This window comes from Urocitellus parryii, chromosome 14 (assembly GCF_045843805.1).
Source record: "Urocitellus parryii isolate mUroPar1 chromosome 14, mUroPar1.hap1, whole genome shotgun sequence".
Classification (NCBI taxonomy): Eukaryota; Metazoa; Chordata; class Mammalia; order Rodentia; family Sciuridae; genus Urocitellus; species Urocitellus parryii.
In genome coordinates this window covers 18,382,988-18,455,076 of record NC_135544.1, presented here as the reverse complement: position 1 = coordinate 18,455,076, position 72,089 = coordinate 18,382,988, and the positions used below count along the sequence as shown (strand labels likewise).

The 72,089-nt window shown below is 42.3% G+C and overlaps 2 protein-coding genes across 3 annotated transcripts; both read right to left on the bottom strand.

The window, feature by feature from the left end:
* Positions 1-33,773: 33,773 nt before the first annotated feature.
* Ppp1r3b (protein phosphatase 1 regulatory subunit 3B) lies at positions 33,774-46,326 on the bottom strand. Of its 2 annotated transcripts, none has more exons than XM_026402903.2 (2): positions 45,117-46,326; positions 33,774-38,534 (listed from the first exon to the last, which is right to left on the bottom strand). In XM_026402903.2, the coding sequence occupies exon 2, from the start codon at positions 38,507-38,509 to the stop codon at positions 37,652-37,654; it is 858 nt and encodes a 285-aa protein (XP_026258688.2). In that variant the 5' UTR covers positions 38,510-38,534; positions 45,117-46,326; the 3' UTR covers positions 33,774-37,651. The 2 variants fall into 2 exon arrangements, with proteins under 2 accessions (XP_026258688.2, XP_026258687.2); XM_026402902.2 differs by having other exon boundaries at positions 33,775-38,534; positions 46,030-46,326.
* Positions 46,327-51,837: 5,511 nt separating this feature from the next.
* On the bottom strand, positions 51,838-53,112 carry LOC144250130 (MORF4 family-associated protein 1-like). Its single transcript, XM_077792594.1, has one exon. It carries the CDS (start codon positions 53,098-53,100, stop codon positions 52,717-52,719), a length of 384 nt encoding a protein of 127 aa, XP_077648720.1. The 5' UTR covers positions 53,101-53,112; the 3' UTR covers positions 51,838-52,716.
* Between the last annotated feature and the right edge of the window lie 18,977 nt (positions 53,113-72,089).

The window sequence follows — 72,089 nt, the reverse complement described above, 5'->3', positions numbered from 1 at the left end:
AGGACTTAGCCCTTCCCTAATGTTTAACAATGGCAGTCTGTCTGAAGATAGGAAACCCTAAAGTGTTTCACTAAATTTAAAGGCTCAATCACACATGAAAGTTGGAGAGGGTATTCCTGTTTTCAAAAAAGTTATGGCTGCTCATATGTATTATGGGAGTGGAGGGCACCTGAAATGGAATGGTGGGTGTAGGAGGAATCCAAAATAATTAATTCCATGGTTCAAAGTCATTATGGCATCGTGAAAAGAGAACAGGCTTTGGAGCCAGGGGTTCTGGTGTGATTCCTGAGTTTTTCTTACTGGCTGTTGGAATAGCTAGCAACTTTAAAAAAAAGGTAATTAACTTCACTGAGATTTACTTCCATCTGAAAGAGGAGGATAATGTAACCTACTTTCTTGGGATGGTGCTGAAGAATTTAAAAATGATGAATGAAAACAAGTGGGTTCTTGTAAGCATTTTAAAATACTTCTTCTTCTTCTTCTTCTTCTTCTTATTATTATTATTATTATTATTATTATTTAAGAGATCACTACATTGGGTAGGCTGTCACCAAATTCCTAGGCTTCAATGATTTTTTTTTTCTTTTTTGGTACAAGGAATTGAACCTAGGGGCACTTAGCAACTGAGCCACATCCTCAGCCCTTTTTAATATTTTTATTTAGAGATGGATTTCACTAAGTTGCTTAGGGCCTCACTAAGTTTCTGAGGCTGGCTTTGAACTTGCAATCCTCCTGCCTCAGCCTCTGAGCTGCTGGGATTACAGGTGCGCACATTGTGTCTGGCCTTAAGTGATTCTTCTGCTTCCACCTCCCAGGTATTTGGGACTACAGGTGTGCACCACTGTGTTGGGCTCTAAAGAACCTCTTCTTAAAATCTGACTGAGCAATGGTGAGGAGTCTGGCATTGCAAATGCAGGGACAGTGGCTGTGGAATAGCTCGGTCTGTGAAATTAACATTTATAATAGAGCTTTGCTCATTTAAGTTTGTTTTTCCCATCTTAGCTTTCTCTGTTCTTTCACTTTCTCATGGATGAGTAGTCTATAGGGGAAGAGGGAGAGCATGTGACCTCAGCTCTGTGGGTGAGTCACTTGGCCTCACTGTCCTCATTATAGAAACATCTAGTGAGCCCTGGCCAACCAGCTCCAGCGTGCTGGGTCATCTGTCATATGGAAATCATCACAGTCCCCGCTTTCATCATAGGGTTGACCTGAAAATCAGATGAGATAATGTCTATGAAAGTACTGGGTAAATCTGAAGCATTATCTAAATGTACTACCTGGGCTGGAGGCACATAGAACATTTACTCTGTGCCATTCATGAGGTTCAAATACACTCTCCATTCCCCGGTATTCGGCAGAGAGCAAACACACTCTGTTTGGCTTTAGCATTGAATGAAAGGTAAACAGTACCCTTTCAATTGCTTGGCTTCCTCTCTTCTCCCTTCCAAACAAAAGCCGGGACCCTTTAAGTGCTTCCTGCTGAATTTGTAAACGGTACTGGATTACAAATCCAATCCTGGTCCTCAGGACTTTAAAATCTGGGGAAGAGGGAGGCCTCAGAGCAAGGGTGCCTGGGGACACCCATTCTAGATCCTTCACCCAAGAGTGCAGCAGGTCCTAGGCAAGGACATAGGCATATGCCAAAGGCAATCGCCTTCTCTCCCACGGGGTTAATCACAGGGGAAACACATAAAGCACTTGGATGTCACTGCTGGGCCATGGAAGGGGTCACTATGACCTGGGAAGCTGGGTCCAGCAGCTCGATGCTGATGGTCCACCTCAAGTTTGCTTTGAGAAGAAGAGTCCTAGGAGAAACCAAAGTTCTGTAAGTTTTATCCTTGAATGTCCACCCTTCCTTCTAGTGCCATTCACCACCTGACCTTCATCTCACAAGATCCCCAGTCCTGCCTTTATGACAGGAGTCCAAGTTCTTCACTGCCTAGATGAAGCCAACCTTTCCTACCCAAGTCCCACACCAACCTGTGGCCTCACCCCATCTTTGTCGTGACTGTTCTTTCCCTGCCTCTGGAAGCCCCCCCTGTTCTTCCTGTTTACATCCTCTCCATCCTTCCAAAGGCCCCCCAGGAAAACTTTTGTTTAAACCGCATCCCACAGCTCTTTCCCCTCCTCTGGCCTATACTATATAAGTATTTTCCACACTACTCTTTGGCTTTTAATGCTTTCTTTCTTATTCGTTCATTAATAATGGGTTGCTTTTGTATTGACATTGTCTTGGGTACTGGTTACCAGTACAAGCAAGGAGAAAGCAACCATGGCCCCTCCAAACAAAGAACTTACCATTTAATAAATAAGGTAAGGAAGGCAGGTAGGGGAAAAGAAAGAAGAGAGCATTATGTAACACATCATGAAGAATGTGCATTTTAGTCGAAAAGCAGTGAAAGCCATTGTAGAAGTCTTAAAAATGATTTTAACAGACTTAATGAGACATAATTGACATATAATAAACTGCACATTCTAAAATATACTATTTGTTGGGCTGGGGATGTGGCTCAAGCGGTAGCGCGCTCGCCTGGCATGCCTGCAGCCCGGGTTCGATCCTCAGCACCACATACAAACAAAGATGTTGTATCTGCCGAAAACTAAGAGATAAATATTTAAAAAATTCTCTCTCTCTCTCTCTCTCTCTCTCTCTCTCTCTCTCCTTCTTTAAAAAAATAAAAAAATAAAATAAAATATACTACTTGATAAGTTTTGACATCGTTATATACTCATAAAACCATCCTCAGAAATAGCAAACATCTTGGTCTGGTTTTTGCTGTTATAACACAACACCACAGACTGCGCTGTGTCTAAACAGCAGACGTCTGTCTGGCTCATGGCTCTCAAGGCTGGAAAGTCTAAGAGTGGGGCAGAGGTCACTGTGCTGCATCTAACATGGTGGAAGGGAAGCAAGCATGCACGACAGAGAGGACATTAGTCCAAGTCATCTTTTTTATCAGGAAACCACTCCGGCGATAGCCCCTTCAATCCATGTATGAAGGCAGAACCCTGTGACCTCATCAGCTCCTAAAAGCCCCACCTCCTAATGGCTGTTACGATAGCAACTGAATTTCAGCATGAATGCTGGAGGGGACATTCAACCCTAGCAGTGAGCATGTTCATCACCCCCATGGATTTCTGGTGCTTTGGTGTTCTATCCTTCCCTCTCTCCAAGCAATTGATCTGTAATGCTACCTATCGGTTTGAATCTTCTAGAATTTAACATAATCAGACAGTGTGTACTCTTTTGTGTGTGTGGTTTCTGTCACTCAGCATGCTTATTTGGAGATTCATCCATGCTGTGGCCTGTGTCAGGAGTTCATACTCTTCACTGTTATGTAGTATTCCACTGGGCAAGTCACAATTTGTTTATCTAGTCACTTGTTAATGGTCCTTTGGGTCATTCCGACTTTTTGGCTATTATGAATAATGCTGCTATGAATTTTTGCACACAAGTATTTGTATGAACATATGTGTTTTTTTCTTTCTTTCTTTCTTTCTTTCTTTCTTTCTTTCTTTCTTTCTTTCTTTCTTTCTTTCTTTCTACTGGGGTTTAAACCAAGGGCACATTACAACTGAATTATAACACCAACCTTTTAATTATTATTGTTGTTTTATTTTATTATTATTGTTGTTATTTTTTATTTTGAGACAGTGTCTTGCTAAGAAGCTCAGGGCCTTGCAATGTTGCTGAGGCTGGCCTCCAACTAACGTTCTGTTTTAGTCAGCTTTTTCACTGCTGCGATAAAGGACCTGACCAGAACAACTGTAGAGGAGGGAAGGTTTACTTAAAGGTTCACGGTTTCAGAAGTCTCGATCCATAGACAGCAGCCTCCATTCCTCGGGGCTTTTAAAATACAGTTTGAAAGCAAAAGAACCTTGGATTGAATTCTCAGTCTGATATTTCACAATGGAAAAACTGTCACACCTTTTTCTGTGCCTCCCAATGGAAGAGTGTGGTGATCATCAGCTCACATGATGCTCAGGAAGTAGAGAGAGACTCCACTCACAAAAATATATACCCCAAAGCCATGTCTCCAATGCCCCACCTTCTCCAGCCACAGCCCACCTGCCTTCCGTCACCAATTAATCCCATCAGGGGATCAGTTCACTGATTGGATTAAACCTCTCATAACCTGTCATGTCTTCTCTGAACCTTCTTGAATTGTCTCACGTGCAGCTTTTGGGGGACACCTCACATCCAAACCATAACTCATTCCTTCTGCCTCAGCCTCCTGAGTTGCTGGGATTACAGGCTTGCAGTCTCACGGCACCCAGCCAGACTTCATTTCTTCTGGGTAGACAACTAGGAATGAAATCACTGGGTCGTAAGGTGAATTCATACGTATTTTTCTAAAAGACTACTCTGGTCTGTTTGAACTCAGGGTTATCACTTTGATCATGTCAGCTCATTGCAGTATAATAGAGATTTAGACAAAGATATTGAAGAAGAAAAGTAATAGCTAATGTTTATTTATTGTACATTTACTACACATCAGACACTATGGTAAGAATTTTAAGTCTGTTATTGGCTAATACTTCCTGGTAATTTCTCTGAGATAGGTACTATAATTATCCTCATTTATAGATGAGGAAATGAAGGCTTTTCAAAACCAAATAACTCAGAATTTAATCTTAGGCCTTTCTGACCCCGAAGCTTATGCCTTCAATCGTAGTTAAATGACTGAGTCAATGTACACTAAAGTCAAACTTTCATATTGTGTTTGTTTTCCCAGACTGACAGCTGCACTTTGCATTAGTTGCTGGAATCAATTAATGTAGGTTTTCGTCAGCTGAGATGGTGATTTCATCTTGTTTTAAGTGTAAGTCCAAGAATCTAGGCAAACTATAATGTGCAAATACATTTAGAAATCACTTACCAGATTTCTAAAGGGTACAGTAGAAACCATTTATAAAGTTATCTAATCCAAATACATGACTGTATTTAAAATGCACTTGTTTTTCACTTGATTTAGATTATGGTTCTTTAGAGGGCTACATCCATCAAAACATAATAAATGGGAATTAACTGTATGTGGAATCCTGAAAATCTGTACTACATGGTGGCAACATAATAGAGCAGGAAGAACATGTTTGGAAGTAAAAGAGCCTTGGATTGAGTTCTCAGTCTGATATTTCACAATGGAAAGACTATTAAACCTTTTTTTTTTCTCATCAGTAGAATGGAGATAGCACTGTCTGTCTTAAAGGGTTGTCATGAGGATTAAAGAAGATTACAAATTGCCTGGTGAAGCATTAGGTGAGTGCCAACATCTAGTCCTTTTCCTAATTAACTTTTTTTTAAAGGGCTCACACTTTTTTAAATCCAAGTTTGAAATCTAAATCCCTTCCTGCTAGGGTAATCCCTCCTAAACTGTCTGTGAAATGTTGTGTTTGCACATGTATGTGTGGCTGGGAAAATATTGTGGCTCTCAATGGATTTCTAAGAAATCCATGATCTGAAGATGTGTGAGTCAGCTTTCTTTTACTGTTACCAAATCCCTGAGAGAATCAGATTATCAAGAGAAAAGGTTTATTTTGGCTCCATTTTTAGAGGTTTCAGTCTATGTTTGATTGGGTCTGCTGATTTTGGTCCTGTGGCCAGGCAGCACATCATGATGAGGGTATGTGGCAGAGCTAATCTACTCACCTAATAGCCTAGAAATAAGAGAGGAAGAGGAAGGGGCTAGAATCTTGCAGTTCCCTTCAAGGTCACATCTCTCATGACCTAATACCTAATGTAGTAGGTTCCACCTCTTCAAATATCCACCATCCCAATAGTGCCAAGCTAGGGATTACAACTTTAACACATGGGTCCTTGGGAGATATTTAAGATCCAAACTGTAGCCAAGGACAATTCAGAAACACTACGAGGCTGTCCTTCATTTACTCATTTAACAGTGTTTATTGAATACCTACTATGGCCCAAGTATCTAGCACAGGTGAACTCTGATCCTGCCAGGAATTTACAGCATAGAATAATGAATAAAAATACGACATGCTTTGTGAATCTGTGTGTTCTCACGCTAATTACTTACATTTGTTTTTCTGTGGATTAGGGAATCAAGGAGATAAATTTTCACATTAAATTTATAGCTAGCTGCTCTGTTGCCAGGTCCCGCCCTGTCCAGAAATGCCTGTAGAGGGGAGGTGGGGGGCATGTGTGGTGTAGCTTGGGGCCTCAGGACTCTTATCTACACAGAGGGAGCAATTTCTCTAATTTGCTCAAACTGACAGCCCGGCATGTTGCTGCTACACAAAGGGGAGGATTTTCCTTTAGGAGCTGAGCTGTTAAACTTTAAAGTGGATCAACTTTAGTCCTGCAAAAAAAAAAAAAAAGTGTGCTCTTTGCTCAATTGATCTCTTAGAGGACAGGATCAAGATAACACTTGGGTCACTATGTCAACAATGTTTTGAGAACAAAGGCGTGCCTTTCGGTCTCCTGTCTTTCCAGGCAGTTAGCAAAGTGAACTGGAAAAATCCTTAGACTGAAAAGGAATTTGGGTAATTCTATGGCCTGATCCGCTCATTTTATTAAGTGTAAAAATGAGTTCAGGGAGAATATGTGACTATTTCAAGGTTTCACAGCTTTTTTTTTTTTTTTTAAAGCATGGGCTGCTTGTCAGCAAAGCAGCTGGAGAGCAGACTGTAAGGAAGACACATTCTAGATGACTCATATTAATGCTATGAGCACTTAACAATGAGAAAGGCCCCTCCACAGTCTGCACCATTTCTGCCGACCTCGTCCACAGTGACTGGCTCCACCTGCCTGATCCTATCTCGAGGCCAGAGCCTGTGCATATTTATTCTTCTGAGTCTTGCACTTTGCTCTTTTATTTTTACTGGCCCTGCACTTGTGTTTGTTCTTGGTACTCTCTTCATGCATATTGCAGGAGGCCCCATGTTTAACTTGAGCTCAGGACTAAATATAACCACTGCTATCGCCAGAGGCACACATAGATGTCAGCCCTTTTGCAGTGTTTGTCAACTCCACCCCAGGTCCCAGGCACAGGGCAGGCTCCAGCATTACTTTGATGAAAGCTCACTTTTTTATTTTATTTTATTTTTTGGAAGCTCACTTTTAAATGGGGACTTTCACCCAAAGCAGGGGTGGCCAGGGTCAGGAAGAAATCAGTTCCTATCACAGGCTGCACTCCTGCTTTGTCCCTGGTATGCAGAAAGCCCTGGTCTCCAAATCTGAGGTGAGAAATTCAGGAAGGCATGTATTTAGGGCTATTCTTCTCCATTTAATGGCCTGGAAAGTATCCCTCCCCGGATTCCATTCCTCTCTTGTGGGCTCTGGTCTGGAAATGGTCCAAGGGAACTGGAAAGTATCTGTAGCATTGCCACATCTTCCTGGGACATTGCCACAGCCTCTCTTCGAGAGTCTGACTAGTAGCTATATGTGTGTCCTCGGCGTTTGAACTATGCTTCTTGAACATTGCTACCTACCATACCCCACCTTGCACACGGACAAGGTTCTGATCTCGCCTTGTTTGTGAATCTCTCCCTAACTCTATCAACTCTGTCCTCTCCTGCCTATAGGGATTATTATGGTTGTTAAAAGTTGCCTGTGCGGTTCCTAAACTAGCTTGTGGTTTTCATCTTGTCAAAGCTAGAGTAAAGCCTCCTCAGAATCTGAGCCTGTGTCTTCTACTTATCTTTTCCTGATCCTTCTACTGGATGCTGAGAAAGCATTGAGTGTTTGCCAACTCTCCCTCTCTTGAGAACATGGAAGAAGATTCAAGCTAGCGTTCCCCACCTCCCCTTCCCCCAGAACATGGTAGAATCTGCTATGAGCTCTGCTACAGGTTGGAGAATGACAGACAAGGAGAGGTGGCCTGAGTGACAGTGGGAACTCTTGGACAAACAAACCTAGGGAGAGATGAAAGCAGACACTTGCTCAGCCAGCTGAGTCAACCTAGGAAGAGTGCGATAACAGAACTCGAAACCACATCGCTTTCACATCCTCCAAGTGGGTCTGAAATCAGATCCTTTAAAATTTTCTCAAGGTCTACGAGCCAGGGATTCATTCCTTTGACAGAATATGATACGCACCAACATCATTTTCCAAACCAATCCCTCGTTCTCTCTTTCCCTTCCTTCCATCCATTGGGGAACTACTGTATACAAAGCTGGGTTAACAAGTTAGAGCAAAATGGACTTCTCAGAGTTTTCTGCCTACAAAAAAAAAAAAAGACTTCTCCAAAATTATATTGGAAGGATGAGGCCCGGTGTGGTGGAGCACACCTGTTATCCCAGCAGATTGGGATGGGAGGCTGAGGCAGGAGGCTCGTGAGTTCAAAGTCACCCCCAGCTACTTAGTGAGGCCCTAAGCAATTCAGTGAGACCCTGTCTCACAGTAAAATATAAAAAGGGCTGGAGATGTGGCTCAGTGTTAAAGCATCTCTGGGTTCAATCTCCAGTTCCAAAAAAAAAAAAAAAAAAGAAAGAAAAAGACCACTGGAGGAGAAGCCTGGGCTGCCAGGAGGAGTAAAATTCAGATGTTTAGAAGCAGTTGTTGTTTGGATATGAATTCAGGGAACATGGGAAGAAAAAGAGAAAGAAAATAGCAAAGAGAAGAGAGGAAACATTCTTAGTATGCTTGTGTGGTTGCTTCAACCCCAGGGAAAGAAGCAAGTGGAGTGAGTACTAAAGAAGGCCTAAAGGGAGAGTAAAATTGACTCCATCAGAGAGAGAGCATGGCAGGGCAGGGGCACAGGGCCACACTTCATGCGCTCCTCCATGAGGGTGGTTTGTGATGGTTTTGTTATCCTATAGAAAAGTATGGCTATAGAATTTTCCCCGTGGCTGGCTGCCCGCTAAACCTGTTCTCTGAAAGTACTTGTCCACGTTTGTGTTAGCTATCGGATAGGTTCTGGAGGTAGCTCCTGTTCTCTGCCCTCATTTCTGTGTTTACAGGGTCACTCTCCTGCACCAGGACTTTGAATGAGAACATAGTGTCCAATACCATTTGCTAAAAGGACAATCCTGGTTAGTGTGGGTCTGAAACTAGTGCAGGATTGCTGTGGCGAGGGGGTGAGGTATCAATGGTCAGATTTTGAGTCTTTCTGGACTTGGCATATCTGCTGTAGGCCATAATCACAAGGAAGCTAAGAAGCATGCTCTCATGGAGCAGCTGTGCACACAGAGAATAAGGGTCCCCATCAACAAGGAGGTGGCACTGGCTGTGAGCTCAAGGTGGAGCCTTCCGACACTCATTGGTTTGTGGTTAGAACTGGAATTTCAGGGTCCTTGTAGCCTGGGGTCCCTATAGGTGTTAGAAAACTGGAATTTCTAGATCATTAAGTGGTGTTGAGTGTAGAAAGCTTTACCCAAGAACACAGCAGGATCTTATCTCTACTGCCTCAGTGGGACACATGACATTGCATGGAACATAAGATAAAAGCCCATGTGTGTCTTGGAAATAGGAAATCAAGTCTATAAGCAACAAACTGAGATAAAAAAGTTCTTATCTTGGGTTTTTAGTCATGTTAGAAGTCTGATTTAATGCTCACTAACATATGGTTTTTGTTATTCCCTATTCCATGTAAAATGAGACTACAGGTGTCCTGTGTGTAGAACTGGGAGACATTCACAAGTACTTTTTGCTTTTCCTATTCCTGTATCCACCATTCCCTACAGAAGAAACACCATCCATTTGAAGTCCTGCAGGACCTGGTTCATAATATATGAGCACCAATTATATGCCAGTTCAGAGAACACAACACAAATTCCTCCTGGAATTTGAATTCTGGTAGGAGAGAAAGCTAAGAAACAAATAAAATGAAGTGCATTATGCCAGGTAGTAAAAAGTTCTATGGAAAACACACCCAAGGGTCAGGTGTGTTTAAGCTTTAACATCCTTATTTCGTTCTCAGTCACCAAAGAAGCCCTCTGCTGTAGCCAGGCTGCCCTCCCAGTGTCTCACACAGCACAGACCCCTGAAAGATGAAAAACCTCCAATTCTCAGACTCCTGTTTAGCCCACTGACTGGTATTGATTTGAATCTCAATGCTTCTTGCATCTGATTCTTATCATTTGGGTTTAATCTCATTTGTTATTTATTTTTTTTCCTTTTTGAATCAGGGTCTTGCTATGTTGCCCATGCTGACTTCAAACTTGAGATCCTCCTGCCTCAGCTTCCTGAGAAACTGGATCAATTTCCTTCTTCTTAAAGTATATCCGTTTAGTTGAGGGTTTGTGAGTCGTAGTATATTCTCTTGGACTCTGAATATATTTTTGTTTTGTTGGGCCTCACAAGATGATTCTCCCAAAGTATGACACTTTGGCAAGCTGAGCATTGTGAACTGAAGGCCCCACCGGAAGGCCTCAGAAATAGTCTCTCTGACCTTCTGCTGCCCCACTTTCTCCTGCTTCCTTTTTCTCCCAGGGCAAGTCATAGAAACTAGAATTCCCCAGCGAGTCATAGAATTTAGAACTCTTCCCCAAAGCCAGCCAGAAAATCACTTAAGTATTACTTTAACCTTTCCTTGCCTTTCTGTTAGGAGCTGGCCATAAAGAATTTCTCTCACTCCTGTTGTCTGATAGTGGATCATAAAATGCTCATTCCAGAAGGGATCCTACCCTGTACTCAGGAGGAAGGAATCCCGCACAGAGAAGCCAAGGGAAATCCAAACAGACAGGCCTTGCTAGGTTCCCCCTCAGTCTCCTGCCATTACCCCATACGCTTTGTCCCATCACATTTCCGCATGGCTGTCCATTCTTTGTCAAATCTAAGCATAAAAGTGGACAGCTTGGGCTGGAGCTGGAGCTGGAGAGTTATGACAGGCTAGGACAGGGGGTTGGGGGGGTGGGGCTGGAGAGATGTGGCCAGAAGGGACACATGAGGGAGTGTTGTCAAATGGATGATCGTATTTTTAAAAGTTTTTGGAGGATCCCTTGGGCAGAAGAATAGAAAAGGATTGGATACTGCAATGGGGAGGCAGGGAGTATATAAAGGTAATTGCTAATGTGGTCCAGGTAAGGAAGGGTTAATGACATTGACCTTGAGAGATATTTAGGAGGCACATTTAGGAGACACAGGTACTATATGCTAGATTTGGGTAGTAATACAAACTTAAAGAGACCTGGAAGATGTCACTCAGCCTTTGGGCTTAATGAACGAGTAATATAAAAAATGGACATAGGGCATTATAAAATGAGGGTTGAATTTAGGGGATACCTTACATGTCAGCAGCCATTCACCGGGCACGTGCTAAGGAGGTGCCAAGTACAATACCAAGCAGGTGACAAGTGATGGGTGATTTAATACAACAATGTCAGAGGGTAGGTCTGTGTAAGTAGCTTTTCTGAGATTAGTAGACAGCAGAAGGAGGATTTGAACCCATGGCCATCTATTTCTAAGTCTGGGCTCTTGAACCCCACTCAGTTCTGTCTGGGGGAACTGCTAGTCAGTACTTCCGATGACCAGTCTGTTTCCCAGTTAGACACCTCCTGAGAGTGGGGTGGAGGTGGGAGGGGAGGGAAAGAGGAGGAGGAGGAGGACAGAAATCCCCTGGGGCTTTGGATTTTCATTTCTGAAAGTTCTAGTGTCACATAAAACTTGAATTAAATAAATCTTTCATGTTTTTCTCTTGGCAGTTGCTCTCTCCTTCCAGGGGTGTTGACGGTGACCTTTGTGAGGGTGACAAAAAGGGTCACACCTTTCTGCTCCTCCATTTCCATCTCTACCTTTGTTTAATTCTTTAGTCCTGAATGGAATCCAGATGACAGCTTAGAAATATTATTCCCTGGCTGGCTGAGGCTGTAGCTCAGTGGCAGAGCTCTTGCCTAGCACGTGTGAGGCTGGGTTCAATCCTTAGCACCACATAAAAAAAATAAATAGAAATAAAAATAAAAGTTTTAAAACATTAAAAAAAAGAAGAAGTGCTATCCCCTTGTCTTGCGGAAGTCTTTTGTGGGGTTAGTTTGTGTTTTGTACAATTTATCTTTTTCCCTGTCTCCTCCCTGCTATCCTGTTCTGTTTTTCCCTTTTCTCTCCATATCACTTTTTCCTTTGGCTGATCTGGCTCTTTAAATTGTGAGTGTGTGTGGGCGTGTGTAAGCACGTGTGTATGCTTGTGTGTGTGTGTGTTCTATAGCTTTGCATAGAGAATTTTGTTGTACATTTAGTGTCTTTCATCTTGCCGTAGACTAATGTCTTCATATCTACAAATGTCTCACTCATTCTCCCAAAATTCAAGCTCTGATTAAATGTTGGCTCATCTTTTCTATCTTTCATTTCTCTTAATGCTTTTTAGTATCTTTTTATCTCCCTGTCTGCATAATGGGTAATCTGTGCATGTATTTTACAACTACAGATTACAATGATCTGTTTTACAATTTACATATTCTCTCTTCAGTTTTGCTGATCAGCTGTTAAACTGCACAGCATTTTAACTTCAATGCCAACATTCATTTATTTAAATTTTTCCTTAAACCTTTGTTTATTCATAGTGCTTTCTTCTTTTCTTGGGGCATTGTCTCTTTAGGGTGTGTATTTAACTATTTATTTAACCATGTACTTAATTATCTCAAATATATTTCAAATGATCTTTCTGATTGTCATTCTGTTCTTTCAAGTCTAACTCTCTTGGTTTATTTTGTCTTCTCATTTTTTTACAAATGAGTGAATCCTCATTAGGGCCCCCACCTTTTTTTTTTTCTTGTTCTGGTATGAAAACCATTGAGTGCATCCCGAGTCCTTTTTATTTTTATTTCTGAGACAGGGTCTCACTAAATTGCTGAGGCTAGCCTCAAATTTGCAATCCTCTATCAGCCTCCCAAGTCACTGGGATTACAGGTGAATGCCACCACACTCAGCCTTGGGTTTTTATTTGTATAATTAAGCTTAAGTTTTTGTGTTCTAATTGAGATTGTGTGTGTGTGTGTGTGTGTGTGTGTGTGTGCGCGCGTGCGCACACGCGTGCATGTGTGCTCTGTATATGTGAAAAATTTCTTTTGGCATGAATTGTTGAGAGTGGCCTTCTAATACTTTTGCCTCTATTTTTGCCAAGGACTGTACAGGCATTACTGGCTGAAGACTAGTTTTCTACATTAATTGATGAAAATTTGTATCCTCATCAACACAATACATAGGTTAAGAGTACCTATTTTTTAGCTGCGGGGGGAGGGGGGCATTTTATTTCCCCATCATGATTCCATCCAGAAACAGAGAAACTTCCTTGTAAGGTCTTGGTGCTGATGGGTAGATTTCTCCAATCCATTTTTTTTTAACTGCAGAGGCAGTTCACTGCTGGCCCCAACCCAATGCAGGCACGTCAGCCCCCAGCTTCACATCTCTACTGGACTCAGCCTTGTTGAGGTCCATGTACCATCTACAAGTTCACTTTATGATTCACTGTTGTCTAGATCCTGTGTGTGGCTCCCAAACCAACAGCAGCAGCAGCTGCTGCTGCATCTCAGAAACGCCGAATCTCAGTCCCCCTCCTCCCACCAGATCTACAGAATCAGAATTTCCATCTTAACAAGATCCCAGGTGGTTCATGTGCACATTAAAGTTTCAGAAGCATCGCCCTAGATCGCACATTATGTAATGCTCATTTTTTCCTTAACAGAAGTTACAGTGTCAGCTCATGTTTGTTTGTGTTTTTTTCCTTCATTTTTAAAAACTTTCTTCTGCAAATTTTGGGGGCCCTGAGAATGTAATTTTCTTTCTTGGGATTTCACTTAGATACATTTTCATTGAAACCTTAGTTGGTCACATTGCCAGAGTTTAGAAATCCAATCCCACTCATTCTTGGAAGTTAAGCTTTAAGTGTTTAGCAGTGTCATATGGTGGCCCTTGCTTTTGTAGCTTTTGTATTCAAATGATGGGTGAGAAATGTTCTCTTGAAGGTTGCATTGTAGGTTTTACTTAGTCCTTCCCCTTCTGTGATGTTTCCTTTTTTATCCACAACATTCTTCTGAGCTACTAAGTATGTTTTACAAAGCAGGGTTCAGCACAAGGCTGGGCCTCATCTCTTGCACCATGGAATTCTGTAGAGATTGGAGAAGTGAGTTGTACTCTAAGAGAGACACTGAATGACACAGCAGAGGCAAGCTTATCAGGTGCCACCTCTTTCTCAGAATTCCTGTTGAATAGTTGGTTATCTCCACCCATGCCCTGCTCTGGCCTGCACGTAGGCAGAGGCGCAGTGGAAGCAGCTGTCTCTGGATTCACTGAGTAGGCAGCAACTGAACACCCATTCATTGTAGTTTCCTGAACCTTAGGGGCACCTACAGGGAAAAGGAAGCAGATCCTGATCTGGGGGAGCTTATAATCATGTGATAGTGAAACTCATATATCCAAAAAAAATGAGTAGAAAAACCACAGGATCTCTACCAAGCACCTGACAGAGAGGTAGAGATTGCACCAAAATGTCTAGGAGACCTCAAGCCCTAAGAAGGGTCTCCACTGAGTGGGGTGGATTAACACCACTCCTTCAGTTTCCTTAAAATCGCCACTATATCTCTATCCCCCTCCTCACCTGCTTCTGCATTGAGGAAAACCATGATCCTTTGTTTCAGAAAGAGGGAAAGAGCTTCTCTGCTCTCCCCTGCCTGGGAAATTCATCACACCCACTGCAGAGACCTTGGCTTTTTATGCTATTGTGGGGGCTTTGTTTGGCATAAAAAGCCTATCTTCCCTGCATGAGGTTAGGAGGCATTTCTGCTTTCTTCTCACCTCCTGTAGGGTACATCTGGCCCACAGTCCCCGATCATTGTTTGCAAAGCTTTAATTCAAACATGTACATTATTTTTTGAATGGTAAAGGACTTAGCCAATAATAACTTCAGGTCTTGCTCTGCTCCGTTCATCTGGAGGGCAAGATTCTGATACGAAGCTCCCCTCCATCCAGTCTGCTCTGCTCTTTGTTTCCTGGGAAGCCAAGATCATTGCCTTTGAACCCCCACTCCCAGCACACCCACTCCTGGAATCCTTATCCCATTCCTTTCCAAACCCTACCCAATCTTAAATGTTCCATTTTCCCTCGTGACTTTGTATCTCCACTGATTGTCTGAAACTTCAGTGGGGCCGTGTATTGTTAGCAATTGCTTTTCATGTATTTTTGACTTATCTCTCCAAATACATTTCAAGTTCTTTGAAGGCAGAGGGCTCATAGCATGCAGCATAATGGCTGGCACAGTGCAAGCTCTCAAAGATCTCTAGAAAGTCTGTTGAGTCCAAATTCATATTATTATTGGTTGTGTATACAGTTATGCACCTGCTGTAATGAAGCATTTCTATGTGATGCCAGGTTGTTATAGAAGTCAGTCTTAAGAGTGGTCTGAGAACCTAGGACTGTCTTGTTTATCAAGTTGAAAAGAAACAAAGCAGGCTTTTCCTTGGTGGGTGTGGGGAAAGGCCTCACAAATACAGCAGACCCAGTGCATCCTTCCAGGTGCCACCAATACTCTACCACCTTCTCTCTCATAAAGAGTAAAAATGTCAAATATAATTTCTTCATTTTATGTTTTTGGAAGCTCATGTGTGATTGTCATGTCTTTCTATCTTAAGGTATATATATATATATATATATATATATATATATATATATATATATATATTTCAGTAATCTGTTTAGCCTTGAAGTCAACTTTTCTGCCCCTGCAGTGCCTGAGGGCAGGAATCCCTGTGTGTGTGTGTGTGTGTGTGTGTGTGTGTGTAGAAGATGGGCTTCTATCTCAGAATCAAGGATCTCTATGGCTGTAGGTGCCTGGTTGAGGCTAATTCCCCGTGTGATCCTGGGCAAATCATAGTGACTTTCTTCACTTTTACTCATTCATCAGTAAGTCGGAAAGATCTTTCCCCAAAATTACTTTGTATAAGTTTTTGTTGTTGTTGTTGTTTGTTTCCCTGATGGTGAGGAATTAGAAAGAAGTCTCTTGGCAAAGTTCTGCTTGCGGATCACAAATTTACTAGCATCTGTGGTGTCACTGTTATCTTTAATCCTGGATACTTTTCAGTAACTCTGGTTGTCGACATAGGGTTCTTCAGATGCCCGGCTCCATCATCCCCTCTCGGATCCATCTCACTCTGGGCCCTGGTACTGGCCTGCCTGTCATTCCTTAAGAGCACCTTGGTCCTGGATAGGTAATTTTTTGCTTGCAGGGCATTAATTCCTGTAAAGGGAGACAGCTCTAGGATTCAGCAGTCTTCATGTGGGTACCCTGGGCACTGGGATGTGGCTGACCTTTTCTACCTTCAGGAAGAATCCACCTGCCTAATCTGTGTTTGGGATGGAGATGGTATATTTACATTCCTGATTCCCCTGTAGGGCTCAGCTTTCAAGCCTTTGTTTCAGTCTCTGTGCTCAGCTCTAGACTAACAACCTGGTAGGCTCCATGTAGAGCCCTTTCTCTGAGGAATTCATCTACACTATGAACTGGGGATTGAACCCAGGGGCATTTTACCATGGAGCTCCATCTCCAGTTCTTTTTATTTTTCTGTTTTAAGACAAGGGTCTCACTAAATTGCTGAGGCTGGCCTCTAATTGCTATCCTTCTTCCTCAGCCTCCCAAGTTGGTGGAATTACAGGCATGCACCACCACACCTGGCTATATTTTATTAGGTAAATGAAAAATGTAAAGTTCTGACTGATGTTTTCCTGATATTAGAATCTCCAAGATCTAACTCTCCCCACCCCCGCTCCCTCCTACCATGCTTTTATTTTTCATTTATTTTTTAAAAATAATTTGACTAGAAAAATTATCTTGATTTAAAAAAAAAAACAAAAAGAAAAAGTGGGGTAGCAGAGGCATGGTGCTGACTCCATGTGCTGCAGCAGCCTCACTGAGGATGAGAGCTTGGGCCTCAGCCAGAGGAAGACCTCACCTTCCCCAGTCTTCCCAGAAGTCACTTTAGTGAAGTTATGCACATAAACTACACTTCCCTTTTGAGGCATTCTGTGGCTTTGCGAAATTAATTCAACCTCTCAGTGGCCCGAGTGTGAATGATAGCCATCAAGATGTTGCCTCCTATAATTCTGTGACAGCAAGAACTTTTGAAATATTAGGAGAGTCTTGGAAAAATAAAGTGACCTTATGAAGTTGACACTTCTGGCAACTGCTAAGACTATAGCAGTATTTAAAATGGAGCTTTCTGGTATGTCATAAATTTATGTCTTCAATTTACTCTGAGACTGAACTCTTCAGTTCGTCTGGGGATACCTAAATCAGAGGTTGGCATCTAGCAGTCTGTGTGCCAGCAATGACAGGGGCCAGGGTTTCACACACAGAAGGCCAGATGGTACCACCTTTGCTTATGACTTCTATTTGCCTTCTCCCTCCTCACGTATCTCCCACTGCTTAAAAGATCTTAACTTAGACATTTGAGGAATTAGAACCCCCAAATAAAAAGAGAAGGCCCTTAGCTTGCTAACACTTAGGAAAAGCTTCCATTTTCTCATCTCAAGATGGAAAATATCCATGCCTTGGAAAGAGGATTTGAGTTTCCCCAGGAATACCCAAGTCAGCACCAAGGCATGATCAAATGTCAGGTCTCAGAGCAAGAATTTTCCCAGAAGGGCAAGAGGTAAATTGTTGTCCTTTAAATTCATGACACTGGGCCTTTGTCTTCTCATCTGTAAAATGAGATAACAGGAATCACTGGTGAATCAAGAGGCTTGCCTGTTTCAACTGCCTGAAAATCTGTCCTTGTTTTTTTATTATTACAGCATTCCATTTTTTTTGATTTTTTTTAATTTTTAAAATTCTTTAAATTTATTCTTCAATTATTATCAAGGGCTGAGTTTGCCTAAAATTATTCATTTTCTTTGTGTTTCTAAATGAAATCATCTTGAGCTCCTCCTCTCCCCCTTCCCACTTTACAAAGTATTAAGATTAGTAAAAGCCCATGACTTTATTGTGTTCTAGCTTCAGAAAAGACAGGAGGATTTTACCCACTCACAGATGTACTTCGGTCTTACCAGACACTTGCATTTTTTTTTATTCCCAAATCTCCTCTATTTAAAGATCCATCCAAATAGTCCAGCCTGAACTTCTCAGCAAAGTTCTATTCTTATGTTTCCAGTTACCTATAGGGCACTCTCACTTGAGAAAAACATCTCACGATAGGTCAGTCAACAGGGATTTTTGAGCAGCTATTCCATACCCAACCTAATGGGTAATACCGAAAAGAATTGGACATCACCCCTGCTCTTACAGTCCTCAAATTGATATTAGGAAGAAAAAAAACTAACATGTATTCAGTCAGCAAACACTTTGCTGAGAGTCTCTTGTGTGTCCCAAAAGCCTGATAGAAATGTGGCTGTCTCTCCAATTTTCCAGAAATTGTTCTACTTATACCCATTGCAGTGGTGTAATTATTAACACCAATCCTTCTGATCTTCAAAAATGTCCTAGTTTAGATAATAAATTATGGCTTGCCTTCATGATGGACAGTGACTGGAATTTTATATGCTCATCTATGGGACTGAAGTCAACAGAGAAAATTACCATAGCAACTAAGAGCCACAATGATGGGTGCTTTGTGAACACAGAAAAGACATGGTCACACCCTGGGTATATTTTAGTTTGGATGAGGCAATTCCTTTTACTACCGGAGAGATCTGCATAGGCTATGCTCATGTTGGTTAATCTAATGTACAGGGTTATTTTCTCCAGGTTCAATTTCTGATCTGTTCCCAGCTTACTGCTGAGACATGTCGGATCTCTCATCTATGGGAAATGGATCAAGGAACAGCCTTAGGGAATAGGCAAAAAGAAAACTGCAAAGGCTAGTACAGCTCACATGAAGAAAAGGGGCCCGAGGTCTCATTAGCTCAGCTCATCGACTGTGCCTGAGCATCTACTCCATGCTGGAGACTGGGCCTTTAGTCACAGAAGGAATTTTATGAGCAGAGATCAGAGGTAGGAAAGAGCATTGGGTATGGGGGAACCACCAAGCACTTTGGCACTGGGGGAAACATACCATGGGAGTCAGCAGGCAGCAGAAGTGGCTGTGGATGAAGGCAGAGGCCAGATGATGGGGCACCTACATCAACAAGCATCATGATGCTTTTATGTTGGAAAATGAATGGTAACTCAAATGTCACTCCGTCTCTGGGGCTCTGACGTCCTTGGTGGCCACCATATTTGCAGCAAGATGATCTGTTTTTATCAAGATAATCTCCCTTCTCTTTTGGTGCCGCTTAGATGTGTATCATTCACATTATCAGACTCAGCAGGATTCTGCAGATGTGGTACCAACAGTGCTGGCTGGAATAACCAACACTGGACAGATGTCCCCATGTTTGTTGTCACCTTCAGGTGCTATAAAAGAACTGGTACAGCAAGGGCAATGCTTGATGTGGGTCAAGGTAAGGGTGTTTATATTCTTCCTGAATGGGCAGCAATTGCTGCCAATGCTGAGCTGGCACGGAGGATGCTGCCTGTTTCTCTTTCCGCTGGTGAACTTGGATGATCCAAAAGGCCATGTGTGGAGTGCCACCCCTAAGCCACTGGATCTTGAACTCCCTGCTACTCTGAAATGAAATGTACAGATCAGGTGATCTTATTTACCCTGGCAGTGCAAGTTTTTGGCAACAGCAGCAGAACTGTTTGGAATGAGCAAATAGAATCACCCAGAAAGGCGAAATGTAAAACTAGCAGGAAGAGCTGTCTCCAATTGTGTGTGAAGGACATGCCAACAAAGATTGTTTTCAAAGAAGAGAATTATTAAGAAACTAGATGACTTAGAAATATTAAAATCAAGTGCAGATGTTTGTTTTCCAGTTTTCTAAATACAAATGCTAAACATGATATCTGTAAGAATCATGTCTTTGTTAGGCCTAGGGAAGGTTTTTTTTTTTCAAGTTATGCAAAACTTTCCTCCTTTGATAACTCACTTAAGTATGTTTCTTAAGTTGAAACTTTTTACTTGCTCTTGCAAGTGTCTGAGCAGGATTCATTTGGTGGAGAATTAACTATGAACTAAGGGAGTGTAGCAAGCATTCTCCTTTGAGGAATGTAGAGATACCAAGAGATGGAAACCATCTTGACCCCAAAGAGTTTCGAGGTTTATTGAGTTGACTCATGGTCCATGCTGGATCATGTATTTAGTCTGTCTATTCCATCCAAAGTGCTTCAATGAGTATGTCCTGACCTGGGACCTTGGGTGGTGGTGGTGGGGATGGTCCTACGAGTATGACCACTTTTAATTGTGACTGCAGGAGAAATCTCATCCATTGAATATCCTCCTTTATGATATTTCAATTCATTTTCATTGTCATTTATACAAATGCTGCTGTAAGCATTGGACTATAATGGCTTGAGTGGCTTTGTCGAGAATGAAAATAAGCATATGACTTCATTTGTGGAGAAATTCAGACTCTAAAAAGTCTGTCAGCTCCAACCACAGCATCCTTAGAGGCAGTTGACATATAATATGGTGGAAGCCCCCTTTCTCGTTGTAATTTGGCAACTATTACAGACTGACATCTACCTGCAGACTGCACTTTGAAAAGCATGGACATCTCATGACTGATACTTCTGCCATCTTCACAATCCATACCATTGATAATTACCATCCTGCCTTAACCTTCAAAACAATTCAAATGTATAAGAACCATTTCAAGAATAATACAAAGAACTCCTGTATACCTTTCATTCAGACCCCTTTCCAGATCTACCTTTTTGCTGATCCAAAAGTTCCAATTCATGATCACATAATTTAGTCTCTTTCTATCAATAACTTTCTTCAGGTGTCATGCCCTTGACCTTTATGAAGATTGCATTTTGTGGGATGATGCTGAACTTGGGCTTGTCCTCTGCTTCTTCATAATTATAGCCAGGTCATGCATTTTGGGCAAGTTTGACACAGAAGTGATGCTGTGATCTCCTTACTGCACTCTATTAAGTGGCCTCTGGTGTTGACTGGTCTCATTACTTACCAGTTTTAGTAACGTGATCACTTGATTGTCTTTCCCTGTTTTCCATTATAAAATTACCTTTTATTTTGTAATTAACAAGTATCATGTAAATATTCCATCGCTTATTCCACTTTCACCCACTTGTTTGAACACCCATCGATATTTCCTCCTGGAATTATCCTTGTGATATTTACTTAATGGTAATTTTCTAATTGTATCATTCCCTCTATATTTAATAGTTGACATCCTGTTGTACAAAGGAATTTTCTCATCTCTCATTAGAAGCTCATTTGCTCATAAACAATTCATTATCATCTTTTAGTTAGTGGGTTATAATCCTTTACTACCAGTAATTATTTTGATGCTTGAATTGACCTAGATTTTGACGGAGTCCTATGAAAATGTCTTCTTGTGCCTATGATGTGTGGCCATCATTCTTTGAGCAATTTCTTCAAAATGTAAATTCAGATGCTTTATACTTTTCCTGCCCTAGTTGTGGATCAGCCAGTGCTGTGAGGGCCTTTATTTTCTTTTCATGGAGAACAATATTTAGAAGCCCAAATCTGGTGCTAAGTGTGCCCCTTGCTATTGGACTGTCCTCTGAGTGGACAGAGCTGGGAAATACATGTATTTTCATTCATACACACATGCATACATACCGAAGAGTATATATGCATGTGCCTTTACACCAGTACTTGTGTTTCTGCTTCTCTGGGTTCCATTATCCCTAATGTGTGCATTTGCTCAATCCCATGTACCTAGTCATTACCAACCTACATGAGGCCTCCTCTCACCCTGCTCTGACACTGTTCTTAAAAAGGTCACATTGCCAGCTGTCACCTGCGGCCCCCTGCCATCTTGCTCCAGTAATACTTCTGTCCTGGCCACTCTCACTGCGCCTGCACAGTGGGCTGAATTAGGAGAGAGAGGAGGTAGGCCAAATTATTGTTTCTTAATTAGAAAAAAAAAAAGTAAGCAAAGGCTAAGTTAGGATTACTTGCAAAGATTTCTTCTTTGTTCGTTGATGCACGATAGGATTTAAAATGTAAGACAGTCTGTCTACCAGTACGGTCTAAGTGTTGAAATAAAATGGTCTTAAGTACCTCTGGGTCTACTTTGGACTGTAATCATGGCCAGGAGGGTGGGAGGAGGTGGTACTTGTGTATTCTGCGGAGCACTTCAGTCTCAGCTCTAACAGTAAGAACAGGGCTTTTGGTGCTGGCTGTAACTGCTAAATCAGCAGGACGCTTGTCAACTGGTCTAGACATGCATCATGCCTAATGGAAGAAAAACAAGAAACAATTGATTTCTCATTTGTACCGAGAGGTTATACTACTTACCCTGTCAGACAGGACAGTCATGCATGACAATGGCTTGTCCACTCAAATGCCAATGGAGGTCCCCTTAAGAGATACCAGTGGGTGCTGCCCCAGGGGGGTTCAGTACATGATGCATTAAAGTCATTATCACTGTCGTGTTGTGAGGGACCATGTTCTCCGAAAAACAGCAAAATAACCATCAGGACCAGAAAGAGAAGTGGCTGCCAATGGCTGCTTCCCCATTGTCTGGATGTTCACCTGCTGTGCCCAGGCTCAAGGGAAACCCAGTGCTAGCAGGCAGCAGATCCCAGTGCTAGCAGGCAGCACAACATTGGGATAAAATGTGACAGATCACATGATCCTGTTTTTTAACCTGTGTTGAAATTAGCATCAGAAAAAAAAATAGTTTCCTAGTGTCAGAGTTGACTGTTACCTAATTATGAGCTCATATTTCCTGTCCCTTGGTCAAGGAGTGTTGTTAGACCTTCCTTATCTGTTGCAAGCACCTCCAGGGTGAAGGCGAGGGGCAGGATGGCCTGCTTTTATAATCACTCAGTCACTTTCCATCCGTCGTTATCTAAAAGCTGATGACTCAAAGCTAGATTTCCCTGGCTAGATCACGAACCGTACCCTGGCCTCATGTCTACAGTGTTTCAGTCAGCCTCTATTCACATTTTAGATGGGAATCTAATCTGTAATCACTGGCAAGGGACAGGAGAAGGTATAGCTCTATTCTATAGTTCACCTTCTCTCCCTCCATCCCTGCCTCTGATTTAGAGGTTTGATGCAAAAATGACCATGCTCCTCTGGAGGAAATGGACTTGCTGCTGAACTACACTCCTTCAAGCTCAGAGCTGAGAAACAGGACGTCCACGCTTGGGACTGGAATTGGGGCTCCAGTTGTATACATGTATTCAGAATTTTCCGTTTGACTTTCAGCAAGTCCCCTAACATTCTCCATGTTGGCATTGGTAAAATGGGAAGCTGGACCTCAAGATCTCTTAATTAAGTCCGTGAGTCTATTTAATTTCACTCAGCCATTATGAAATACTATGAGTCATGGCAGTGTCCTGAATGATAGCACAGAGGAGGTCAAGGAAAACTGAGAGTGAAGGTGTGGCCCATGATGACACTAGGAAGGCCATTCTCTGGACATGAACATTTGAAGGGGCAACTGTGCCACTCTCAACAACCTCTTTGAATCATTCAAATTCTGATCCCCTGTTCATAAGGACAGTGGCAAGTAACTTGGACAAAATGACTCCCTATCTGGATGTTCTGCCACTTTACTTTTCTTTCCATAATGGTTTCCACTCCTGAGGAGCAGAAAGGCATTTTCTTTATGATTTCTCATTTGTTCCTTTTGTCTTAAAAAGATGACTCTGCATTTTTTTTTTCCTAAATGGTCTTAAATCCCCTTTAGAAGTGCTTTGGAAATGAGTTCTAAAATAACAATTCCATAGGTGTTTAATAGGCTTTGTGCTGTAGTCAAGGAAAAAAAAATCCAACAACCATAGAATTATAGCATGTCAGAAGCAGAGAGGGCAGAAGAGCATATGTAAATTAGTGGGTTTTTTTTTTTAATATTGGAATTGGAATACCTTAGTGGATCTTGGAATGAAATTAATGAGTTATAACTAGTATTTTTTTAATGCAATAGAACAGAAAATACCTGAATACATCATACCTAATAAAATTTTGTTTAATGAAAGTTTTGTTTAGGCAAGTTCTCACATGCCTAAAATATCAAAGTTATTAAACTATGAAAATAAAAACTTTGCACAGCCTTTATTATACTAAGCAGGATTCTTTATAATTGGCTCTTGTGGTGTGCTTTTAACTTAGAAATAGTCTTTGGAAAAAGTTGACTGAGAAAACTAATTTGTTAATAATGAATTATTTTTAAATATTAAATATTTATTGAGTGCTCAAATTTGTAAGGGAGAGTGCAAAAACAATTAATTAAGTATTAGTTATAAGTCTCTTAAACTATTAAAGACATTCAATTTGTAATTTGAAAGCTCCCAAAAAAGGAAATCTCTAGGCCCAGATGGTTTCAATAGTGAATTCCATAAAACATTTAAAAAAGAAGTAACAAATTTACATGATATTTTCCTGAAAACAGTAAGGGAGGGAATACTTTTTTTGTGTGTATTTTACAAATACAAAAAAAATGCAAAGCTAATGTTAACCTGATACTAAAACTAGACCAATATGGCTTATGACCTTGGACAAAAACTACCTATCTACACAATATTAACAAATCAAATCAAGCAATGTGTAAAAAGAATTATACACCATAACCAACCAGCATTTATCTTAGGTGTTCAAGACTAGTTCCACATTCAACAATCAATGCTCCAATGTAAAGAACAGAAATCACATGATCATATCAAATGATAAAAAAAAAAAAAAATTTGACCCAATCCAGAACTCATTCATGTTTGCCAGTCTTAACCACTCGTATCAACACAGGACCAGAAGTTCTAGCTACTACAAGAATGCAAAGGAGTGGGGGAGGGGTGCAGAAGGGGCATGGGGACAGGAAAGACGGTGGAATGAGATGGATATCATTACCCCAGGTACATGTATGATTGCACGCTACATCACGTACAACCAGAGAAATGAAAAGTTGTGCTGCAATTGTGTATAATAAATCAAAATGCATTCTGCTGTCATACATACCTAATTAAAATAATTAATTAAAAAATAAAAATTCAAAAAAAAGAAATGCAAGTTAAGAAGTAGTATATAGATTAGAATGTATTATGGTGTGGATATGAACTGTTCCCTCAAAGACTTACGTGTTGAAGGCGTAGTCCTCAGTGGAGCAATTTTCAGAAGTGGGGCTGTGAGGAAAGTGAGGAAAGAATTAGATCATGAGGACTCTAACATCAGTGAAATAACCCATTGATGGATTCAGATTTGACTGGAGTATTGGGAGGTGGTGGAAACTGTTGGAGGAGGGACTTAACTGAAGGAAGTAGGTCCTTAGACTATACCTTGTTCTCAGTCTTTCCCTCTCTTTCTTTCTCTAAGCTGAGCAGCTTTCTTTTACCAATCCTTCTGCCATGATGGCCTGCTTTGCCTCAGGCCCAAAGCAATGAAACCAGCCAACCACAAGCTAAAACAAATCTTTCCTCCTTTAAGTTGTTTTTCACAGATATTGTGTCACAGCAATGAAAACCTGCTTAACACTAAAAGGAAGAAATTAAACTATTTTCAGATGGTAAAACCATCTAAATAGACAAGTAATCTACAAACAAACAAAAAAAATATACCCACCCTCAAATTTCTAGAATTAATAAATAAATTCAGCAAGCTTGCAGAGTATAAGATCATCATACAAAAATCAATTACAGGGTCTGGGATTGTGGCTCAGTGGTAGAGCGCTCTTCTAGCATGCACGAGGCACTGGGTTTGATACTCAGCACCACATAAATGTAAAATAAAGATACTGTGTTCAGCTAAAGCTAAAAAATATTTTAAAAAGAGGGGCAACTTTATAAAAAAAATCAATTACATCTGTATACTAACAATGAACATCTGGAAACCAAAATTAAGAACACAATTCAATGTAGAGTCATGCCAAATAAAATTAAATACTTGCAGGATTTATATGATAAAATAACAAAATACTGATGAAGGATATCAAAGGCGATCTAGATAAATGAAGATAAGTGTTCATGAAGTAGAAGACTCAACATAGTAAAGATATCAGTCCTTCCAAAATTGATTTGTAAATTTAATGCAGGTTTGATCAAAACTGCAGCATTTTTTTTTTTTATTGAACTCAGGAGCACTTAACCACTGAGCCACATACCCAGCCCTATTTGTATTTTATTTAGAGACAGGTTCTCACTGAGTTGCTTAAGCCTTGCTTTTGCCGAGGCTGGCTTTGAACTCACGATCCTCCTGCCTCAGTCTGTGGAGTCGCTGGGATTACAGACGTGTGCCACTGCACCTGGCTCCAGAAAGAATTCATAAAGACAAAGACAATACTATGCTAGAGTTCATATTAAATGATACAAATCCTAGAATAGCTTAATAAAAATTTAAAATAGAAGAATAAAGTGGGAAGAACCATTCTATCTCATATTAGGTTCTACTATATGGTTAAAGTAACCAAGGCAGTGTGATATTGTACAGAGATAGATAGACATGTACATCAATGAAACAGAGAATTCATAAACTCACACAAAGACGTCCAACTGCTTTTTGGTAAAGATGCCAAAGCAATTTCATGGAGGAAGGATAGCCTTTTGAACAAATAGAGCAAGGGGACATCCATGGTCCAAAGAATGAACTCCAAACCAAACATTTCGTCTTGTAAAAATTAACTCAAAATAGGTCATATATTTAAATTTTAAATGTAACTCTAGGGAACCTTTAGAGGAACACATTGAAGAAAATTTGGGGGATCTAGGCCTAGGTAAAGAGTTTTTATACTTAACATCAAAGCATGATCTCATAAAGAGAAAACTAATAAGGAGTAAAAATTGTAGCTCTGAGAAAGTCCATGTGAAGAGGATGAAAAAGCAATGTAGACTGGGAGAAAATATTTTTGAATGACACATCTGACAAAGGACAAATACCTAGAATATGTGATGAACTCCTAAAACTTAACAACAATAATAATAATAATAATAAAAACCTCAATCAAATTAGAAAATAGACAAAACATGCAAAGACATTTCACTAAAAAAGAACATAAAAAATAGTTTAATAATTAACCACTTATAAAAGAGTTTACCATAATTTAAAATTTTTCCATTAGAATAATACAAATTAAAACCACAATGAACCAGGTATGGTGGCCCACATCTGTAATCCCAGTGGCTGAGGAGACTTACCAGTGGGTAAGTACTACTTGGAATCTCTCTATCACAAGTTCAGAGCCAGCCTCAGCAACTTTATTGAGGCCCTAAGCAACTCAGCGAGACCCTATCCCTAAATAAAATATTTTTTTAAAGAGGTTGGGGATGTGGCAAAGCACCCAAGTTCAATTGCTGGTACAAAAACAAAACAAAAAAACCCACATTCGATGTCACCACAACCTGTCAGAATTTCTAAAATAAAAACTAGACACAACACCAAAAGCTGACAAGGATAAGAAAATCTGAATACACTGCTGGTGGCACTGTGCAATGGTATAACCACTCTAGAAAACAGTTTGGTAGTTTCTTATAAAAAGAAACGTGGAATTACCATATGGCACAGCAATTTCACTCTTGCGCATTTTATCACAGAGATGAAAACTTGTATTTCATATAAACCTGTGTGTGAAGATCCATAATGCCTTATTCATAATAGCTCCAAACTAGAAACAAACTCAAAGGCTCTTAAGTGTAATAAGTGTTAAGCAAATCTGTGGAGCATCTATACAGGGAACAGTCCTCAGCTATGGAAAGGAATCAATTTTTGATACATGGAACAACTTGGATGAGTCTCTGGGATTGCTTGCTGAGCGGGAAAAGCCAATCCTCCAAGTTACAGATAGTATGATTCCATTTACATGACATTAAAAATTTTTTTAAAAATTTTTTTAGTTGTAGATGGACACAATACCTTTATTATTATTATTATTATTATTATTTTAAATTTTTATATGGTGCTAAGGATCAAACCATTGCTTCACACACACTAGGCAAGTGCTATACTCTGAGCCTCAACTACAGCCTCTTATATGGCATTTTTGAAGTGACAAAATTATGGAGATGGTGAGCAGATTAGTAGTTGCCAAGGTCTAGGACCATGATATGGGTTGAGATGTGGAGGAGAGGAGGAGTAGAGAGAGAGAGGTGGGGTAAAAAGGACAACACAAGAAATCCTTGTGGTGGAAATATTCTGCATCTTAACTGAATTAATGTCACCATCTTAGTTGTGACATTGTATTATGTTTTTGGCAGACATCACGAGTAGGGAAAAATGGGTAAGTACTACTTGGAATCTCTCTGTTATTTCTTGGATTCTTTCTAATATTGTGCATATAAATTCACAATTACCTTCCCAAATGGTTTATTTTACAAAAATAAACATGAGGGCTCTCTGTTTGGGCTTAGTTTGATGTAAGTAAATGGAGTTTTAAAATGAGGATGATTTGGGAAAAGACTAAAATAACTATTCAAGAATTCTAAATATGTCGTTTTCTTTCTCTAACCCTTAGAGCACTTGACCCTAATCACAACCTTGTGCACAGAAGCACTCTTGTTGTTTGTAGGTGTCATTATTAGCATAGAATAAGTTACCTTGGCAAGCAGTTTAATTATAAATTTAAAGGTGAGTCACATACATACAACTACTGGCAACGGAAATGAAGTTCTGTGAAATACTTTTGGTGAACAAAGATAAGAATTATCCTTGATAACATAACTGGAGTTCTTTTGCTTAATACCTGTTAAATTGTTGTGTTTCCTCCCATAGAGGATTTGTTGGCCTGCTTTCGTCTTGTTTTCAGGATATCCTTCAAACACATTCCTGAGCATAGGAAGCAGGAACAGTGTAACTCCCATTTCTAGGGAAAAGGTTTTTGACTCATATTGTGGGAGCTCAGGAAGTGCCTCAGTAGTCTGGGGAGGGGGAATGGGTGCAGTCCCCTGCTTCTGGTGTTGTCCACCTTGGGCAGCTCCTTTTTGTTTGTGTACACGCTGGGAATTGAGCCAGGTCATGTATGCACTCAATCTATCACTAAGCCGCACTCAGCTCCTTTTCTATTTTGCATATTGGGTTCATGTTAGATTTAGTGACAGAACAGATCTGGTCAGGGTATGTAGTCCAGCAGTGGAGCACTTGCCTGGCATGCGTGAAGCCTTGGGTTTTACCCCCAGCATGAAGAACAGACTCATTGTCTCAGAAAACTTTGTAAAAGCACATGTCACTCGAGTTCACTGTTGCTCAGTACTGAGGTTGCAGCCAGGGTCAAGCATCTCCAAGTTCCCTGTCTGGGGAAAAGGTGAAGGAGCTGTGATGGGGTGATCAATGCTGAGAGAATCCCAAGGACAAGTGCCTGGGAGCAGCTCAAGGACAAGTGCCTGTGTCAATCCCTCCGGATCCAGCCACTGCCAAAGAGTGCTCTCCCTTGTTCACTGTTGCTCTTTGCCCCGGTAAAGACAGAGTGTGTCCCGTCTAGAGAAGATCTGGGGCAAAACCATGGACCAGTGAGTGTGAGAGGGACTTTTGCACTTATTTTTTTTTTCTTTTCAAAGTCTGTATGTGTGTTTGTGTCTGTATAATATATATTGATATATACATAACATATGAGTCATATCAAGCGTGAGGGTTCAAGGTGATTAATGAGAAAGGCACCTGCAGAATTAGAGTTAACAAAAGTTGATTGCACAAGCAAACACGCAAAGCTGTGTTCCAAAGAACTTATGGAAATATTTGGGGGAGAGGGTGGATTTCAGGATTTGTTTCAATAAATAACTGACTAATGGTAAATAATAAAATAATTTTAATAAAATGGTGTGTTAATAATAACACCAGTGAAATTTCACCTAATTTCACAATCAGATAGGACCAAGATGTCCAACAATTGATCAGGTGGCTCTGGAAATGAGTCTGTTAGCCAGTTTCTTACTCACCACAGTGAGAAAGTGTAGGCTGTGCTTTGTGGTGTTTCCCATTTCTCTTGAAGAACTCTCCAAGAGGGGTGAATGCTACAAAAATGAACCTTCCTGGAAGGTACCACGTCCCCTTTGATACATCCAGGCTTCGTACAAACCTCCGCAAGTTTCCACAGCACTAACATTAGGGTCCTCTCAGCTCAACAGAGCCATCTTTAGCCCTGGGTAATGATAAATACCCACAGCAGGATGTGACAAAACATTCAAGGCACAGTGCATGTGCCCCAGGAAAGTAGAAGGGGTCTCCAGGGCAAAGATTTGGAGCTCTTTGGAGATGAATTCCCACCTCCTTGGCCTCCTGTGGTGTTTAAAACCTCTTTGACTTGCTGGCCCAGAGAAAGATGGGCTGAGACCCCAGAATTGCCACATTCCCAGGGGACACATTGGTATTCCTGGGGACTTGGGCTTGGAACACTCCTAGATTCAGCCTCAGTGTCTCTGTCCCCAATGAGCAGCTTCCTTGGGTCTCTCGCCATGGCCTAGTTGTTGGGCACAGGGGTGGGTTGGGGTGGGAGGAAAGTGGTCGTAGGAAATAAGCCCAAACCATTAATAATCCCTTTCCTCCAAAAGGAGCTACTGTTAGAAGTGAATTGACCAGAATTTCCACAGGGCTTTTGGCCATCAGTGCTACAATTAGGAAACAAGAAGAACCAACCAACAAAAACAAATCTAAACCACAGAACTAAATCACCACTCTGCTATAATTCATAAAAAAGAAAGAAAAACAAAGACCCTTTATTCAACCAGCATCGGTTTCTCCATAGACCACGCTGAGGTTTCTGAACTCTCCAAAGGTCTAGGAAGATCCTAAAGGACCTCCAGGGAGTAGGTGGACAGGGTTCATGCAGTTGGATTTGCCCAAGATGCAGAGTGCTTCAGGAGAGTTAATGGCCCCCTTATGATTCTCAAAATTGTCTCAGTTTAGACCATAAATTATATGATCTTCTTAAAAAAAAAACAAAATAAAGAAACAACAACCAAAAAAAAAAAAAAAGCAAGCAACTAAAATTAACCTCCTGACTTCAGACCTCAGCCAGTGGAATTTCAAGGCTCTTTCTATATATCTCTTCATCAGGGTGGGCAAACTTCAGCCCGCTGGACAAATTCAGCCCTGCAAATTCAGCTCTGTCCTGTTTTGGTATGCCCCAGGAGTGAAGAATGGTTTTTATTAACCATAAAGGTTTCAAATAACAACAAATAGGTAAACGAGACTGTAGTGGCCTACAAAACCTAAAACAATTACTATCTAGTACTTTATAGAAGAAAGTTGCTGACCTTTGATCCGACTGTCTGGTTTTATGAATTTGAGTAGAAGTCTAGAATTTTGGATGGTTTGCTGATGTCATGGGTCCCAGAGAATAATGATGGTTCTGTATCCTTGCTCTACCTTTGTCAAATCCAAGGGTTAACACCAGGCCCCATACTAGAGGCACATCAGTGTTTATGGAATGACATCAACTCAAGCATGTTTGTCAGAGAGTCCCATGAAGACAGCAAAGGGCACACATCAAGATGTCCCTTCTCTCTCCCGCTGCAAGGGATAGTGATGATGATGAGGAGGAGGAGGAGGAATGAGGTCTGGTCAAGCCTCCCTGTCCTGCACCACAGTAGGTTTCTATTCTGGGGAAAGGGAATGGGTGAGCCAAGAATCCTGCCTCCCCCCGGAAGCCCCTGTAGCCACAGGCCCCACTGGTGGTTCCTCCCATTGGTCACATCCTGAGGTCCAAGCAGGCGCTCAGAGACCCACCTCATTTCCTTCTAATTTTCATGCTTGCATATGGTCTGTGGTCCTGTATGTGCTGAGGAAGCCCTTGGAAGGGACGTGCATTTTCTACCATAATGATGATCCTGTTTTCTCCTGTTCTGGAGAGCACACTGCTCCAGCATAAAGGACTACTTTTCAGAATCAGAATCTCAGTTCTGCAAAAATTGGCTCTGGTTCCAGGAGACAGTTCTTAAAAAAGAGAGAGAGAGAGAAAAAAAAAAAAACTGTGTTGTCCCCTTGATAGGCCCTGCAAAGCAAGAAAACTCACTCAGGCCCTTCATCTCCTTCTCCATAAAAGGAGAGCTCTTTCTGATGCTCCTTCCTGCCAAAACACTGAGGATTTCATGAAGTCCAACCAATTGCCTGAAATGCTGTTCCCTCCTATGATTCTCAGAAAAAAAATAAAATAAAATGCCAACAGTGTAACATACCTCCCAGTACTTCTCTCAGGCATTTATATTTAGAAGCCTTTTAAAAATGGCTACATTGGCCAGTCTCAAACTGGTCAGGCAGTGGTCAGGCCCCTGGTTCTCTTATCCTGATCAACACACTCAGGCTCCTACAGGAGGGCAGTTGACAGGGGATGGAGATGGTCAGTGACAGAGTTAACAGAAGAGATCAGGTTTCCTGACTCCCAATGTCTTCTTGTAGCTCCTGGGCCCACCAGAGGGCTTGTGTGCACCTCTCAGAGGGGTTTGGTCAGAAAACCCTGAGCCTTGCTTTGTGCGTGGAGGATGAGCTGCAAATGTGCAGTGAATCTTTCAGAGCCAGACATTTGCCACTTTGGGACTTTGCTCTAGAAAAGTGTTTTCTTTTGATCTTTTACTCGAGTCATCTCAGAGAGATTAGGCAATGATTTCAGAGTTAGGTAACACTTTTGAAAACTACTAAATCTCAGACATTTGTAAACCTGGTGTTATCCCTTCTCATTTCTGTGAAGGCAATTTGAGGGAGGTGTTTAAACATTTTGAGAAAGAGAGTTATGTGTGGAGCTCACTTTTGCAGATCATACACGAGCTGCTTAAGCTTTTGTTATGGTTCAGATATGAAGTATCTCCCAAAGTGTTGGAGTCTTGGTCTCTAATGCAGCAATGTGCACAGGTGGAGGTTTTGGAAAGTGATTGGATCATGAAGGCTCTGACCTCATGGATAGATTAATTCATTAAGGGATTCATATTTGCTGGCCTTCTTGGGAGGTGGTGGAAACTGTGACATGGGTCCTAATCAAAGGGGTCACTGGAAGTGTGCCCTGGAAGCGCGTATCTTGTTCCTGACTCTTCCTCAAACGCTCTACTTCTTGGCTGCTGTGAGCTGAGCAGCTTTCCTCCTCCACATCTTTACACCATGCTCTTCTTCCTGGCCTCCGGCCCAGAGCCATGGAGCCAGCTGACCATGGACTGCAACCTCTGAAACTAGGTATAGTTCAGAAAATACACCTTTCCTCCTCTAAGTTGTTTTTCTCAGGTATTTTGTCCCAATGAGAAGAAGCTGACAATACAGCTTTCATATACTCTCTTGTCCTCTGCAGAGCCATTGTTGACTTTCCCCATCAGCCACTGCTGACTTCAGGTGACTTTCCCAGGGTGGCAGAGGGCTGAGGGGTGTGAAAACTTCTGGAGGCAGTTCACCACCTGCCTCTCCCGCCCATCCTATGTTTTTGAACTTTGAAATAAAATACCTCTGAAAATCTTAGGTAAAATGTCCACTATCCAGTGGAGAGGGGAGGGCCCACCAGCAGCTGATTCATTTTGCTGCCTACAGAGTTTGATCAGGCAGTTCAAAGCTACGACAGCCGCTGACAGTTTTCCCAGGTTTGCCTGAACACATCAGTCTGTGCTGCAGTTCAAGAGCAAGTGAAAGGGTTGAAGAGCTAGGACCTCAGATAACTAAACATGGGTGGAAATAACAGAGACCCCTGCACCTCTCTTCCCTGGCACTATCGTCTCAGCTCTGAGCAGGCTTTATTCCCAAGAAAACTTAAAAAGCACTAACCCCCTTCTTCCAAACCTTACAGCTTTACCACGGCCATTGATGATGACCTATAGGCTTGTACATCTAAGGTCGGTATGTGAAAAAAAAAAAAAGAGATTTAAAATATTACTCCCCTTCCTCTGGCTCTAAGAATAGAAGACAGTTTCAGTTTTGTTTCTTTTCTATTTTTATTACATTTTTTTTTTTTGCTTTTGAGATATATACAAACCAACCACTCTCCTCTACCACACACACACCAAAAAAAAAAAAAAAAAAAGTCATTCTTGTGATTTTAAAGTGCAATTCCTCTTTGTGTACAAAAATATTTATTTAAAAAAAAACATGCAGAAATTTCTCCACAAGGCACTTCTAGGCATAAAATGAAGACAAGTCCTCAGTTCTACATTCACATTGAAGTCAAAGTGAAACATCAGAGCTGCAGTCTCCAAGTCCTCACAGGCCCAGCAATCTCTAGGAACGGATCAGCAGAAAAACTAAGATTGGTTGCTTTGTGACTTGCATTGCAATACTTCACAACCAGGACCAGGAAAAACAGCCTGTCCCCAATGCGTCATCCCACTTCAGGAAATTAAGATAAGCTGCCAAATTGCTTCAGGTGACCCTATAAGATCCCATTGTAAGTAAGATCCCATTACTGTGTGTAACTTCTCATCTCCAATTTCAGTCCATCATGTCAGGAGGGGCAATTAGATATAGACCTCCCCAGAACAAAGAGCCACCAGGCCTCCATCCGGGGGAGGGATTTTTTAAAAATATATATATTTTTAGTTAAAGATGGATGCATTCTTTATTTTATTTATTTTTATGTGGTGCCAGGGATGGAAACCAGTGCCTCACGCATGCCAGGCAAGCACTCTACCACTGAGACACAAGCCCAGCCCCCAGGGGAGGGATTTTAAAAGCAGAAACAAATGAAAGACAATCAAAGTTGTCATTCATTGTCCAATGAGAGGGAAGACGGGACACTTCTAAAAAAATGAGCACACATAGCACATTTACTATCCAAATGTCTACACAGAATGCTTTTTTTTTAAAAAGCAAAGGATATGCAAAGATCGAAATCCACAAAGCAGTTCAAAATGTGTATCTTTAAATAAAAAAATCTATTATTTTTTTATAACCATTAAAATTAAATCTCAGAGATAAAGTAATTCCACCCTGGACTCAGATTGTTTTAATTTCTAGGGAACTGCACAGCTCCGTTTCTAACCAGTTTTCCTCTAATGAGAAATTTTTTTTTAAAACCCACTCACATGCTTCATATCATCCAAGAATCACTGAAAGCTTATTACATATCTAGATAGTCCATCTTATTTATTGCATCCAATTTGCAAAAGCACCCCAGGGCATTTTGGGAAATAATATGAAACACAAATGGCGTTGTTTCCGCATTGCTAGAGTATTGCATCTGACAACACAGTTCTGGACAACTGCACAGTGGCAGGTGGTTGGTCCTTCTGGGCAACCTGGAAAGGACAATGTGACTGGGGCTATTCGTCACCATAACCAAGAGCTGTGTGAGGGGAAGTCCAAAGGTCAGGATGTAGTGAAATTTTCATCTAAGGAACTGATCACCCTCTGAAGTGTGAAGGCCTTATCCATTGATGGTGAGCTATGAGATCAGGGCCGAGTCCCTCAGTGAGATTCTTGAGGTCATTTGAGAATCATGGGACAGACCAGGCCAAATGGAGAAAGACTGCAATGAGGACACAGACAGTTCTTCAGGTACATCTACCCCAATAAATGACAGCCCTGATGACAGAAGTCAGGCAAGCAGATTCTTTCATTGGAGAAAAAGGCTCTTTGGAAAGCAGGTGAGGACTTGCCTTCTGAACTGAGCGGTGGGGTAAGCACCCCAGGTGTGCAGACTGGGGGCTTGCAACCAGTGCCCCCCAGCAAATAAAAGCTGAGGTGGGCTGGGAGGAAAAAAAGGGAAGAGATGCTTATCACTGAATTTATTATATTTCAAATTTTGACAAGGGAATGTCTTAGGATCATTATTACATAAAACCATCAGGCTTTTCTTCTAGAACCAGTTGAGGCCCCTTTCTTCTGAACATGGAATGATCCTTATTTTGGTGACCTGTAAATAACAGTGTGCCTTGTTCCCTTCCTACATTGGGACGTGACACTTATTAACACAAAGCAAAATTCATGACCTACATGAGATCAGTTTTGCTGCCATTTGACTTAGACTTATGCTATTAATAGCTCTGACCACCAAATTTGTAACATGTCAAGTACCATCTGAGGACCTGATGTAGTATGGTATATTTAGATAAAACACAGTCCTGCCCAATATCAGCCATAAAATAAAAATGTGACTTCCTCATAAATTATATTATCATGTAATCAGAATGTAACCCACTTGGAAGAGGCATAAAAAAAAAAAACTAAGCACTAGATTGAAGACTAGTAACAGCCAGTTTTAGGAACAAGGATTATACCAAATATCACTGAGCATTTAAAAAGTCAAAACATTTTAAAGTTCAAAAATGAAAAACTAAAAACAAAACAAAAAACCCAACCACAAAACTCTAGGAGCGAAGGCACTCAATGTCTGCCTGATATCAATGTACAAAGTCACAAATCAGGAGGTCGTTTCTAATTATTCTGGAAAAATTCAAGCTAGAGACTCTGCTTGGCAAGTCCAGCAGCTGTGCCCCTGAATCCAGGCAACGACACACACTTTCGTAAAATCAGGCAAAAAAAAAGAATTGAACAGTCTTTTAACCCAACTCCAAAAACAAACAAAAACCAGAAAAAATTCAGATTTCTACAAGTATACATGAAAAAATATTTTTCATACACCCCTAATTTAAAAACCAATCCTACCCAAGAAAAATCACAGGTTTGGAGGATCCACCTGACAGTGAATGTCCCAGGAGTCTCACAATAGCATTAACCAACATGCTGTAGTCCAATATGGTTAAAAATAATTAATCTCTGATATTTCAGAGTTGGCAAACATTTTAAAATAACATATGAGAATGTAGTGAGGTTTTTCTCCCCTATCCCTTTACATATTCACACACCATAAATAAGAACACCCAAATCAATGTCCCCGGGTGCTTGTAAAGTGTCCTGGATATTGTATATCACAGTCAAAATAAAACCAAACATTTTCTGAAGGCTTTGAGGATATGCTGGATCTGCAAATCAAGTGTCCCAAACACAGCATAAAAGATGACTCTCCAGGAAATGAGATCTACAATTCTTCTGTAAAGAATGAGGCTTGCAAAGCAGCCAAGCAAGTGAAAACAAATCTTGTCATTGAGCCTTCTGGTGACTCGGGGTGAAAGTAAGTGCTTAGAAAGCTCCCCCAAAAGCCAAGAAGAAAAGCTAAAACTCATGACTGTCCTGCCTTGTAATAACCCTGCAATCTGCGACCCCACACAGGAGCCAGTGACTTTCCATAATGGTGTGTTGCTCTCTGTGGAATATGGATGTAGGTTCAGGAAGATGGGAGGCGGAAATTCCTGCCTCTGTCACAAGCCTTTATTATCTTTTCCTGAACACTGAATGAACGGTGGAAAAAAATGAAATGCAAAACATAATTTGCACAAAAAATGAGCAGATCCCATCTCTCTTCTGTAGCTGTTATTACAAATGGGTGACATGATGTCAGGCTGTTGTGTCACAGCACAGAGATAAGGGGTGCTTCTGAGTAGATATGAACAGCAGCAGCAGAAAAGACCTGGCGGATGCAGAGAACCCAGACGTGGATGGAGAGGGTCTGATGGGGGTGACTGCTTCCCACATCTGGGTGTAGAGAAGAGGTCAGGCTCCTCCGGCCTCGCCACACTGCCCACAGGCTTGGTTCCTACCCGGCTCTTTCTGGCAGCATCCTGCTCATTCCCAAGTGGCCACCTTAGGTGCCACAGAGGACCCAGCGAACCCTCTGAATGAGAAACCAGTTCTGTGATCTAAACCTGGCTGAATGTGCTGGTTTAAGAAAAAAAAAAAATAGACAGGATTCTTTGTGAAAACTGGGCCAAATAGCAGTTCATTCGGCTCTTCTCTTGGCTTCTCCATTGCATGGTGACCAGGGCCACACACCTGTGAACTGCACTCACTAATAGTAGGGCCCTAGCTTTTCATATCCTAAGTAACTAGGCCACTCGGGAAACAGACCGTAGGAACACCGAGGGCTTCCAAACTGGTCTAAGGAGATTCCAAAATCCGGTCCATTATGTGGCTCCACGGTTCCCTGAGTGGATTTCAACTCAGCCTGGATGATCCGATAGTTTTTGCCCTGGTTGCTGTCCCAGTACGCCTGGCCATTGCACTCGTAGCACACAGCAAACTCCATTCTTTCATAAGACTGAATTTTCTCCGGTAAGCTAATGTCAAAGGAGAACGTGTCCCTGTCTGAACCAGCGTAAGTGTCCTTCACATACCGACAAGGAAAGTCTGTGAAGCTTTTCCAGGTGTCAAATGTCATTCTGATTTTCACGATCTTCTCGAATGCCAGGTTCTGCACCTTCACGGTGCCCGCGATGGCTTTGTCCTTCAGCACACAGTTCTCGAGGCAGACATGGTTGGCCTGAAGTCGATTTCTAAAGTCCAAGTAATCTGCAGAAGGCTGTGAAAAATCCAGAACAAAGCTCTCGCTCTCTGCTGTCGTCAGACTCACAATGTTGTCTAGGAGCTCGGTGATGTTAAAGGGAATATCTAACGGGTCATCAAATTCGGAGAACACTTTGACCATTGTGAGGGCCAGTCCTTGGTTGTCTGCGAAGGACACCCGCTTTTTCACCTTTTTCTCCTGCACCGCAGGGGCCACCAGCCCGCTGGCTTCGTTCCGGCTGCCCAGCTGAATGCAAGGTCTCAGGGGTTTGCTGGGCTTGGGGGAGATCTTGAAGGCGAACCGCTCTCGGCGCAAGGATGGGGCCATGCAGTTGTATCTGTACTCTATGTCCACAGCCATCATGGGGCTAGATGGATAGGTCAGAACCCTGGCAGGAGGGGGAGGAGAGAAAAGAGCAACGAGATCAGATCGATGTTCCAACACCTGATTCCAGCAGAACTGGGCATGCTACTGTGCAGGACAACTCCAGGGTGGCCTCACAGGACATGGGTCTCAGGGGGAGATTATGTATGTGTGGGTGGGGTGGGGTGGGGTGGGGGTCTGAAATTAAAACCAAAAATATAGAACCCACTAGTTTCTTTTTTTTTTTTTTTTTTTTTTGTACCAGGGATTGAACTCAGAGGCACTGTACCACTGAGCCCCATCCCCAGTCCTATTTTGTATTTTATTTAGAGACAGGGTCTCACTGAGTTGCTTAGCTGAGGCTCACTTTTGCTGAGGCTGGCTTTGAACTCGCGATCCTCCTGCCTGAGCCTTGGAAGCTGCTGGGATTTTTAAAACTAAATTCACAGGTTTTCCTGTTAGGATAGGCTAATGCACCATAAAGGATAAAGAAAAGGGCGCTCGGCAGAATTTCTCAAACTTACTTGACTAAAGAATCTCTTTTTTGGTGGAGTGTACTCTACAAACAGCTTTCCTGAGGCACACACTTTGGTAAATATTGCTACTTATTATTAACTGATAAGTAAAAGCTATATATATATTTATGGCTTCCAATATTATATTTTTTTCATGTTTATTTTATTTAAAAAATATAGATTAAAATTTGTTTTTATTAGTATATTTTGACAGATGAACACACTGTGGAGTGGCTAATGGATGTATTTGGCATATGCACTGCCTCACACACTTATTTTGTATGTATGTGTGGTAAGAACACTTAAATCTATTTTCTTAGCCGTTTTCAAGTATACTATATATTGTTAACTATAGCCACCATGAAGTACAGCAGAACTCTTGAATCTTCCCCTCCTACCAAATTAAAATTTTGTGTCCTTTGATTCCTCAGTGCCCAACCCCTGGTAACTAGCATTTCAGTATTTGTCTTTCTGCACCCTGTTTACTGTACTTTTAACACAATGTCCCCAGGCTTATCCTTATTGCTGCAAATTACAAGATTTCATTCTTTTCTATGGCCAAACAATATTCCATTGTGCAAATATGCCACATTTCCTTTCCCCATTCATCTATTAGTGGATCCTGAAGTTGACTCCATGGCTCAACTATTGTGAATGATGTCACAATGAGCCCGTGAGTGTGGCTACCCTTTGAATATGTGCCCTGTAGTGGGACCGTTGGGTCATATGTTAATTTTTAATTTCTGGAGGACACTCCACACTGTGTTCTATAATGCTTGTACTGATTTACATTCCCACCAATAGTGTATAAGGGTTCCCTTTTTCCATATCCTCTTCCATACTGTTATCCTTCACATTTTTGACAATAACCATTATCATATAAGTGAGGAAACATTGTGGTTTTAATCATAAATATTGTTTTAATCCAAGAAAGAAATCATTTTCAAGAATACAAATATTGATTTCATGTTACTACATGCCAGGTATTATGCTAGATACTAGGATTCAATGGTGAAGACAGATGCAAATTTGTTTACTTTAAACATCATATGTATAATGGTATATTTGGTATACCATTAATATTCTAGCATATTTTTTTAAAAAATCAGCAATTTATTATTTTTAAACCTGTCATATAGAAGAACAGTTTGCCTTTTATATAAGTTAAACTAGCTGCTATAAAAATAAAAAGCAAATAGAATCATGCAAAAAGAGATTAAATTCATAAAAATTATCTTTGTATAAATGAAAAAATAAATAAAACTGAAAATATTAAAAGAAAAATTCAGAAAATATTTTACAATAAGAGCTGCAGCAGAGTTAATACCTTAATATATAAAGAGTTCTTACAAAGTAAGAACAAAGTTAAATATTTTTTCAAAGTTAAATATTATACCTAGAAAAATGAGCAGGAAGTATGAATAGAAAATTCTTGAAAGAAAATTTAAATTGGCCATCAAAATATACAAAATGTCCAAGCTTAAAGTTAATTTAAAAATTTAGGTTAGAAACAATCTGTTTTTTTCCTACTGAATCAGGAAAGAATGTTAAAAGATACTATAAATCCTTTTATTAATCTAAATTAGTACAACCTTTCTAAATATTATTATTTTTGTTTCAATATCACATACAGATATTTATCCTAAGTAATTAAAACATATGGAAGTTAATATACTAAAATTTTAGTGCAACCTTATAGGGGCAAAAGAGGAGTCACTAGTAGGTACCTAGTTAAATCAACTGTAACACATTTATATTATTTAATTTTACATCATTAAAATTATTATATGAAAAATATTTAAATGACATGGGAAAATTTTACAACATATGTAATATTAAAAATGAAGAAAATAAAGTTGTATATAAAGACCAGACTGGTGAGGAGCAATATTACATAAATATATTGAAAAAGACTAAAAATAGAGTAGTTCCTCCATTACTATGATTTCAACTTCCAGTGTTCAACCACAGTCCAGAAACGTTAAAATGAAAAAATTCCAGAAATACACAAGCCGTAAATTTTCAACTGTACCCCATTGTGCACAGTATGAAGAAATCTCCCGCCCCAACTTGGTCCCACTTGTTCCTAGGATATGAATCATCCCCTTCTCCAGAATAGCCATCATACATACACTTCCTGTCCATTGTGACTAAGTAGCTGTCTCAGGTATCAGATAGACTGATGTTGTATCACAGCTTGTGCTCAAGTTGCCCATATTTTACTTAATCAACTCCCCAAGAGTAGTGATGCAAAGGAAGCACCGGAATATGTAACATGGAAGGACAGATTAACTTTGGTACTATAGGGCAATACACAGGATACAAGGAGGGAAACACCATACAGAGGGTTTGGAACTACTTGAGGTTTCAGGCATTCACTGGGTTGGAGGGGGGGTAGGTCTTGAAGTCTACCTCTTGTAGATAAAGAGGTACTTACTGTACAGTTAAAACTGTCAGAATACCCACGTTCAGGATTTCAGGAAATGTTTTCCTGCTTTGTATTTTCTTTCATCTCCTAAAATAATGTTGCTTTCTACAATCAGAAAATAAGTGAATCTTGGGGAAAAAATATCTTAAATTTGCTAAAACCCCATCCTATACTATTGCCTCACTAATGTGTGTACTTTTTTCATTTTGATTACTCTGAGCTAATGGGAAGAATATAATGATAAACCAGGATTAAAATCTCAACTCAAAATTGCAGAACACTGGATTAGTTCCCCAACAAACCTCCCTTTCTCATAGCAAAGGTGTAGTATATGGCAGTGCAGGAGTGCCTGTTTTCAGGCTGCACTGCTGCCCCTGAAAAGTGACAGACAAAATGTTGTTCATCTTTTGACAAGAGTTGGGCACCACTGATGTGACCCAATAAATAAGCTCTCTTTTTTAAATTTTGATTTTGATTAACCTAATATATAATGCAAAAATTGAGAAAAGACAAATGCATATCAGGTGTGATCCCATTTTTTTTTTTTGAAAAGTACAACACTTTCCTAGGATGCAGAAAGCACTTTGCCATGACCAGTTAGAGAAACACAGATTCAGAGACAAAACAATAATTCACAGTTGTATGTAAGGCATGCCTTACACAACATTCATTTTAAAGGATATTTTTCTTACTGTTTCACCTCTACCAAAGTCAATCCAGTGAAGTTTTTCAAAGCAATTTTGCTTGCTATTATCTCTTGTTAACCCATGTAATTGTTCTGGAAAAGGAAGTTCTGATTGAATGGGACAAGATGGCTTTACAGTAGATTGATCATTGGGTTAACTAATTTTTTTAAGACCCTACACTTATATATCACTTGAATGTTAGTTATTCCTGCACATTGAAAAATTGTATGTTAGAGGGGCTGGAGTTGTAGCTCAGTGGTAGAGAGCTTGCCTAGCATGTGTGAGGCACTGGGTTTGATCCTCAGCACCACAAAGATAAATAAATAAATTAACTGTGTACATCTACAACACACACACACATAAAATTATATGTTAGAGTGTATTAGAATTAAACCTTCAGTTCTAACTTTAGCACAGGGATTTTTTTGTTTGTTTCAAATATGAATTAAAACCAACCAACCACACAACAGCCCTCGCCTTGCATCCCAGAGGCTTCTCCCTCTGCCCACCTTGAAATCTTGAGTATGAACTGAGGAGGAGGGGTTCCTCCTGGGCCCACTGCTTCCTCCTGACCTGAGTCAGCCCAAGGTCAACTGTAAGTTCTCTATGCACTTCCAACAAGCCTGCAAACCAAACTTAGCTGGGCTTTCCCACCTGTCTTTAAAGCTCATTAGAAAAAGGTTGAGAACCTTTCAAGATACTGTGGAAACAGAAATGTAAAGCCAAGGGGTCAATTAAAGAATCTACATGTTCTCCTAAGTTATGATCTCACAGGTTAAAGAGACTTTGTTGGAGACTTCAATAAAGTTAAGCTGTTTGGGCCCAGTAGTGTAAATTTATGCCACCAGTCCCCCAACCCCTTTTATTCCCAAGCTGTAAGAACAAGTTAAACTGGATTGGGGGGGGGGGGAAGGTTCTAGTCAGAGTCAGTACAAATTCAACAATTAAACTAGCATTTTCAAGAGTCAAACTGTTTCTGCAATATTCTTCCAAGAAAGGCAAAAGTTAGGTTATGGTGGAACAAGAGTTGCCACCCACACTACTGGCCCAGAGAATTGCACAAGCAACTGTGGCCCAGAATCCCTTCACTTTTTCTGCATGTCACCATAACTTCAGGTGCGGTCATTCACCCTCATGGCCTCAATTCAGGATAAAATGTGACTGTCAGCCACTTCTCCTGTCCTCATAGTAGATTCTAGTCTTTATTAGCCAGACCATTCTCCTAGAATTGGTGCAGCAGGGTGCACCAATTCTGACCACCTGCTCAGAATCTCCCCAACAGACTGTGGCAGGGATGACTATTAGCCAAAAGTAATGCTTGGAGCAACCAAGCATATAAAGGAATACTTGGTAAAGTACCTGAAAGGAAGGCACCTGGACAGGTGCTTCATTTGCAAACAACACAAAAATGATCAATTCCCAGGCAGTATGTGCCAGGCCTCGTCTCCTGACATATACTGCCCTGGTCATTTCCCTCTCTCAGGTTAAGCTGTCAAGGCTGGTCAGGGAAAAATCCAGAACCAGAAGATATGAACACACATTTGAACCAGAAGAATGACATAGGATCTGGATACCTGATGCAGGGCAGGGACAAGGGAGCATGAGTAGCTGTTCCCCAGGCCCGTCAACATGGATGTCTCAGAGCTCAGTTGTGCCTGATGAGGGACTAGGCCATGCCCCAAAGTGGATTTCAGTGTCCCAGGCCCAAACTGCACAAACTCAAACACTCATGAAAATCACAGACCAAATAGACAGTTTTGCAGAAATGCATTTTCTGTTCCACTAGTGACAAATAACACACTTTCCTAAGGCAGCTGGCCAGTGTTAAATGTCATGGTGATTTTTCTTGTGAAAACCATAGGCCAGTACAGACAATAACCCCACCACCTTCCCAGTTTCATGCAGGTGAGCTACTGACTTTCTGGCTGTACCTTTATAGGAAGGTTTTTGTTTTTGTTTGGTGTTGGGGACATTTTCCCTCTATATATTCATACTTATCTCTCCCACCCTTTCTCATAAGGAAAGAGGAAAAATCAGACACTCAACCAGCAACAGTGAAAACTGCCAAACTATATTAGGTAAGCATTCACAATTGGGATCTAAGACATGGCCACCAACCTCCACCTCCTTCAGCAATTCTTTATTCCTTCCTAAAGGATTTGGCTCAGACAGTATAATGATAACACCTTCTCCCTTTTGTAATTAGGCCACTGAGACCTTATCTAGAGTCTTAAAAGCTACTTGTAGCCCTTGATCCTGTTGCCATCACCTAAAGCATCTTGTAGATAAATATTTGTGAATACGGTTGCATATCAAGGAAAGAGTGAATTAAAATGGTATAGATCCTACCATTAAAAACTTCCCAAGGGGAAACAGAGCACTGTTCTAACAATAGCTTCTACCTAGCTGTGTCTGCTGGGGCTACTCAATTTCTCTGGGCTTAAGGATTCTCCTGTGAGGTCCTTTCTAGCTCTGACATTGTTGCCAACGGTGCCTGATGGCTCTTCTCTTGCCACTCACTTTCCCCCGAAGTACCTCAACTCTACTTGTGAGGTGAGTCCTCCAGCTTGTCCTCATTTTAGTCTTGGCTTCTAGACAGCTCTGCCAAGTGGCCATTTCCTCTTCTCTAGCTCCTAGGCCTAACTTTCTTCTGCTGAACCCTGGGTCTCCCAAGGATGCTGTGTTTCCCAAAGTGGCTGGCCACACAGACCACAGGCTCCGGGGGCTTTCAGCAACTTTTCAAGTTCACAAATCCTCTCGTATTTGTTCTGGGCCCTCACGCCTCTTTTGCAGTTACTGCCCCTTCCACACCCCTTTGTCTGGGTTCCAAAGGGTGGTAGCACCGGGCGCTGGGGGCAGGGCGGTGTGTGGAGGGTGGAGGATCCCACCTGCCACTCTGCCCACTGAGCCTGACCCTGCCTGGCTAGCTCCAGCTGGCCCAGGCTGCACCCCGCCCCCAACCTCCCAGTGGCACTCACCTTTCCGGCGGCGGAGAAGCCCCCTCGGCAACTCGCTGGCCGCATCGGAGACACTAGGGGGAGGTGGCAGGGAGGCCGCTGCCACCGACTACGTGAGCTTTTGGTGTTTGTCCGGGAGGCCGGGCCTGGGCTGGGTTCCCGGAGATGAAGACGACCAGGAGGAGGAGCCCAAGTTTCCCACCAGATAGGGGCGGGGCTGCGGGGTAACCCGGGGCTGGAGCTGCGCGGCACTAGCACCCCCGCGCGGGCCGTCTCGCCCCCACCAACCCGGATGGCCCCAGTCCCGGGACTGTGGGTCACTCTACTTCGCGTTGCCCGAGTTTCCATTCTCGTGTGCAGCAAAGGGATTTGAACCAAACTGGGAAGGAGTTGGGACAAGTAAATGCAACTTTATAACCTTCGGGCCTGGAAGCTGCTTTCTTACACAGCTCTTTTACTGAGAAACTGAGGCAGAGAGATGGAGAGAGATCGAGAGATTTGGGGGGTGGGGAAGACAGGCGACTCGTGCTCCAAAACCCACTGCCCAACTGCGGAGACGTCCCCCATAAGTATCAGGTACCAAGCTGGAAACTTGTGCCACCTTCGAAACCGGGACAACAGGGCACAAAGGTATCTGTTGTCTCAAGCTCAGTCCCTCGCCACCCCTCGCGGCCGGGTCCCAAAGTTCCGGAGTTTGGGGGGTACACGTGAGTCCAGCCGCGCTCTATCCCAGCTCTGGTCCCCGGTTTGCCATCTCCACGTGGAAGCCACAGCTTACTCGAGCCCATCTAGTGCGTTCCACCACCGGTGTGTAGCTGCTAGTCGGATGGATAAAGTGTGGGAGGCAAGAAACAAAGGGGAGCTGCCCTGCGCGCCCCTCGCCACGGGTTTCTTGTTACTGCACCTCGAACTCGAGGCTTCAGGAGGTACATACCGGGTACAGCTCATAAGTCCTGAGGGCAAAAGCGCCAGCCCGCTACACCAAACGCGTGAGGATGACACGCACAGCGACCGCGACGGTGGGAGCCGGGGCTGGCGTTCAGGTGTGCGCCCTGGGCGGGCAGCTGCCTCAATCCACGCGCGAGAGCACCCCGCTGGCCTCCTCCTTTCAGCGCGTCACCCCGGACTCAGGCTCCTGCTGCCGCTCTGCGCCCTTTAACTTTCCGCCCACCTCTCCCACTTTGGGTCCCATCCCAGACCCTCTTGCACGTGAACGCCCCCCACAGCCAATGGGTGCGCCCGAGACGGGAGCGGATGACCAATGGTCACGATCCGGGAAAGCACTGCTCCTCCACGTGATCGGCAGCGTGCCGGGAGTGATAGGGCTGGCGTCCAGGGTTGGAGAAAGGGGCGGAGGGTCACCTTTTCATCAGGAGCCAGAGGACGGGCGCCAGGGGGCAGAGGCGATTTCCTACAAAAGGACGTCCTGTTAGAGTGAGCCGGCTGGAAGCTGGCAGCGTGCAAAATTGCTTCTTCCTAGGCAAAATCCTAACCAGGCCAAGGCACCCATGAGCCTAGAAAGCAATTGCAGTTGTAGTCCCACTTCCCTGCGGATCCTGCTTTCATGACACTCCAGCCCTGGATTCAAGGTGACAGTTCCCTCCCTCACTACATGCAGAGCCCTGAGGGGTCCTGAGACAACATCGATTGTGTTTCCTTAGGTTTTATAGGGAGTCCTTCAGGATACATATCCGCAGCTCCTTCTAAAGTGTACAAAAAACAATTATTGCTTTGGGTTTATAACGCACGTCCAGGTGTTACTATGACAAAAATACAAGAAAATACTTTTTATAAAGTTGGTAAGGGGCCAGAGGACCACAGCTCATCCCAAACACGCAAATCTCCAGATACTGTTGAGGGTTTCCTCAGGTAAGTGTATTTTAGAGGCGATTACCTGACTCAAATTTATTATAATAACTACGTGAATGTACAGGATCTCTCTGTTCTTTTTGATTATCTTGGAGATTGATAGAGACTGACGACCTTAGTAGAGTTTGACCAGAGACTCCTCTTCCCATGTTGATCAATTTTTGTATCAAATGAAATGAACTAGCCACTTTTTTTTTGGGGGGGGAGACTCTCAGATCGCTAGTTTTAATGACCAGTAAGACTTTAAATGTTGTTAATGGGCATAGGATGGCCAACTTTTCAAAGAGCAAAGTAAAGACATAAATAAACCCTACATTTTTTTCCTTAAGTACTCTTAACAGTGATAACAATAAAAATGCAGAAAAGGAATATTTTCCAACCTTCATATTGGATATATTTAGTATTATAAAAATTCATTATGCTGAATATGGTGTTTGAGAATTTCAACTTCAAGAGATATAGGACTAGCTTCTAATCTTACTAGATGTACAAGACTAAAACATTAATTGGTTGCAATAATCCAATACAAGCCTTCAGCTCTACAGAGAGCTTCCCTAGCCACAGTTTCCCTGGCTGAAATGCAGAGGATGATTATTAGTCATCTTTCTTCTCTTCCAAGGGCAGATCTGATAAAGGACCACCTGTGAAATCCGCTATTGGTAGGCGGTTGGCATTTTACCTTTGCCAACTCTAAACCCCCTTTAGTAAGCTGATGAGTAGGTTGAAAATTATTAAGCCAAGTGCTGGCTATGTTTCTTAAGTGTAGTGAGCATGCTAAAGGAGTGGTCAAAGATGAAGAGCCAACAGGTATTGCAAAATGTATGCAGGCAAAGGGTGATCTGAACCAAACACAGGCCAGGAGTTGGGACAAGCAAATCCAATTTCATCGCATTAGGGTTTGGAAGCATCTTTCTTACGTAGATCTAGGAAATCATGGGTAGTAATTTCCCGTGTGGTTTAAAATGACTATTTCAGACCTGGAGAGTGGGGCTAAATTTAGTTGTGGCATACCACGTCTTGGTAGGTAGGAATGTGGCCTCTATGAGTCGGAAAAGAACAGTCTTTTCTTGCGACCAGAATAGAGCTGGGATGCAAGCTTAGGAGGGTTGTTCCAGCAGAAGACTGCAAACCCACAGCCCCCAACCCAGAGAGCTGGACCAGCCTTTAGATACACTCTTGCCCCATCCTCTCATTGAATGGTAACAAAGAGGGAAAGTGAAAATGGAAAATTTCAATGCTGAAGTCAATGTACACCAAGGTTCTTTTGTGCTATCTGGCGTTCGATTTTAGTCTTACTTCTTTTATTAAAACCCACCCCCTCTGAAAAAATAAACCAAAAAACTTGGGGCTGGGGTTGTGGCTCAGTGGTAGTGGTAGAGTGGCATGTGTGAGGCACTGGGTTGATCCTCAGCCCCACATAAAAAGAAAGAAATAAAATAAAGGTATTGTGCCTATCTACAACTAAAAAGAAAACAACTTAGCAGTGGCTAAGCATCGCTAGTTATTATTCTTCCATAGGCTTTTCTTTTTCAAGACTGGAAGTCTTTCTTCTTCCTTGCTAGAACTGCAGGCTCATCTGACTGCTTCAGCCCTCTCTTCTTGATTCATTCCTCCACTCATTCACCAACACATTATTGAGTAGCTGCCATAAGCCAGGATGCTAAAAATTAAAAAAAAAATGAGTGAAATATAATCTCACCCATCAAGAAACTCATAGGCTAAAAATAATGATGTGGACTAAATGTATGGAAGGTAAGTGTGTGTATTTGGAGAGTTAAGAGGTAGCCTTGGTGTGTGTGGCAGTAGGAGTGGGGGAAGTGAGAGAAGGCCCCCTGAGAAGTGAGCATTGAGCAGGCTCCTGAGGAAAGAGGTAGAGTTGAGGGGTGATTGGAGAGAGCCAGGCAGGAATTGGCAAAGAAGCAGATGTCTGTGTTTCCACAAGAACTTCCACTCTGCTGATTCAAAAGAAGATCTCCTTCCTGGATCAAATATTAGACTGTGTTTCTTTATTTTTGTATTAACATGAGCTTACTGCTCATCCAGAAAGTTTTAAGAAATATCATTAATGTTTTATCTCCTTCTCCACTTCATGCATTTCAAAAACATTTCAAAAATCTCATCCAAGATTTTGGGAGAGACTTTTTTTTTGTGTGTGAGTTCTAATATTCTCTTTGAATGAAAATGATGGCAAAATGAATCTAAATAAAAATAACTAGCATTAGGAGGCAGAACTAAAGAAGAGAACATTCTTTTGCTTGATCAGAATAGTAAGTGGGAAAAACTGTTTCCAAACTGCCCAAGTCAATTTATATTTAGACGAGCTGAGTTGTTTGCACCTGTCAGAGCCACAGACATGTTCTGAGCGCATTATGTTACCTGGGGCCCTCTGTCCCTCTTTCAGATTCCACTGACATTGACTTGCAAGGTCATGTTTTATGGGGACAGCAGATGATTACTTACAGAGCCACTCTATTAACCTTTGTCTATAGAGAAGGTGTCCTTTGCATGCAAGAAGACCTTGAGTAGTTTATGTCAAAGCTTCCAGAGCCTGTTAGGGTGTTTTCTTACTGTTAAGGGCATTTGGGTTCTAGGATGGATTGATGTAAGGATTGCTCTTTTGAAAATTACATGACAGAGAGCTACTTTTAGCCCCAAATTTCCCTTTGTGCCAGTGCTTTGTATGAGCCTGTTTCTTTAATTTGTATTATTATTTTTTATGATTCTAAAACTAAGACAAGATTATTGTAAACATGGTGGAAAATGCAGAGTAATATAAAGATGGAAATAAAATCAACACCATATAGTGATAAATGCACATATAATTCCCTATATTTTCTTTCAGTGTTTATTCTGTACATACACATTATATTATCAAAATTGTAATATGTATGTGTGTATATAAGTATGTATACAAGTATGTTTGTACATGCACATATATATATATATATATATATATATATATATATATATATAACTTGATACTAAATTTTTAATCATGACTGCTTCTCATTTTTTTTAACCTATGCCTTTTTTTAGCATGTGTGTGTTACAGGGGATCGAACCAGGAACACTTTACCACTGACCTACATCCCTAGTCTTTTTATTTTTCAAGACAGGATCTCACTAAATTGCTCAGGCTGGCCTCAGACTCACGATCCTACTACCTCTGCCCTCCTGAGTAGCTGGGATTACAGGAGTGCCACCCAAGTGACATATGCTTTTTAATGACTACATAACCTTTTTTCATATGGAGTTACCACAAGTTATTAACTCTCTTCTTCTTGTGGGATACTTAGGTTTTTTTCCCCCCCTCAGATTTTCTCTGTTATAAATATACTTAAAGTGTTTTCACATCTCAATCTTTGTCTGTGTTCTCAATTCTTGCCTATAGCCTTATTCTGTACCAAGTTAGACATTCTTCAGACCTGGTTCATGTTGCCAAGTTGTTTTTAGAAAGGTTAGTATTGATTTTTTTCCACTCCTGCTAGTAGGGAAAAGTAAGTTAAATAATACTAATAAAGTGTTGGTTTGTGGACATTGGGCAAATTATACTTCATTTTACAAAACAGCCATATGAGAATTTTCTCGAATGAATCATATGCTCTGTGCCTGGGCGGAAATAGCTACACACCTCATCTTTTACTTTAGCTTTGACTCTCAAAGAACACAGCCAATTTGTGTCATGAATGGAGACTTCACAGCCCATGTTATTGACTGAAATGATATTAAGTGGTGGCTGGTCAGGGAGAAGATGGAGAGGCTGGGGACTAGGGAATGACCTTCTTGCCACAGTCTTAAAAAGCATTAGGCAAAACCCAGTATATATTTATATTCGTTGCTTCTTCAACCCCTGCTCATGACTGGTGTGATCACAAATTATATTTAAACACGTAACTCTATACACATATAATACCGCACACAGCAAAACTGCACCCATGGCATGCACTTTGGTGAGGAGAAAAATATGTCAAGCTGCTTTTAGGAGGGTGTTGGGCCACTTGGCTATTGCGTGCCTTGTACCTAAGTCTGGGATGCTTCTGTGGCATGCCTCTGGAGTCAAGGGACTCAGATACTGTAAGCACTTTGAATTTTGTATAAGCAATTGTATTTCAGCTGGTTCCAGCCTGATATTTACAAGACGGCCTGGGTTACACTCTTAGGAACTTGCCATGAGATATATTTGTATTAAGAAAACAATGACTCGCTTGACGGATGAATATGCACCCCTATGTTTTCCAGAGGCTTTAATTTTCTATCACTCCTTTTCCTTTGAAATTTAGAGTCAGAAGCAAACTGACTTCATGGTTTTCCTCTCGATCATTTGATATCCTCTGGAGGATTAAGACTTAAAGACTGCATTTTTCCTCCTTGAATCCCATGTTAATGATTTCTCCACACTGAACCACAGGCTTTTTTGGAGCTAGAAGTGGAGCCGTTGAAACTAGGACATCATACGTGTTGAGAATATTCTTCCCCTGCTGCTGGCCTTGCTTGTACTCCAGAGGAGGTCCAGATGTCAGAGGGCAGAGGAGGAGCCATCTTCTCCAAGGTCATTTTACCTACCATATAGTCAAATGCAGAGGACAATAGCTCGCTTGTTGTAGAGGCTACTCAAGTTTCTTATAAAGTTGCACTTCACCAAAAACAACAACCCGATAATAAACTATTAGCATGAGTCTTCCTTGGTCAATAGCCAGGACTATAAAATACGCAAAACCAAACTTTGCCATTGTTTCCATCCAAACCTTGGAGATTGCTACAACAATATAGGGAGGCTTAACAGACATGTTTGGCATCATTCCCATTTCCTGTCTGTTAACTTCTTGGTCATCTTTATTTTTTTATTTTTTTATTTTTTATTTTTTTTTAAAGATTAGGATTCTTTTATTAACAGGGGTTTTGGTCATTTGAACCAAAAAAATATATATTTAAGGGGGTCTTTGTTTTGCAAGGCAATCAAACACTTAGTGCACGTATGGTTTCTGACCTCAAACATCTGTTGGGTCTACTACCCTGATGACTGGAAGAGACCTCTTCCTTCCTCCAGTCCTTGTAGATTGTCCCTGATGCTCTTCTCTGAAGTCCCTGCAACATGGGAGGGTATTCCAACACTGACATGTACACACAGCTTTCTTCAACTGTCATCACATAGTGTTAGCGAGGTTGTCTAAATAAATTTACCCGGCGGGTTACACACTATACATCAAACATAGTGTGTACACAAAATACAACCTCCTCCGTTGTCTCACAGAAGAACTGAAGTTCCAAACTATATGCAAAGTCATCTTCCACCTCTACCATCTTCTGGATCTGCCTGGCTTCCTGTAGCGGTCTTAACCATACATCCTTCATCATCGGCAACCAGGTAGTGCAGTGCCTTCCCCAGGATCTTCAATACCAGATCCTGACCCCAAGTCTTCACAAGCTCCAGAAAACAATCAGGTCACAAGACAACAGCAAAAAAACAGGTCATGCCCACCATTTTCAAAACACAGCAAAGTAACAAGAATTAAGTATGACCACTGAAACAGCTTTTGATTTAAGCCCCATTTCTCCTAGAATATTTCTCCAACAGAAGTTCTTTCCAGAATCAAATATATTTGACCCATATCAATGTTACCATAAAAAAGACTGTTGCAAGGGGGTAGAAGAGATACAAAAACAAAGCAGAAAACGTCGAGCTGGTTCAGTTCCCTCGGGGGTTCCGTCCATTCTTGCCAGTTGAGCAGAGTCCATCAACTATGAACCGCCGTCACGCCGACTCGCCCTTCTCTATCCGCCGCACCAGCGCCACCAGCATCTCTGCCATCTTGGCCAGCTCCTTGGCCTTCTCCTCCGCCTTCTCGCAGCGCGGGGCCGCCCGGGGCGCCGCGCCGCCGTCCGCGCCCTGCAGGTGGTTCAGCGCGCTCTCCTCCGAGGCCTCCACCTGCGTCTTGATCTGGATGAGCATATTGTCCATCTCCCACAGCTTGCCGCGGTTGCGCGCGTGCGCCCGGCCGCGCTCGCGGGTCAGCGCCGCGATGTCCTCGCGCATCTCGTTGATGACCGGCAGCAGGAACTGCTCGAAGTCCTCCTCGGGCTCCAGCACCTCCACCTCCTCGGGCTCGGCCAGCTCCACCACGTCCAGAGGCCGCATCTTGTGCTTGGGCCGCGGCGCCGCCTCTTGGTCATCTTTAATTGCAAGTTTCCCCAAATATAGGGTCCTTTGTCTCTTATTATCTGGTGCCCCATTGCTCTGAAAAGTGCAGTTAACTTGTCCTTTGTCCTTTCTTTCTTGACATTTTTTTTTTTTTTTTTTTTTTTTTTGGTACCAGGGATTGAACGAACCCAGTGGTGCTCAACCACTGAGCCACATCCCAAACCCGTTTTATTTTTTTTAAGACAGTATCTCACTTAGTTGCTTAGGGCCTCACTAAGTTGCTGAGGCTGGCTTTGAACTTGTAATCTTCCTGCCTCAGTCTCCTGAGCTGCTGGGATTACAGGTGTGAGCCACTGTGCCTGGCTCTTTCTTGACTTTTGACCTTTGTTCTTTTTCCTTCCTTCTTCCTTTCATTTTTCCACATTGCTCCTTAGTTTATAAAATCTAGAACTTTCTCTCTCCTAAGACTGGTAAATAAGCAATTTTCTTTTTCATGCTCTCTTCTTATAAAATCACTATCAACTTTTAGGACCCATTCCAAGACAGTTTATGAGGAAAAAGAAGACTATTATAAAATACATGAGAATGTTTCTGGTTTAACTTCTTGCTAAAATTCGTGGGAGAACTTAAAAAAGTGAAACCTCACAAAACCCTCATAGCCTAGGAATAATGAGGTGAAGCAGGTAAGAGCTCCGTCACTTAGTAATTCCAGGGCGCTGACTCTGGCCCCGTGAGGTTAGGGAAATGACTTATCAATTTGTGTCTCTGATTCCTGATCTGTAAGATGGCATTACGACTGCTCATTACTAAGGTGACGTTATTCTGAAGATTATCTGGGACTCTTTATGTCTAACCAGGATGACTTGCTCCAGAAAACCCAAATGCAACAAAGTCACAGTTCTTTCTTTTCTCTTTGGTACCAGGGATTGAACCCAATGGCACTGAACCCCTGAGCCACCTCCGCAGCCCTTTTTATATTTTTAAATTTAGAGACAGGATCTTGCTAAGTTGCTCAGGGCCACTCTAAGTTGCTGAGGTTGCCTTTGAACTCATGATCCTCCTGCCTCAGCCGACTGAGCTGCTGGGATTACAGGCCTGTGCCATCACCCCTGGCCATATTTCTTGATTATTCTAAATACAATTCTAAATAAATCTGGGTAAAAACCCTCCACTTACCAAGGCCAACAAGAAGTTTGATATCAACTAGTTTCTGAAGCTCATGAAAATTGGAAATAGTTCCTTTGTTCTTAGACTCTGTGGTCACTGCCTAAATGCTGTTCCTTCTGCGACCTAACCCCTATGGAGACGAGGTCCCTGTCCCCCACTGGAGCGACTGCTGAAGACTGTCTTCGGTTGTACTTAGGGGTCCAATGTGAAGCTTTTGGGTCCCAGATCTAAGCCCCTCCCAGAAAGTTGCACTTGGGCAGGGTGTAAATTTTTACCACCCGCAGAAACTTCAATCCTACAACTCACAGGAGCTGTGAGGATTCACCCTCTTTCTGGCCTGGAACTTTTCACAACATAGAAGCATCAGGGTCTATTCTCCCCATTCCTTTTTTGATTTTAATTTGTTCTAATTAATTATACATGGCAGCAGAATGCATTTTGATTCATGGTACACAAATGGAGCACAACTCTTCATTTCCCTGGTTGTACATGATGTAGAGTTGTACCACATACACAGTTATATATGTACCTAGGGTCTTATGCCACCATTTTTCCTACCCCATCTTCCGTTCTCCCCCATTCTCGAAAAATTCTGCACCCTTCCTGGAAGGTCCCAGAATTCCCAAACAAAGGCTTATATGGAGGCAATTTCTGAGGAGGCTCCTGCAGCATGAAGGGGCTGTTTGCACCTCAATGGACATAAGAGAATTAAGACGTTAGAAAACAAAATCCACCTTTCTCCTTCCAGTGTTAAGGAGTTGATTTATATGAGAACAGCAGAAATTCATATGTTGACATATTTGTTAATTGCCATGTACTTGGTAAATATTCCAAGGGCATCATTAGTTTCCCAGATAGTCCCTCAATTGAGTGGAAATGAATGGAAACGACTCTTAAAAGGAGCAGACCTCTGAAACAGTTTTCCTACAGAAAACAAAAGGAAAATTTAAAGAATCTTTGATTGTAAGAAGACATGGTCTATAAATTATGGAAAACCACACACAGAAAAAAGACTCAGATGAAAAGTTGGGAAGATGGGATAAGAGAGATGAGATAAGAATGGATGGCAACCCAAGAATTAAAATCCATCGTGGGAGTGGAAATAAGCAAAATTGACAGTGTAGCAAATGGAATCATTGATTTGGAGGTTAACCTTGAGCAGTCTCCCAGGATATACAGGAAAAGAACATAGAATTAGGAATCACAGGGTTGGGGTTGTGGCTCAGTGATAGAGTGCTGGCCTAGAATGTGTGTGACCCTGGGTTCAATCCTCAGCTCCACATAAAGATAAATAAATAAAGGTATAGTGTCCATCTACAGCTAAAAAATATTAAAAAAAAAGAAAAAGAAAAAGAATGGGAACATAGCTCAGTTGGTAGAGTGCTTGCTTATCATATGTGAGGCCCTGGGTTCAATCCCCAGCACTCACACACACACACACACACAAAAAAAAAAAAAAAAAAAAAGACAAGAAAAAGATTAGAAATAATAAGAGAGGGGTTGGGATTGTAGCTCAGTGGTAGAGTACTTGCCTAGTATGTGTGAGGCACTGGGTTCGATCCTCAGTACCACATATAAATTAATAAATAAAATAAAGGTATTGTGTCCATCTACAACTAAAAAAAAAACTTAAAAAAAATAAGAATCATAATATTTCCAAGAAAGGAAACAAATGATAATTACTTTAAAGAAAAAACAATGTCCAAGTCAAGTTGGAAAGAATAAAGAGTATATAGATTGAGTGGGCTCACAGATTGTAAGTATAATCGTTTTTAAAAGATCCTCATCTAGGTATGTGGGACACACACACACACACACACACACACACACACACACACACTCCAAAGTGCCACAAGTATCAAAACAGGAATTGGTGGGAAATAATCACTCTTCACCCAAAGCAAGTTATTGTTGGAAGAACAAACACGAGACTGACTTCTGACCTCTGTCGTGTTGCACTGATCATCAGAAAACCAAGGAGAAAACCAGCTACATGAATTTGACACTCAGCCCAGTTGATCTTCCTGTGCCCATGGTGTCGCTTCCTGACACTCCCTAATTTTCTTCCATATCTTCCTCATTTGATGAAATATACCAATTAGACCAGTAGTGCTCAAAAAAATTCAAGTGACTATTATGTCTTATCTGCCATGGTATTTTAGTTCTCTGATGAGGTTCTAAAGTTGCAAGTCAAAGCCTCTCTTAGGCCTCACCATTTCTGTGCCGAACACACCTTAGCTTTAACAATCCTCTCCAGGAGCAGCAAGGAGCAGCCGGGATGTTATTTGCTGCTGAGAAAAGAGGCCTCCCTACCCAAGGCTTCTGCAGCCTCCTCTCTTCCACTCCTAGGGTGGTCTCATTGTTTACCTTCCCAATGAGAATCTCTACTTTGTGGGCGTAGTGTTTGCTCAGGTGGAAAAGCTCGGCATACCACATCTTGGCTTTTAAATGTCATTCCCTATGCCAGGACTTCAGTTTGTAAATCATATTGAGAGACCACAGATTATGAGAGCTGAAAGGATTTGGGTCTTCCAGTCTGACATCCTCTATTTACAGGTAAGGAATCGGAGATCTGGAAAGGCGTCGTTGCTTATTTGGAGCCACAGTGGCACCCCATCTTGCTTGTGGTTTCAGTTGCCTGCCGTCAACAAGAAAAAAAGATGAGTACAGTAAGAAGTTTTGAGAGACCGAGCACATTCACATAACTTTTATTATAGAATATCAATATCTATAAATACAGCTTAGTACTATCCAGGATTCCAGCATCCTCTTAGGGATCCTGGAATGTATTCTCCAGGGATAAGGGGGAACTGGTGTACTATCTGAGTTGGACTAGCTAGCCTTGTGGCTTTTCTTTATCCACCATGAGGCCAACACGGATGGGTAAGATCTGTTGAGCATGTTCTGTCTCTAAATTAAAGGAGAATGGGTCAGAAATAGGCACAGAGCAGATATACACAAAAGCCACTGCATGATTCATGACGGGTTCAGTTAGCATTAGTTTCTCCTCTTCTTTTTGTTACTGATACCTTATATTTCCCAGGAAGGAGGAAAGAGATCAATAATTCCCCAACTTTGCCTTCCTGTTGGCCATCCATGAGTGCACCTCTGGAATGGATCGGAAGCTCTCTAGCCTGCCATCTTCTCAGGACAGACTGGACAGCAGAAGTACTTAGGGACCTCTTAGCCAAGAGCCCGCTGTGCTCTGTGTGGGAGTTCTCCTCTCTTCCAGAGCCCTTTCCAGGAGATGAGTAGACTCTCTTTCCTCCCCTGGAAACGGGAATCACCAGCAGGGAGGGCAGGGTGGTGTGAGAACAGACAAGAAACTCATCGTGGGCTGGCGTGGTGGCACATGCCTGTAATCCCAGTGGCTTGGGAGGCTGAGGCAGGAGGATTGGTGAGTTCCAAGCCAGCCTCAGCAACAGTGAGGCACTAAGCAACTCAGTGAGACCCTATCTCTAAATAAAATACATCCCCGGTACCAAAAAAAAAAAAAAGAAGAAGAAGAAGAAGAAGAAGAAACAAACTCGTCCTTGCCCAAGTCCAAGTCTCCAAGATGTAGCTGGGTGGGCAGCAGGTATGTGGATGAGCCTTAGAAGATTCAGTGCTATTCAGTGTCAGCCACTCAGATTAGACACCCCCCCCCCCCGGCTCTGTCATCTCCAATCTGGCTGATTCAACTTGAGAGTGAACTGGAAGCTTTGACATCAGCTCCTCGTTAATATTTTCTATTCTTTAATCTAAATAGGACTACCATTTAATGAGTCTATACTCTGTACCAGGTTCTTCCTGTATTTTCTATCCATATCCAGAAAGTCAGGTATTTTTACTAACCCCCTTTGTATAGCTAAGAAAACTGAGCTTCAGAGAAGTTAAGCAACTCACCTAAGATCACACAGCAACGAATCAATTCAAAGTCAAATCCATCTGACGGAAAATCCCAGGCTATTTCCACCATATCAGGCTGCAGCTCATAGCCACCAGATGAAAAGGGCTGATAGTTCCACCTCAGGGACTCCTTATCTTGCTTCCCTAGTCCGTTAAATTGAATTTTAGGGCCTTTGTTGGGGCCCCAGCAGAATAAATTTTGGATTTTACAAACATAGGCCCTAATTGGATTTGACTGCTGGGACAATCAGCTCATTCATAGGCGGGTGGTACTGAAAGGATGATCAGGTTCCTTGGGCTGCAGCTTTCCCTGGAGGAGAGGAGTCGGCAGCCTCTCTGAATGGCAGAGGGGCAGGAAGGAAGTCTGGGGAGGTGGAGAAGCAAACCCGGGCAGGAGACGGGAGGAAGATAGGGGATGCTGGGGGAGGCAGGATTCTGAGGTTGGTGCCTGGCAAAAGGGAAGGGCTACACAATGGATGGACAGATGCCAAATATCTCTGTTTTCAGGAGGAAGCCAGACGTGGAAAAAAAAAATTTTTTTTTCCTACCCCAAACAATTCTCAAATACACCCTGAATCCTGAAGCAGCATTTAAAAAACGGATGACCAAAATAGCCTTCTGAAAACACCGTAGACGGAGCAGATTCTGAGAAAAACCAGAAGGAATTCATTTGATTCAAAATTGCTCGGGGACTGTGGTCTAGGGTGGGTGACTATCTCGGGGCCAGGACAGCTGGAAATCGCTGGTGGCTGGCTAGGGGACCAGAGCCGTGACATACAAAAGGGGTGTCAGAGTGGGTATGTGGTTGGTGGTGGGAAGGAGGACACTCTGGATGGCCGAGCCTCCCCCTAGTATCTCTGGGCCCCCTTCCATGGCCCTAAGCCAGGGCTGGCACTCGTCACTTGGCTTGTGAAGTGACTTTTGCAAGGCAACAGGAGTAGGTGTGATCAGGAGAGGAGCACAGGTCGCAGGTGAATTCTGTGTCCCATTAACTTTCGTGCTTTGGAGATCCAGAGACCCCAAATATGATCCTTTCTCTAGGGGGATCAGAGTATCCTTAGTGGTATCCCTGCTAAAACAAAAATCAACTTTAATTCGAGTCCATTCCAATTTAAAACACGAATCTAGGCCATCTGGCATTTTATGTGAGTAAGAGATTATGTTAGAAAAGCAGGTAGCAAAACTTCCAGGCTCAAAAATCTATTGGAAAGTTACAAATTTCGGATCCTAGGGATCTCAGGAAAAACTCGGAATGAAATGTGTTTTTAGTGCTTTCCAAGATGACATGAAAGACCCTCCAATTGCTCTGCCTGCCGTCAGGGGAGTCCACCTCGCTCTCCCCAGGGGAGCAGGCCACGGGCTGTAACCAGTCTCCTCATTATCATGAGCCAGGGGCCTCAAGATTCCCCAGGCCTTACTGTATTTGCCAAACACTTAGAGACCTTTTCAAATTTATTTAATACCTATTTGTTTAAACTAGTCCTTTTGATTAAGGAACGGCCAAAGTCAAACAGAGGAAAGACCAGGGAAAGTATTTCATAGAACGTATTTATAGAAACGTTAGAAAAAGAAGGGCTCATACAAAGAAACAAGAGTCCTTGACAGATAAGCCATATGCTTTTGTCCCCCGAAATGCCGCAGGTGGAACTCTGGTCCTCAGAGAAGTTCATTATTAAAAGGTTTCTGAGATCAAATACACCTGGGCACTCTGACACGCTGTGGCTCCGTTTGGAGAGGGCCTGATCTTGAGAGTATACTGCAGGCCTCGAGAGTGCTGCAGGGGAAAATCCGCTGGGTTCACTAAACCTGGCGCTTCCCAAGCTGACTCAAGGACTCATGTTTCCTACAGTGTTGCATGTCACCCGAAGGAAAGGACTTACGAACAAAATGAACATGGGGGGAGTGTCCTAGTCTCTTCAGGCTACTATAACAAAATACCAGAAACTGAGTGGCTTAAAAGCAACATACATTTATTTCTCACTGTGGAGCCTGGAAAATCCAAGAAGTAGGCCTTGGTAGGTGCAGTGTCTGATGATGCCCTGTTTCTTCACCCACAGGGCCACCTTGTTGGGTCTCACATGGCAGAAGGGCAAAGGCGCTCTCTCAGGCCTCTTTTTAAGGACACTGATTCCATTACTGAGAATTCTGCTCACTTATCACCTGCTCACCTCCTGAGGACCCTCCACCAATCCCATCACTTTGAAGGTTAGGATTTCAATATATGAATTTTGGGAGAACGCAATGATTCAGATCATAGCAGAGAGCACGACTGAGATGTTAGAAAAGAAAATCTAACAGAATTCGGAAACATGTGAAATGCATAATTTAATTGTGTGCTTCGTTAGATCTCAGTCAAGAGCAAGGAAGAAAATAATTCCAACGGGTTGTGCATTTTTTTGAAGGCAGAGCAATCAGAAGGATATCTTCTTCCATCCAGCACAGAAGCAAATCACAGTGGAAGAAATGGAGCCCAAAGAGTGAGATGAAATTGACCAGTTTAAAGTTTATCAGTAGGAAACCAAGTCACACCAAAATAGCCCATCCTTGTGCAAACTCGAACGCATGAAGGGATACCAGTGCTTTTCTTACACCAGCCCTCGTACTAGAAATAAACCCATTCACAGAAACATTTTGTACAGATTTTAAAGGGAAAATTCTCACTTTCAAAAACAGAGGAATTTTTAGTTTCTGTAGGATTAACATCCATTCATTAATTCATTCAAGACAAGTTGTTGGTTGTCATCTATTGTTGGTTGTCTAGATGTGCCAGACACTTTGTCACGGTGGAGGATGCAAAGAGGACAAGTGAGCACAGTCATGGAGTTGGTGCTCATCACTGGATGAAGAAGCCATTGTAAACAGGTAAATATGAGCCAGTGTGTTAGGATTTTTACTAATAGGATGACTGGGGCCCATTGGACAGAATTCCAGATGCAATCCCCCCTTTTACCATATCCATTTTGATCCCTGTGCTAATTAAACCATGCTATCTCAGTCGCTGAAGAAAACCAAAGGACAGCTCTTGTTTACAAACCAAACATTAACTATTTAGTCTTGGCAATCTCTCTTCTCCTGACACTTGTCAAAGCAGATACCAGATAATACTCTAGAAGATGCTGAAAAACATCAGAAGGTAAAAAGGTCAAAACTCAAAATTCAGCGTTGTCACTGACCTGCTTCATAACTCTGTCAAACTGCAATACGGAGAGACTGTGTGTTCCACAGCAGCCTTGGCTGGAATGGCGAATGACTTTCAGCTGCTTCTGAGATAAATGGTAAAATGGAAACTCACTCACAGAATCCCTTTCCAGCAAGGAGGAGGCTCTACCAAGTCACATACATTGGCCAAAGATATATGTAGGGAATCTGCCCCTCTTCAGAAAGGGGTTGAAGTCTTGCTCCTGGCCACGATTTAATATTGCCCTGCACTTTAGCTCCTGTAGCTGTCCATTTCTACGTAGTGTGAATTGCAGTCATGGACAGGGCGGTTAGGTCTCTAGTGATCATATCTACATCACTTAGCTGAATCCTTGAAAATAGACTACAAGCTATTACTAAACCTTAAAATTTACAAATTGTGCCTGCTGAGCTCAGACACCTCCACACAAACAATAGAAGCAGCCTGAGAATCACCAAAGGTGCCTGTGTGTCCATCACCGGAGTTCTCTGGGTCTGGCTTCAGAGGCCACCATTTTTATCCATGCCCCTCTTGGCAATGCCACTGTTTTTAGATCAGGGGAGCTTTATGCTCGGCCTGTTTCTGGAGGACCCAGTCTGGAGGGCCCGCTCTAGGTTTAGAAAGTCTCCACTACAAATATGGTCCACAGGGCCTTGGCCGGCTGCCCCCGCCCCTGACCATGTGGAACAGAAGCCCCTACTCAGTTCTCCTTTCCTTGCAGCCTCTTTCCTGTCCTCCTGCATTCGACTATAATGTCACATGCCCAGAGAGGCCCCCTGCATGCCCTCGCTGACCTAAATCCCTCCCGTTTGTTTCCTTTATAGCAGTTTAACAGTCTATTGTCATTAATAGTTCTCTAATTATTTTTTAAAAAAATTAATTTTAATTAGGTCTAGCTGGCAGCAGAATGCATTTTGATTACTAATTATTTTCTTGTCTGTCCCCTCCAACTGGAGTGCAGGCTCCATGAGGGGATCAGCAGGTCTGCTCTCCTCGTCACTGCTGTATGCTCAGCCCTTTGTTTCTGCGGGATCCACATCCATGGTGTCATGTGCATCCCCTGACTCAGTTGGCACAAAAAATTATCATGATCTCTGAACATCCCAGATTTCCCCACATCTCTGCTTTTATATTTTGATCTCAAAGAATCCACCCCATTTTTTTTCCACCTGGAAAATTCTTTGTCCTCCACCAGGACCAACTTGAATTCCATCTTGGGAGAGTGGGGGCTCCCTCCTCTGTGCGCCCAGTTTCCACGATAGCAGAGATCACTGTGTTGTATACATCTATTTGGTTGCCTGCTGTTCCTCTCAACCCAGACTATGACCATGAGCCTGTTTACAGAAAGATTAGCATTCAGACTGAGCAGAGAGGATCCACCTCCATCGAGGTCGGCAGGTACCCATTGAGGGCCTAACAGAACAAAAAGGTGGAGGAAGGAAACTTTTCTTTCTCTCTCTCCATGAGCTATAGCTATGGTATCTATCTTCTCTTGCCCTTGGACGTTGGAAAGCCCGGTTCTTAGGCTTCCAGATTCCGGGACTCACACTAGCACTTCTATTTTTTTCCCCCATTCTCTGGCCTTTGGCCTAGGACTTGGAACTCTAGAATCAACTCCCTGGTACTGGACCTTTGAACTCAGGCTGAATTATGCCTCTGGTTTTTCTTGTTCTTCAATTTCAAACGGCATATCATGGGACTCCTCTGCTTCGATAATTGTGTGAGCCGATTTCCATGATAGATTTCCTCAAATGTATATATGTTCTGTTTCTCTGGAGAACCTGGACTAATAGGGATCCACAGACATTTCACGTGATGCAGTGTGGGGTGTGGAAGAGAGCTGGGGCCCTGGCGGGAAGGTGGGTTAGCCAGATATGGGGACTCTTGTTTGTCTCACCAAGGAGTTTGAACTTGATCTTCTGGTCAGTGGAAAGTCTCTGGGAAAGAACTGCTTTGCTTGATTAGAATTTTGTTTATTTGTTCTATACACACACACACACACACACACACACACACACACACACTAAGGTAGATGAATCTGGGTGGAATGAGGGATCTAGAAGAAACAGGATTAGACAGTTTGCTTGATGACGAGTCATTAATGATGCCAAATATGTGGCCAAAGAGGTTTGGGTTTATTTTCTTGACTAAGGGTTAAGACTTTAAACACCATAAAAGGCTGGATAAGTAGCAATTGTGTGAAGTCTCTGCGTGTGATTGTTGTGTTCAATTTAAAAATGTTCGAAAGCTGTGTTTGTCAACCAGTCACATCAGTGGCTGATGTAATTTTGTGCTGTAAGCTTGAAATCCTTCTGTGGAAAACGGTGAGTCAGATGATTTGGGGTGAAGGGAGTTGTAGCAGATGTTATTAGGGCTCTTTGCCCAGATCTCATCAGTTTACTCTGAAAGTTACCTGCAGACAATGGCCCTCAAACTGATTGGTGGCTTCCTGCGTCTGTCTGCCTGAGAGCATTTTCTGACCAATGAAGTATGCCTGGCTGTATATGGGGAGTTGAGAAGGGTCAAGACATTACTACCCCAGGAGTATCTCTCAGGAATTTCTGGGTAAGTACCCCAGCCTCCTTGCTTCTTGGTGAATGAACACTGAGGTCTACCTAGTTCTACCAGCAGAATTGAGTCTTGGTTGTCCACAGCAGCATCTTACTTATTAATATAACTTTTATTAGCTGTTTTAGGAGGTTGTCTGAAAAACAGACCCTAACAGAGAGATTTGTCTGCAGAAAGTTTGTTAAGAAATTCCTCGAGATCAACACATATCTGGGAAAAGAAAGCAGAATTAGAAGTTGTTGAACTGTGGTGCCATTATATCGCCTCAGAAGAACCCACTGGAAGCTCTGGAGCTTCGATAGCTCTTCAGAGTCAACCCACTTGAGACCAAGATAGGGGACAGGCCTTTTATTTATGGACTAGCTAATGGATGCGGTTGCCCCCTGGTAGAGACATGGGCGACGGCTGCTCTTTTCTGTCAAGAGCGGTTCCTGGAGAAGGACTCAGATCAGAACCTACAGCCATCCAGAGCCCGAGCAGGTGGTGGAAGTGAGGGCCTCCATACAGAGGGGGAACCTGGGCAGGGCACCATAGTGTCACTACATCTGCTTTTCTGTCTTCTTGATCTTGCTTCTTTACCCCTCCACAATTCTGGAGTCATGTCCCAAATGAACTAACTGACCCAGATTTTTGTCTCAGGGTCTGCTTTTGAGGAAACCCAAGCCAAGACAGGAACCATACAGTCTGCACTTTTATTAAAAGAAAAAAAAATCCAATCCAGAATCCATGTAGATTGGAGGGTTGAGAGATGATGCCAGTTGTCCCAGTGGAGTGGGATTAAATTAAGAGGAGGCTTAAGGAAAAACAGGAAATGAGGATGAAGGTGAAATTACCATTAATATAAGTAATACAGGCAAAAACAGAGAAATGGTTTGCAGTGGGGAGGTTAATTTTGTTTCAGAAATTTTGCATTTGAGATGCTGGTGTGCTTTCCAAATGGAGCTGCTCATCAGACAGGTGGATGTACTACTGCCATGTACCTAGCAATATAAATTGGAGAGCTAGGTACATGGCAGTAGTAAATTGACACAATGGAAGAAACCAGAAATGATTGTTAAGGCCGACATTAAAGAAATGGAAAAATCAACTAATAATTTCTGACTATCTACTCTGCACCAGTCACTATGCTAAGTTTTGGAAAACACCAATATGTACAGGATATTTTTTTAAAAAAAAAGAAGAGGGAGACAATTGGGGACACTCGTCAATGCAATGACAAGTACCAGCTCCACCAGCTTATTCCCTTCACTGGTCTGCCCGCTGCAGACATCACCAATAATCGGCAATTTTTTGCATATATACTTAAGGACTTGCCTCAGAATCCTTCTCAACATCAGGCTCCAGGAAACATTCCTAATTCATCTGATTTAGCCCAGGAGAAAACAGCTTTTTATTATCCTTGTCTCATGAAAGTCAAGAGAAGAAAGATTAGTCTAAGAGAGAATGGGTAAGAGCCATTTTGAATACTGGAGAGGCAGAAGAGAATAAAGCTTGGGAAAAAGCCAACTGAGCTAAGAAAATAGAAGATCTTGTGGACCATGGAGACGTTTTAGAGGAGCTCCAGGGAACAACCAGGAGTGCAGGCTTGCAAGTAAATGCTGACATTCAGCTCCCTGCAGAGGGGAGTGCTGTAGTGGGGGTGGGGGGAGGAGTGATGCTTGGGTTATTATTGCTGAATTCCTAATTACCCACTGTGATGTCACAGTCTGCACACCGACAAAGAAAGTAGATTTGGGGAAGCAGTTCACAATTACATGCTCTCCGTGGGTACCATTTTATTTCTCTAACCTGTTTGAAGAATACAACAGGCACATCATTTCAAAGATGTATTAGATTGACCCATAGGCAGAATTGTGTTTGCAATCCCACAATTGTATTTGGTAGAAACCGGAACGCTTTTTAAAGAAATCCCTAAATTCAAGTAGCTGCTGACGTTGGAAAAAAAACATTTGTCAACATAGAACAATAGCTTCTGTTTCCAATATTCATGACATTTGACATGAGACACATAAACTAAAACTAGACATGGCCCGAAGATAGCTGGGCCGAAGGATGCAAGTACACAATGGTTCAGCCCCAGGAATCATCTCAGCTCTGGCTCTAGCTTAGATTTGACCTTCAGCAAGTGGATTAACCTCTGGAGTCCTTTGTTTCCTCATCTGGAAAATGAGAGTCCTGGCCCCAGGACTCTAGCAGAGAGAAAGTCTATGATTCATCTACAGCCAACCCACCTTTACTCCCAAATTTATCTCTCGGAGTTCTCATCAATAATTTATATGCACCTGCAGGTCAGCTCTGCATAGACTCAAGTTTCTTGTACTTGTTTTGCTTCCAGTTGAATTACAGCCCCCTGGTCTCTGCCTTCTAATGATATACCACCCAAGGTCTGTAAGTTTTAGAAGTCAGAGTTGATGACATCTAAGATGCTTTCAAAGTCCAAACTTTCTAGGATGGCAACCATCAATATTACTTAAATGCTGGCAGTTCTCGGATTCCTTAGGATTCTAAAAAATGTGCAAGTTTTCTGGTACTGTGTGCCCACGAGGAATTTGGAAATACCTGTGAGTTTGGTTACTGTATTCAATTGGGCTATATCCAAAGGCCACAGTACTCTGATTCCTGCATCTTAAGTGTGTTCTTACTGAAAATTCTGATGCATACCTGAAGAATTGAGTGAAATCCTGACCCAAACCATTAAAGCCAATGGGTTCAAGACAATTTGAAAAAATGTAACAGTTATTTTTGCCCCTAAGTGATAAACCCGAGATCAGTGTCTCATGCTGGCCTGTGCATTTCCTCAAATGTGCACTGAGTAGACACGGAGAGACAGAGCAAGTCCAGGGGTACGCGTCTGGCACCTAGAAGTGACCTTCCTTTGGAGCTCATTTCTTACCCTAGAGGTGGGTAAGCTCTTCTGGGGTCCTAGGCTTGTTTTCTCTTCCTTGGGTCTTTCCGTTCTTGTTTCCCAAATCTGCTGCTTGTTCCTCTCCTCACGGGGTGGTGGTCCTCCAGATTCTGACATTTCCCTATCACTGCATTTACTCTTCCAAGGCTCGTCCATCTTCTGGACTTGAAAACGCCTTCATTGCTGATGGGACCTGTGTATCCTCCTGTTGCCTGGGCATCCCCATGGGCAGCACGCACACAGGTGGAGAGAGCAAGCAGCCCCTGCCCCTGCCCAGTATGCACAGCCTGCAAGCCAAGGCTCTGTGCATGGCACCACCTGTTGCCTGAGCTGCAAACCTCAGACTTCCCTCTCATCCCTAACAGATGCCGAGTCCTTCCTGAAGACTTCTCTTTTCCCTGCTGCCCCCTTCTCTCCATCTCCAAGGTTGTTGCCTTCATTTGGACTTAGGTCATGCCTCACCTGAACTGTTTTTTCCATAGCATTACTCATCTTCTGGCCACCTCCACTTCACCTACATCCCCTCGTCAGAATGGGAAAGTCAGAATGATCTTTCTCAATGAAAATCAGATCAAGTCTCCTGTGTCCTATCTTGAGTCTGCAGATGAAGTCCTTCATCTCCATCCCAGGACTTTCTTGCATCTTCATGTGGCTATTACCCCCTCCTCAAATGCTGCCACCTCTGTGTGGATAGCCTCTTCCTGTGTCCATCAACCCAACTTGTACCTCCTCTGTGAAGACATCTTTTACCCCAGCCCACCTTCTCCTCCATAAGCCACGCTGTGCCTTGTTCTTGTCTCTGGCACTTACTGGGGTTTTTCCTTCAGTTGCAGTCAGATAGCAGCTGGGACTGGAATATCTGAAGATTCACTTACTCATCTGGCACCCGGGCTAGGAAGAACCAACAGCCAGGGCCAGCAGAGGCATCTCTGTTTTCCTTTGTCATTACATGTTAGAGCTGCCTGATCTCTATCTGGAAGCTCAGAAGTCCAAATGCTGAAAACATGGAGAGAGGGAGAGAGAAAGGGGAGTGTGGAGAGGGAGGGAGACAGATCATAGAACAAGCACAATCTCACTTTTTCTGCCCATTCACAAAGGTCTTACGGCATCATTTCTACAACACTCTATTGGGCCAGACTGTGACAAAGGTCTGCCCAGGTACAGGCAGAAGACATAGACTCTACCTCTTCCTCTTGATGGAGAAATCCCACAATAGCACCAGTCTCTGGATACTGGTCTTTGCTAAGGAGATTTGTCCTACTGTGAATTCTTGGGTTATCAGCACTCCACTTAACAAGCACTCTGGTCAATAGGACTTGTGCAAATCTGTGACAGATGGCCTTGGAGGCCAGAATAGGTCATCCAGAGTCACCGTGAGATATCTGAACATCCATTGAGTCACAGAGAAGGCCTATTTCCAGATTCCCTCAGGGATGATATCAGTGTCCCTTGCCACTTGGAACTGAGGGAATTAGGCAGGCTTGTGGGCTTCTGGTTAGCACTGCCACAGAGTCCTTGGATGACATTTGGGCTGCAATTTCCCTTTATAAAAACCAGGGGCTGACCTAAATCATGCCTGGAGCCACTCTGTGGTTTGACTGTTATAAGCAAGATTCTGCTAAATCCCAGGAGTTACCATAAAGAGGTCTTCAGCATTGTTTATGACTATCTTCTCTTGGTGGGACCTGCCCCTCAGCTGTCCACCTTCAGCTGCAGGCCTAAGGCGGAGCCTGGGAGAAATGAACTGAAGGCAGAGGAGGATGCGGAGGGAGAAAGGTGTGGAGAGAGGACAAAGCAGACAGGCAGAGAAAAGACAAACTGATTAAAGACTTGTTGACTTGTTGAAGTCAGCTTTGGCTCCACATCATCAGGGCGGAAACCTCAGCTACTTAGCAAGATCAAGGAAAATTTCACAAACCTTGTGTCAGCTGTTTCCCCACCCCCACTCCAGGACAGGTGTTTCCTCTCTTCTCAGGATACAGTATTTACATAACTACACAAGCTTTACCCCTGCCATGGTATCCCAGATGGGATGCCAGGGTGGTTTTAAACAACACCATTTTGTGATCTCCAGATTTTTATCTTTTTTTTTTTTGTACTAGGGATTAAACCCAGGGGCACTTAACCACTTAGCCACATCCTCCACCCCCACCCCCACTTTTAAAAAATATTTTCTTTATAGAGACAGGGTCCTACTGATTTGCTTGAATCCTGAACTTAAATCCTCCTGCCTCAGCCTTCTGAGCCCCTGGGATTACAGGTGTGCACCACCATGCCTGGCTAGATTTGGGTCAGTAAATAGGGCAGGAAAATAATAATGATATAGAGAAAAACTCTAATGCAAACAGCACAAGAAGAGCAGCAATCTTCTACCAAGGGGTTCTTGCAGCTTTGTTTGGTGGATTCGGCTAAGTATTGATGAGTAATACCTACCTTCTCATTTCAGTTATGGATTATTTATTTCAAATAGTATATGCTGGATACTTTCTAGTAGGCCAAATACTGTGGATAAAACCACTACAAAGAGCCACTCTTTTATATTATAAACTAACATTTGCGGCTGGCTATTACTTTATAATAATATATATGTAGTTCAGCGGTAGAGTCATGCTTAGCATGTACAAGGCCCTGGTTCCATCTCCAGAACCATAAGTTAATTAATTAATAGATAATTAATTTTTAAAACCATTGCTATAACTTAGATCTGGAATGTCTCCCAAAGGCTCATGAGTTGAAGGCTTGGTCCCCAGGGTGCAGAGGTGGGGCTTTGGGGAAGTGATTGGATCATGTGTGTTCTGATTTTATTAATGAATTGATCCATTGATGGGCTCATAACTTAATGGACTATCAGGAGGTGGTGGAAATTGAGAAGCAGGGCCTAGAATAAGGAAGCACGTCACTGGGGCATGTCGGAAGGGAATATGTTGTCCTCAGTCCCTTCTCTCCCCTCCCGCCTTCCCCTTCTAGCTGCGCTGAGGTGAGCAGGTTCCTCCTCCAGGCCGTGCTCTCCTGCCATAACTCACTGCCTCACCAAAGGCCAGGTGCCTTGCAGCTAGCCTGCTGTGTCAGCAAGCTTTTCAGTGCAGTGATCAAAATACCTTCGAGAACAACTTAGAGGCTCAAAAGTTTATTCTGGGTTCACAGTTTCAGGGCTTCCGTCCACGGTCAGCCAACTCCATAGGCAGGGCCCAACATCATGGCCTGGTGGGGGAGGGCTGCTCTCACAGCCAGGAAGGAGAAAGAGAGTGAGGGAGGAGAGGAGCCAGAGTGACAAGATACAATCCACAGAGGCTCACTCACGGTGACCTACTTCCTCCAGCATTAACTCACCCACCTTCAGTTATTACCCATTACTGAAATCTCTGAAGAGCATGAGCCAAAATAAGTCTTTCCTCCTCTGAGTTGATTTTTCTCAGGTATTTTGTCATAGCAATGACAATCTGACTAATACTAACCATGTATATTGAGGAATACTTGAAGAAAAAGAACACCATTCTCATATAACTGCTCGTAGTATTCGTATTATTATTGTGCTATTACTACTTAGATGTATTTTCTTCTTGGATACATAAAATATGTAGCTGTAATAATACTGAATATAAAAAATGCTTTTTCTGAGTAAGACCCTCTTATTAATGTTAGCAGCTGGGTTGCTTAAAGGCAGCTTGGATTTTCTTAGAACATTGGAAAGCCAGGAGCATGTTAAGAAATCAATTCAAATGAAGGCCTTGTGTTTTGAGCAATCTCTTGCAGGATTTTGTTTGTTTGCTATCCTCAGATGTTTGCCAGTTCCCTCCCTAAGACACAAACCTAGTGCAGTACCTGCTACAGGGACAGGAACTAGTGATATGCTAACCTGATAACACTTTCTTAGACTCAGTTCCCAAGGAATCCACTGCCTAGTTGGGTTCCTTCTAAGGACGGGGGTGGCCTTGGAGTTATAGGCAAAGAGCACTTGGCTATTGGAGGCACTGCTTTCTTTTTCTTATTTTCCTGGGGTGAGGCTGTTATGTATTCTGTTACTACAATTTATTTCTTGCAGTACTGGCAACTGAACCCAGGGCCTCCCACATGCTGAGCATGCTCTACCACTGAGCTGCATCCTGACCCAAGGTTGGCAGGTGAGGCTCCAGTCCTACATCATTATCTGTTTCAGGTTGACCTGTAGGAGGATTGTACCTGCTGCCAAAGAAGCCTTTTCCTCTTTGTTCACGTATCGGTCCTTGATAAATAAAATGATGCAAATAAAAAATAATTCTTGCCATGTTAGGGCTTGTTTGGGAATAACTCCAAACCCTCAAAACAATACCAAACCTTCCAGCAGAGACTGGAACCTTCTAAGAGCCAGACCCCAAAGCCTCTGCCAATTTGTCCCCTAGGGCTCTCATGGGATTTTTCTGGTCACCAGTGGTTGATCCAGGTGATTGCAGAGCCTGCATTTTTGGAGTGTTCTCCACAGAAAAGTAAATGATCAATAATATAGAATTTTATACAGCATCTTGGGAGAGTCCCAGGCAAGTGAGAGGGCCCTTCACTTAGCTGCAATAATTTAACACTGTCACTACCGCAGTCCTTCCTGGGAGGTGGGGGGATGGCTGACCCTTCTGTAATCTGCCCTAAGTTAGAAGGAGTCAGGATGGGTGGGACCCAGCACTGGTTGTGGCCCTTAGTGCTAAGCCCTCTTCCAGATAAACTAGTCCTTTCAAAATGAGCATAAGCCAAACCGAGGTAAAAAGAGTTAGAAAAAAACAGATGATGTAAAAGATGTGAGGACTGTGCCTGAGTAGAAACCTAGAAGGAATTTAGATGTAGCCTTGAAACCTCTTAAACTATGAAAGCTAGATTATAGTTCAAAAGTGCTTACTGAACTTTGGGTGAGTCTTTTCCATCAAGATTTCCTGACCTCACATGAGAGGTATCCCCTTATTCCATGACCTGATGGAGAAGTAATAAAGTTACTGATATCACTAAAAAAAGTCCTTTCCCTACTGAATCTCACAGAGGTCCTGCCTATTGAGTTCCCAGTGCAGGTCCTCATGTGTTCAACAGCTTGACATAATTGAAGTACATATAATAGTGCCCAGTACTTCACAAGTCCTATGTGTTAGTCATTATTGGTATTGTTCGTCCAAGGGTGGCTAGCCTTGCTGATCGATATAGGCTTTCAAGTCTGAACTCTCCCTGTAACCCTGAATCACCCTTTCCAATTAGAGAGAAGCATATATTTAAATGTCCGCCAAGGAGGGTCCAGAGCCCTGTGAGGCTGAAATCAAATATCAG

Bases quoted from the DNA above. Each gene is read 5' to 3' on its own strand.
- LOC144250130 (XM_077792594.1), bottom strand. From the start codon at position 53,100: ATGCGGCCTCTGGACGTGGTGGAGCTGGCCGAGCCCGAGGAGGTGGAG.